The 72,089-nt window shown below is 46.1% G+C and overlaps 1 long non-coding RNA gene across 1 annotated transcript; it reads left to right on the top strand.

Annotated features, from left to right (window-relative positions):
• The first annotated feature begins 26,609 nt into the window (after positions 1-26,609).
• LOC103594919 lies at positions 26,610-35,705 on the top strand. The gene is made up of 3 exons (XR_550891.1): positions 26,610-26,674; positions 27,735-27,881; positions 35,458-35,705. It is a non-coding gene; the product is annotated as an uncharacterized LOC103594919 (long non-coding RNA).
• The last annotated feature ends 36,384 nt before the right edge of the window (positions 35,706-72,089 follow it).

The following is a 72,089-nucleotide window of genomic DNA, read 5'->3' as shown; positions in this document are numbered from 1 at the left end:
CCTCAGGGTGAAGGCAGAGAGGTGGGAAAGCCTGGGATGGAAAGCATATTTCTCCACGGTGCAGAATAGCTTCTTGTCTGTAACATGACCTTTGGCACTTTAGGTTTCTACAGAGTAGAAATAACACCGAAAAAGGCTATTCTGAGGATTAAATGAGATGAAGTGCCTGGCAGTGAACCTGGTGCTCAGTAAATAGTTCATTTATCTGTCCAGCCAATATTCACTAAATGTCTACTATATATCAGTCAAGGAGAGAGGTCTTTCGAAACAGAACTAACCCAGTCCTTGCCTTTGCAAAGTTCATATTCTGGTAGAGAGGAGTGACAGTAAATCATTTATTGCACCATTTAATAAAAATAGTGATAAGGGCTTCAGAAGAGAAGTACAAAGTATGGTGACCTTTTATGACAAGGAAACTGAGCTCAGAAGGATGAGTAGGAATGACCCAGGCAAAGTGAGTGTGTGTACGTTTGTGTGTGTGTAGGTCACATTAGGCCTTGTCTTGAGCAATGAAAAGTCATGAAGGTTTTAGCAAGGGAGTGACATGGTCATTATCTGACATGAGCAGATATGACTACTAAACGGAGAGAGGATAACTAGGCTCTCTGATGGGGAACCACTGACGATGTCTGAATAACAGAATCCGCCATCAGCAGAGCAGTTAATAATGAACTTATTCCTACAGCCACGTGTACACACAACTGATGGGGAGAGACTCAAGGCTGAGAGGTCGAGTGGAAGCCCTTGTTGAGGCATGAGCTGATAAAGGTCAGAACCAGACTGTAGGCAGTAGGAATTGACAGGTGAAACAAATATGACACATTTTTAAGGAAGGAATGACAAGATTTTGAGTTTATTAGAGGTGGGAGGTAAAGGAAAGGGAAGTGTCATAGACTACTAGAAAGTTTCAGACCTGGATGTTTGTAAGGATGAGGATGTACAGCAAAAATAGAAGAGTTAGAAGGAAGAGCTGACTCAAGGAGGAAGAGGGGTGACCTTAATTTTCAACACATCAAGTCAGAGATGACAGCAGGGCCTGGGAGGAGTGGCGTGCCTTGCACATACATCCAAGAAATATTGGCCCAGTTGACTAGGACTGTGAATGGGGAGCAGGAGCTGCTGAGAGAGCATGGCTAGGCGACGGCCTTGGTCACCTTCTGACCCAGGTGCAGGTGAGAACAAAGGAGCGGACATGGTTGATTAGGAGAGAGAGAAAAGAGAGGCAGAAGCACCGAGCATCGAGAGCCATTCCCATTAGGGAGGTAGAGGCAGAAAGTCAGTGAAGGGGCAAGCAGAGATGGGTGCAGGGACAGGAAACCAGAAAGGCTTCCATAGAAGGTGGCCAGATGCTATCAGAGCCCACGGAGGCAAGGCAGAGGGAGGCCTGGGACTGAGGCTGAGATGAAGCCCTGCGCCTACTTCTTTCACTGCAGCTCTGAAGGTCCCTGTTCTTGTGGGGCCTGGCCCTTGTCAGCTCCCTGCCCTCGTGGAGATGAGCATTGGTGATAAGTACCGTGCTGGCTGGGGAGTGAATGCAGGGCTGGCTACATAGTGTGCAGGGCCCAATGCAAGATAAAAATGCAGGGCTCCTTGTTGAAAAACAGGAAAAAAGTAATGTTAACAATCCTAAAATATAAAACTTTTCCCTTGCTCTTGTAGTCTCTCTCGACCTATCCTGGTGGAGTTCTTTCTGTTTGTTTTTTGGCAGGTGGCCAATGAGGAGATCCGAACCCTTGACCTTGCTGTTATACAGTACCAGGCTCTAACCAACTGAGCTAACTGGCCAGCCTGGCCTGGTGTTTTTAATCTGCTATTTAATGTTGCACTCCCTCAGACATGGGGATACTCCTGGCAAGTGTGCAGACACTCATAGGTGCCTGGGCTCTACCCTGCTGGGACTTGGTGTACAGGCACCTGTGTGGCCCCTCAGCTGCTTGCCCACTATGCAGCACCTCAGCCAAGGGCACGGAAGTGGAGCCAGGCATCTCCCCATCCCAACTCATGGTGGATAGGTGACCCCAGAGGGTTGCAATCTCTGCACTAGGACATACTCAGTATGTGGATTGGGGTTGCACAAGTTGCCCTCCCAGTGCATGTGGTGCTGCCAGTCATGGCAGGAGTAGTTGTCTCTATGCCTGGCCCCAAGACATGGGGCCTGCTCGCCCAACCCTGACCTTCCCTGCACCTCCATCCAAGCCCCTGCTGGGGTGGAATGTGCTGGTGGTTGCTGGGTGGGGGAGGGGAAGGGAGGCTGGGCAGCCCAGGTGCCAGGGATTGGGATGGATGATTGAGAAACCTCTCTCTTATCTCTGTCTCTCCAGTGGTCTATTTGAATTCACCCCTACCCCCAGCACAAGGTAAACACAAAGTGAACAGTGCCCCCTGGAGTTGTTCAGGAAGTGGACCTGTTTCTCTTCCTTTTTCATTCTCTCTCCTTCCAAACACTGGGGCTCAAGCAGGCTCAGAGCACTGAGATGCTATAGTGAGGTCTTTGTTAGGTTTTCTGTTTCCTGTCATGACAGCCAAGCCCCACAAGAACAAGAGGAAATCGATTCTTTATCAACCAGAGTCCAGATGTCGGCTCCAGAGCTGAGGGAGACAGACAGGAGCACAGTGTGGTGCTGAGGCCTCAGAGCCTGCTGCAGTGACAATCCTTGGTCACTAAACCAGCAGATCTCAGCCTGCCTGCAGCTCTGGGAGCTGCCCCAGGGATGGCAGAATCCCCCTAGTTTGCAAAAGGCCTTCCCCGGGCCCTGGTTTGGTGGGCATCCTGCCAGGAAAGAGTCATGGTACCCTGTGTTGGGCTTCAGCTGCTCTCCCCACTGGGACTGTCCCCATCTGTGAGGTTTGACCTGGGTTGAGGGGTGAAGGCACCATGGGTTTCTGCCATGGTGCCTTCTCTGCCCAGGACTCTCCTCCCCTGACAAGGTACTGCTCTGCACAGCTATTGGCCTCCTAGAAGGAGCTCCAATTAGGGTCTTCTGGAGCCAGGGAAGTGTTGAGGGTCCAGATTTCCATAAGGACCAATAGTGAAGTGATCTGATTGGCCTCTCAGCTCTTACTGTGCTGACTTTAGAAGCACTGGCGTAAAGTAGGACCTTCTTTTCTCTAATTCTGTAGGCTTCTCCAGGTCTCTTTGTCCCAATGAACACTTTCCTTTCTAAGTACCTATAACACAAGCATTATATCTAAACCACTCAGAGTTGTGGGACTGAGTTAAGCCTCCAAATCCATATTTAAGTAGAAGCCTTCACACTTTATTAAGAGGCTGGAAAAAGGAAAAGGAACAGTCAGGGAATAACACGGAGGAGTGGTTAGACCTTCAGAAAGTGTGGGGTACTGACGTAGGTGGCCACTGAAGGCTGTGACATTACCTCTTGGGGAGATGTCCTACCTCCTCACCCAGAATGCACCTCAGCACTTCTTGAGAGCTGACTTGGAGCCAGCCAAGCCCCAAATAACACAGCCGAGTTTGGGGGTTATGAGGTGCCAGTGCTTGAGAAGATGGTTGAAAGCTAGATTCAGCAGATGTGTCGTGATTACACCGGGTTGGCCTGTGCTAGTGCTTCAGGGGGCACAGGAGGGCAGGGCCTCACTGTCCTCATGGATTATGCACAAGTTGGGGTCAGAGATGGGAAAGGCTGAGGCGAGGTCATAATGCAGAGGAGAGGAGTGGGAAGAAGAGAGTGACATGGGGTGGTGGCCAGGGATGAGTGGCAGTGTGTTGTATCAGGTGACAGCACAGACTGGGGTTCCAGTCCCAGCCCCACCACTTCCTGGCTGTGACTCCAGGCAGGTTACTCAACTTCTCTGTGTCTTCATTTCCTCATCTGTAAAATGGTCATGCCAATAATTATACACACATCATTGGTTTGTTGTGAGGATAAAAAGAGTTAATAGTTATAAGGCACTTAGAACCATGTCTGCTACATGGTAGGGAATGTATTTTATAAAATGATTTGTTGGATACTAGAACCAGTCTCAGATTCAATCAGTCACAATGAAAGGAGCACAGCCCTGGTAGTCAAGAATAATAAAAAGGGAATTCCCAATCTATAACTTGCATCTCTCAAGAAACATGAAAGAGACTATAATTTGTAATTTCCAACAATTTTTATATTCCCAGTCCTCTTACCTCCACTTCTCTTCAATCTTTCATTCCACAGCTCTCTCCACCAATTCATGCCCCTGCCCTGCCCACAGGCTTCTCTTTCTCTTTCCTTCTGTGGCAGCCAGTGAGAATGCACCTCAGAGACCTCTTGTGACCACTGTGCCTTGGTAACCAAGTGAGGGTGCCAGCTGCTGGGATTCGAAATCCGTGGCTGCCTTTGCCTGGGGCCCCTGCTTCCATGGGCTGTTCCCCATGGAGGACAGAGTGCAGATGGGAGGCTGAGGCGGACCTGTTTCTGGATGACAGGGCGCCCCTTTTTCAGCCAACTTTGGCTCAAGGACTCACAATGGCTTTGCCAAACCTTCTCTAGACTGCACAGCAGGCCAGACTGGGACATGGTCACCCCCACCCCACCCCTGTTTCTTTTTCACTTGGGCCAGACCTGTGCTGTGGTCTAATAGCTCACTCTGGCTTCCCCAGCTCCCTCCCTATTTCCTTCTCCACCTGCATTTGCTTAGTACAATTCATGGACATTTAATCTCATCTTAGCATCTACTTCTCAGAGAGCCTGGACTTACCTCTTCCATCCCTCTTCGTTCATTATACAGATTGACTCAGCCTCCCTAGCTAAGGAGCTCTGTTCGGCTCCTCACATCGATCCAGCATCACCAAGGTGCAGCACTGGTCTGGCGTGTAGAGATCGCCTAAGGAAGCTAGAAAGGGGTGAGAAACTGGGCAGAGATAGTCCCTCTTACTCAGGTCATGGGGGAAGGGTTTACCTGGAGTATCTACTCATTGATACATTTTTATCCCAGAACTAGCAATACCAAAGAGCATTTTTAGTTCTTCCGTGTGCCAGGCACTGAGCTAAGAACTTTCGCTGCATTATTTCACTTAATCCTCACTGCAGCCCGGTGAGGCAGATACTATTATCCACATTTTACAGATGAAGAAAGAGAGGGAGCTTCATTACTGACCAAGGTCCTTGAACTAGTGTATAGGTGATGGAGCCAGCCTTGAGTCCTGCCTGTCTGAGCCCAGCACCCATGGTCTCAGTGAACTACAGCCTGTAGCATGCAGTGGCAGGTTCTGGGGCTACAGGACTCAGAGCAGCACAGAGCAGGAGACAGCCAGACCACAGCCTGAGGATGGCCCATCCCACCTCCTGGAGCTGGCTTTCTCCCAAGGACGAGGGAGAACCTGGGCTCGGGCCATGGGCCTTGCTGCCCACAAGGAAAGCAGCAGCTTTGACGGAAAGGGGTACAAAGAAAGGGGAGCTGGTGGGAATGGGGCAGAGGCATCTGCTTGAGAACATTCAATGTCATCCTAAATTAGATCATAAAAAGTAAATGCTTCTTAAAAGCAATTTTGCTCAGCAGGAGCTGTGCTGTCAAGTTGCCTGGTGATTCAGAGGCTCTCTGCCTCACAACGCCTGCTTGGGAGGTGGGAGTGAGGACAACATTGTGGGGAGCAATGGCCCAGCCTTGCCGTTGTCTGCTAGAGGTTGAATTGACCCAGTATGGTTGAATCCCAGCCGGGGCAACCTTAGCTCCTCTGCCTGGTGTGCTTGGTTCCTGCCATGGACTGGAGCACCCCCTTGGAGTTAGAGTTGGGCTCAAATCCCAGAAGCAGTACCCACCATGAGCTGTGTGACCTAAGAAGATTCATTAAACTTTTCTTAGCCTTAATTCTACCCTCTGATTACGGAAATGATGCCAGTACTTTGGCATTAGGTCCTTGAAAGGATTAAATGAAATAATCTCTGCACAGGGTCTAGCGCATAATAAGCACTCAAACATGCTCATTCGTTTTATTATTTACTGTTGTTTTTATTATTAACACCTACCTGAGAGATTAATAGTGGAGGCTTCATAGTGAAAGGAAAGAAAGTCACATCTCCTTCCAGAGATTACTGCTGCTCCCTGATGTGCAGTGTTTCATTCTCTTCTCAGGTCTCTCTTGCAGGGTTATATGTGGCATGGGGTGAGTTCTGGCCAGTGGAATGCAGGCAGGAGTAACCTACACCACTTCCAGACCAGGCCCATCAACACCTCCCACCTTGACCCTGCACCTTCTCTTTCTGTCTTGTGGTGACCTTGTTGGAGGTGTCAGTGCCAATGGTTAAAGCTTGGGTCCCTGTGTGACCACATGGAGCAGAGCTCTCCCACGGCACCACCACTGACCCCCTTTGGACTGCTGCATGAGTGAGACACAGCTTTACTGTGTCAAGTCATTAAGAATTTGAGGTTGTTCGTCATAGCACTTAGCCCACCCTGACTTTTATACAGCTAACCTACAACAATTTTGGACCTGTCTGTGGCTTCAGACTATTTGGAAGTGTCACAAAATGAGGGAGTGACAGGAAGCAGTCTCTAAAGCCCTTCTTAGCTCAGTCATTCTAGGTGGCTCACTGCTCCCTATGACTACGTAGTTAAGGAATGTCCCACACTCACCTGGGAACCTATGAGCCAGCAGTCCTACAAGAACCTTCTGAGGGGCCTGGAAACACCTCTTGGTCTCTCAATTCCTGGGTCTCAAGCCCTAGGCCAGCCCTGTAGTGACACTGGGTCAGCATTTTGGGGAAACAGCGATAGAGTCACTGAAGCTTCAGATCACATGAGTGCATCAGTGTGACTGAGCGTGTCCATGCCAGTGTGTGAGGGCTGCTGCTAAGTTGCTTTGCAAATATTTATTTGTAGCAATTTTTTCTTAAACAGCTGTTGGAGGGAGGGCCACATCTAATTTCCATATTTCTGGGTGTCAGCAGCCAACGTGCCAGTCTGAGGCCCCTGGGGCAACGGCTGTGTTCTCTGTCCCCCTTCTTTCCTTCTCTGCCCTGTCTCTGTCTTTCTTTCTCTCTCTACAGGCCTCTCCCCTTTTAACTTGGGACATCTTCACAAGTGGTCACCCAGGGAATGAGCTTGCCACAGCCCATCCCATCAAAGACTGTCAGAGATGGAAAGGACTTCGAGGGGATGGTCTCTCTGGAGGTGCAGAAAAAGAGAAGTGAAGCGGGAGAGGGGAGTAGAGAAGAAGGTAAAAGGGAGGCAGGCAGGAGGCAGGGAAGAATGGAGGGAAGTTCATGTGCAGGTGCTTAGTGAAGGGCAGGTGTTAGCTCTGACCTTGTGCTCACTTTATCTGAGTTAGGAGAGGCCTCCCAAAACCCCCTGCCCAGATTGCCTCTTGTCCACATGTCCATTGACTGCCTGCAGAGGCTCCTAAGCAGACAAGGCTGAAAGTGAGACGCTATGTGTAGGGCTATGGACAGAAGGGAAATGTGAGGAGAGAGGCTTCTGTGCCTCCGCTGGACCTGAGCTGGAGTCTGACATGAGCAAGGAGCCCTGATTCCACTTCAGCTGCTGAGACAGTTTTGCAAATGGTTAGAGCACAGACCCTGGGGCCAGGCTACCTGGGTTAGCATCCTGCTGCTACCATTTACTTGTTTTGTGCTCCTGGACAAGTTAATTAACCTCTCTATGTTCCATTTTCCTCATCTGTAAGTTAGGAATTGCTATGGTTTGAATGTGTCCCTCAGATTTCATGTTGAAAACTTAATCTCCAAATTCATATGTTTATGGCATTGAGGTGGGGCCTTTGGAGGTAATTAGGATTAGATGAGGTCATCAGGGAGGTAATTAAGATTAGATAAGGTCATCACATGATGGAATTGGTAGCTTTATAAGAAGAGGAAGTGAGACCTGAGTTGACAGGTTCTTGCTCTGTCACCAGGTCATGCCTTCCACCGTACTGTAGTGTATCAAGAAGGCTCTCATTTGATGTAGCTCCTCGACCTTGGACTCTCCAGCCTCCAGAACTGCAATAAATAAATTTCTTTTTAAAAATAAAACCCAGGCTGTGGTATTCTGTATGGCAACAGAAAATGGACTAAGATAAAAAAAAAATTGGTACCAGGAGTGAGGTTGTTGCTAATAGCAAATAACTGAAAAAGTTGAATCATCTTTGGAATGGGGTAATGGCCATAGGCTGGATGAATTTGGAGAAGCAGGCTTAAAAAGCCTGTATTGCCATGGGTGGAGCATTACAGGCAGTTCTGGTGAGGGCTCAAAAGAAGACAAGAAGATTAAGGAAAGTCTGAAACTTCTTAGAGCTTATTTAAGTGGTTGTGACCAGAATGCTAATAGAAATAAAGACAGTAAAGGCCATTTTGACAAGGTGTCAGATGGAACTGAGGAATAAGGTATTGGAAACAAGGGATTGTGTCCATCCTCAAGGGCTGTATGGAATGCAGAACTTAAGAGCAATAAATTAGTGTATCTGGCAGAAGAAATATCTAAGCAGCAAAGCATTCAAGCTACTGCATGGCTACTTTTAACCACTTACATTAAGCTGCAAGAAGAAAAAATGACTTAAAGATAAAATTTATAATTGGAAGAGAAGCAAAGTAGAAAGATTTTAGAAGCTCTCATTCTGGCCATGTAAAGAATGAAAATGTGTGTTCAGGTTAGGAAAGCAAGGGCGTGGCCCAGCAACCATTGGCTAAGGAGATTAGTATGGATAAAAGAGATCATTAAGACAATAGAAGAAAGACCCTGAAGGCATTTCAGAGATCTTTGAGGCTGCCCTTCAATTACAAGCCCAGAGCCTTAGGAGGGCAGAATGGTTTCAAGGGACAGGCCTGGGTCATCATCCATGGGCTCACTGCCCAAGGCCACCTCAAGTCTCTGCTTCCCACATTTGATGTAGTGGTCTTAAACCACTCCAACTGTGGCTCAAGTGGCCTTAGGTGTGGTTCAGCTTTGGAGCACATAAGCCACAAACCTGGGTGGCATCCACATAGTGCTCATTCTTAAGGCCCACAGAATGTAAGAGCCATGGCAACACTGCAGTCTCCACCTAGATTTCAAAGGATGTATTAAACATCCTGGAGGCCCAGACAGAGACATATTACAGGGGCAGAACCACTGCTAAGAGCCGCTAGAGAGCAATGCCAAGCAGAAATATAAACTATGTGCTGCCAAAGAGAGTCCCTGCCAGATCAATGTCTAGTGGAGCCACAGGGGCAGGGTTGCCACTGGTGCCCCAGAACTACAGAGCTACCAGTGTGGTAGCCTAGAAAAGCTGCAGGCACCCAACACCAACCTGTGAGAGCAACCACATAGGCTGTGACCAGCAAAGGCATGAGGGCAAGGCTGCCAGAGGACTTGGGGGCCCACCTTCCACCCCAGTGTGTCCAGGAGGCAGCACATGGAATGAAAGATTTTTCTCCAGCTTTAAGACCTAATGTTGTTTTCTCTGTTGAGGGACCAGTCACCCTTGTTTTCTTGCCTCCTTTCCCCTTTGGAATAAGAATGTCTGTCCTATGCCTGTCCCACCATTATGTTTTGGAAGTATAACTAGTTTAATTTCACAAGCTCACAGGTGGAAGGAATTTTCATCAAGATGAATTGTGGGCTGGCCCGGTGGCGCACTGCTACAGTGCGCTGCTTGGGAGTGCGGCGGCGCTCCCGCCGAGGGTTCGGATCCCACATATAGACCGGTTCCCGCTCACTGGCTGAGCGAGGTGCAGGCGCAACACCGAGGGTTGCGATCCCGTTGCCGGTCCTGGTCCGGTACGGGCGCGACACTGAGGGTTGCGATCCGTTGCCAGACACGAAAAAAGGAAAAAAAAAAAAAAGATGAATTGTGCCTTGGGTTTCACCTGTATCTCACTCAATGAGACTCTGGACTTTGGACTTTTGAGTTGGTGCTGGAACAAGTTATTGAGTAATGGACTATTGAGATGAAATAAATGTATTTTGCATGTAAGAAGGACATGAATTTGAGGGGCCAGGGCAGAATGGTATGGTTTGAAGGTGTCTTTCAAATTTCTTGTGTTAGAAACTTAATCCCCAGATTTATGTTTATGGCATTTGGAGGTGGAGCCTTTGAGAGGTAATATGTATTCAATAAGGTCATTGGTGTGGGGCCCCCATGATGGAACTGGTTGCTTTATAAGTAGAGGAAGAGAGACCTGAGTTGGCACACCCTTGCCCTCTCACATGTGATTCCCTCTGCCATGTTATGATGCAGGAAGAAGACCCTCACCAGATGTGGCTCCTCAAACTTGGACCCCAGCCTCCAGAACCATAAGAAATAAATTTATTTTCTTTACAAATTTTTCAGTCTATGGTATTCTGTTATAGTGACAGAAAATGAGCTAAGAAAGAATAATGATAATTCACAGTTGTTTATCAAATAAGTTAAAATGAAACATACTTAGAATTGTGCCTGGCACATAGTAAGCACTCTGTGAATGATAACCATTATTATACATAGCCCACGAAGAAGCCAGAAGCAAAGCTGCTGCTCTTGTAGGGGCTGTATATAGAAAATAGACAGTGTTTAGCCTATACCCAGATCCCCTTCTGGACCAAGACCAAACAGACCTAAACTAACTTTCAAGGCCTCTTCCCTGGGTTCAGCCTTCTAAGGATGGAATCACCACTGGCCCACAAACCCCTAGGCCTGAAGATTAACCAAAGGATGGCTGTTTAGAGGGTGGGAGCAAAAATAGATGGCACTTGAACCTGTGGGCCGGGGAATCCACCCCTATGTGCACGAGACCCCTGGTGCTGTGAGTTGGAGCTGGGGGTGTGAAAAGAAGGGGGACAAGAAGGGATTTTCTGTATCTTTGCTTCAGGCTTTGTAAACTTTAGGGGAGAAACTGCGTAAAGATATAAGGTTGGCATCTATCTCCAGCTACCCATCCTCGCTCAGCATGCTTCGCTTATTTTAGTCCTGATGCCAAGGCAGGACAAAGGCACTGGCCTGGGCCTCCCTAGCTAACTAGAATGGATGGGCAAGGACCAGGCACTCACACCAGCCAGCTGGGACTCACTGGTAGTCTTGATGGTGAGGATTCTGAGCTGGGCTCCAGGAATAGGAGCTTCTGGCATTCAAGGCCAGCCTTTCCAGACTGTAGGACTGAGTTCAGCTCTCCGAGCTTTGCAAGACAGACATCTTAGGAACCTTCCAGTGACTCTGGGCTCTGCAAATCAAGCTGCTAGATCCCCAAAGGCAGACTGTTAGTTTAGGTTTTTGGATTTCAAGAAGCAGAGACTCAATTAGGGTTCCTCAAGTAATGCAGCATTTGTGGTAAAGATGCACATGAGAGTAGGAAAATGGGAACACTAGCCACAAAGCCTGCATTCCAAGGTGCTCTGGAGAAGCTGAACAAACAAGCTCTGGAAGGAGCAGGCCCCAAGGTGAGCCAGGCCTAGGCTAGGCTGAGGGAAGAAGGCCCTTCAGATCCAAGAGGTTCTGGGACCCAGCAGTGGCATTAGGCACAGTCCTGACATATCTGATATCCTCTCCATGCTTTTGCCCCTCTCCACATCTGCCCATTTCTCTTCCTGCTACCACCTGGCTTCCTTGCTTTCTGCTCTAACTTCTCTCAGTCTCATGGCTTCTGCTTGCTCAGGACTTTGGCCCACTCATGGCCCCACATGCTCCCCTGCCCAGCCTCTCTCTACCTCATGACCCTTCAGCTTCTGTGTTCACTGCTAACTACCCTATTCTTTCCATATTGCTTTAAGTCATTAATGTCCGGGGAGAATTATCAAGCCAGGCCAACTCCTTGGCCACTGGACAGTCTATGGATTGGCTACCCCCAGTTCACTCAACTGTACCCAGTTGAGGGGGTTGCTGCATAATCTAGAACATGGCTGCCAAGGGGCTGTGGGGAGGACAGGTTCCCTGAAACAGGGACAACAGGAGTAGCAAACGCCATAACCAATCAGTGAGAGATGGAGTCTGAGGGTCAAGAGCCCTTCCCAGGGTTCACCCCTTGCTTCCCTGTTCTGCTATTTCTCCTGCAAATGTCTTCCAGTCTAACCACAAAAACCCAGAACCTGGGGTCTCAGCAAGAGGACATCTGAAGAGAACTGCTGATCCACACAATGTCTGACTCTCTAACCCTGCCCCCTTTCCCTCCTATTCTTTTCATTCTCCTCTGATTAGAAGTGACTGAGTTTACTTAACTTCTTTTTCAAACAACAAAATCAACAATGCTCCAGCAAATATTTGATGATTAGCTTCTATAATAAAGTTTCTCTACTCAGCCCCAGAATTTCATCTGAACCCAGTAGAAAACTAGAGCATGTGAATATTTATCACAAATTATGTTTTACTATTTACTTTCATATACATCATTTTATTTGGTCTTATTAACACTAGTAGTAAGTAAGATACTACCATTATACTCATTTCGTGGATGAAGAAATTGAAGTTCAGAGAGGTTCAGTTACCTGCCCAATCCCCCTAAGGATCAGTAGAGGATTCAGCACTAGAGCTTGGGTTGCAGTGCCTCCTTCTTGGAATTCTATAGCATCCCTTGTCCTATGGGATAAAAGTTACTTTGTGGCTAGGACCTTACATGATCTTTGCTGACATTCCTGTTTTTGACTCCACATTCCCCCCAAAGAGTCATCTCTTCTTGGATGAGTATGATACCTGAGGTTTCTTCTCCCAGTGCTAACTTCCCAGACTAGGTCATAACTTCTTGCCAGTGCCCACCTTTCTTCCAATCTATGTGCTCCTCAACCCACTCTTTCCTGTCTATGGTCCTGGACTCAGGATGTGCCACTTTGGGTACCTGGGGAATTGTCACGGTTTCCTCTATTCAGAAGACACTCCTTGCCTGAGGCCTTTGCTTGCCAGGATCCCCATTGCTAAACTCCAAGGCTACTGAGCTGGCCTGGCCTCACACTTCCAACCAGCAGGTGGTGCAGGATTCTGAGTGTCACACCAGGGATTTAAGTTGAAGCCCCATGCCTATAGCTGGTCAGCTGAATCATGGGATTTCCCTACCTCCTGAGTTTAAAAGAAAAACCTGTGGATCAAGAGTAAGACAAAATCTCAACGTTGGACAGATCATCTAGGCAAAAAATCAACAAAGAAATGCAGGATTTAAACCACACTTTAGATCAGTCAGACTTGACAGATATCCGCAGAACATTTCATCCAACAACCACAGAATATACATTCTTCTCATCAGCACATGGAACATTCTCCAGGATAGACCACATGTTAGGTCACAAATCAAGTCTTAACAAATTTCTAAAAATTGAAACTATTTCAAGTATCTTTTCAGACCACAACAGATTAAAACTAGAAATCAATAACAAGTGAAACTCTGAAAATTATACAAGCACATGGAAATTAAACGACATGCTCCTGAATGACATTTGGGTCCAAGAAGAAATTAAACAGGAAATCAAAAAATTTCTCAAAAGTAATGAAAATAAAGACACATCATACCCAAACCAGTGGGATACTGCAAAAGCAGTACTACAAGGGAAGTTTTGCAATAAACACATACATCAAAAGAACAGAAAGATTTCAAATAAGAAACCTAATACAACACCCCAAATAACTAGAAAGAAAAGGACAATCCAATCCTAAAATTAATAGATGGAAAGAAATAATTAAGATCTGAGCAGAACTGGGCCGGCCCAGTGGCGCACTCAGTAGAGTGCGGCGCTTGGGAGCATGGCGGCGCTCCCGCTGAGGGTTCGGATCCCATATACAGACCGGTCCGCTCACTGGTTGAGTGTGGTGCGGGCGCGACACCGAGGGTTGCGATCCCGTTGCCGGTCGCGGTACGGGCGCGACACTGAGGGTTGCGATCCCATTACCGGTCACGAAAAAAGACAAAAAGGAAAAAAAAAAAAAAGATCTGAGCAGAACTAAATGAAGTAGAAACCCAAAAATGATACAGAAGACCAATGGAAAAAAAGTTTGTTTTTCAAGAAAATAAACAAAATAGACAAACCATTAGATAGGCTAACTAAAAAAAGAAGAGAAAAGACTCAAATAACACAAATTAGAAATGAAAAAGGAAACATCACAACTGATACCATAGAAATACAATGAATCACTAGGACTATTATAAACAACTATATGCCAACAAATTTGAAAACCTGGAGGAAATGGACAAATTTTTGGACACATACAAATTACCAAGACTGAACCTAGAAGACACAGAAAACCTTAACAAAACAAGAACAAACAATGAGATTGAAGCTGTAATCAGCAGTTTCCTAACAAAGAAAAGCCCAGGACTGGATGGCTTTACTGCTGAATTCTACCAAATCTTTAAAGATGAATTAACACTGATTCTCCACAAACTATGCCAAAAATTGAAACATAGGCCATTCTCTGAAACTCATCCTATGAGGCCAGTATCACCCTGATATGCAAACCAGACAAATACACAACATAAAAAGAAAACTACAGGCCAATATCTTTGATGAACATAGATGCAAAAATCCTTAATAAAACATTGGCAAATAGAATATTACAACACATTGAAAAAATTATACACCAAGATCAAGTGAGATTCATCCCAGGGATGCAAGGATGGTTAAACATATGGAAGTCAATAAATATGATACACCAAATCAACAAAATCAAGGACAAAAATCATATGATTATCTCAATAGATGCAGAAAAAGCATTTGACAAAATTCAACATGCCTTCATGATAAAGGCTTGCAGCAAATTAGGTATAGAAGAAAAGTATCTCAACACAATAAAAGCCATATATGACAAACCTACTGCCAAAATCATCCTGAATGACAGGAATGAGACAAGGATCAAGGAAGCCCACTCTCACCACTCCTATTTAACATAGTACTGGAAGCACTAGCCAGAACAATCAGGCAAGAGAAAGGAATAAAGGGCATCCAGGTTGGAAAAGATGAAGTCAAATTGTCCCTGTTTGCAGATGACATGATTGTGTGTATAGAAAAGCTCAAAGACTCTACAAGAAAAACTCTTACATTTGATAAGCTATTTCAGTAAAGTTGCAGGATACAAAATTAAGATGCAAAAACCAGTCATAGCATTTTAATACTCTGACAATGAACTACCAGGGGGAAAAAAAAAAGAAAGAAAGCCCATTTACAATAGCCACTAGAAAAATAAAATGCCTAGGAATAAAGTTAACCAATGAGGTAAAAGATCTCCACAATGAGAACTACAAATCACTTTTGAAAGTAATTAAAGAGTACACAAAAAGATGGAAAGACATTCCATACTCTTGGAATGGAAGAAATAACACTGTGAAAATGTCCGTAATGCCCAAAGCAAACTACAGATTCAACACAATCCCCATCAAAATGCCAATGACATTCTTCACAGATATGGAAAAGACAATCCTGACATTCATGGAACAACAAAAGACACCAAATAGCCAAAGCAATCCTGAGCAAAAAAATAATAAAGCTGGAGGCAAAACACTACCTATCTTCAAATTATACTACAAAGCTATAGTAACAAAAACAGCATGATACTGGCATAAAAACAGACACTTAGCCCAATGGAACAGAATAGAGAACCCAGAATTCAATCCATTTACCTAGAGCCAACTGTTCCTCAACAAAGGCACCAAGAACATTCAGTGGGGAAACCACGGCCTCTTCAATAAACGGTGCTTAGAAAACTGGATATCCATGTGTAGAGGAATGAAACTAGACCAGGGTCTCTCACCATATACATAAATCAACTCAAAATGGATTAAAGACTTAAGTATATGTTTTGAAACTCTAAAACTCCTAAAAGAAAATATAGGGAAACACTTCAGGAAGCAGGACTGGGCAAAGACTTTATGAATACAACCCCCAAAGCCCAGGCAACAAAAGGACAATAAACAAATGGGGTTATATCAGACTCAAGAGCTCCTGCACAGCAAAAGAAACAATTAACAGAGTGAAAAGACAACTACAGAATGTGAGAATATATTTGCAAACTATGCATCTGATATAGGATTATTATTCAGAATATACAAGGAACTCAAGCAACTTAACAGTAAAAAAAACAACCTGATTAAAAAATGGGCAAAGGAGCTGAATCAGCATTTCTCAAAGGAAGACACACAAATGGTCAACGGACATATGAAAAAATGCTCAGCATCACTCAACATCAGGGAAATGCAAATCAAAACCTCACTAAGATATCATCTCACCCCAGTTAGACTGACTAATATCAAAAAGACAGAGAATAATAAATGCTGGTGAGGATGCAGAGAAAGGGGAATCCTCCTACACTGTCAGTGGGACTGTAAATTGGTGCCATCATTATGGAAAACAGTGTGGGGGTTCCTCAGACAACTACAGATAGAACTGCCATATGATCCAACAATCCCACTGCTGGGTATATATCCAAAGGAATGGAAGTCATCATGTCGAAGGGATACCTGTACTCCATGTTTATCACAGCTCTATTTACAATAGCCAGGAGTTGGAACCAACCTAAATGTCCATTGTCAGATGACTGAATAAGGAAAATGTGGTATATATACACAACAGAACACTACTTTGCCATAAAAAAAATGAAATACTGTCATTCACAGCAACATGGATGAACTTAGAGAAAATTATGTTAAGTAAAATAAGCCAGGCATAGAAAGAGAAATACTGCATGTCTTCACTTATAAATAGGAGCCAAAAAAGAAAACAAAAGTGAATAAATAAGTAAAAAAAGAAAGATACAACAATCACAAAAATATATTGAACTGTCAAAGGAAGAGAATAGAACTGAGGTTACCAGAGGTGGGGAAGGGGGTGGATAAGGGAGGAATTGGTAAAGGGCCATGAAAATTGATTACATTGTATAATGTTGAACATACTTATTATCCTGATTTGGCCATCACATATTGCACACAGATATTGATATTCAATGCTGTACCCCACATATATGTACAATAAGCTATGCTCTAATAAAAAAAGAATAAGACAAAATCTGAGCCAGGTTCTAGGAGAGAAGGAAGGAAAGGCAGAGTCTACAGGAAATTTTTACTTAATTGCATTATATGATCTGGAAGAGAATACAAAGAAGAAAGCTGGAGCTCTGCCTGCCTGGAGTGAGGAAGGTGGGTGGAGAAATTCCCCCTTAATCAGAGCATGGTAGGAAGCCAGGAAAGCTGCGGCTCTAGCTGATTGCTGCTCTAATGGTTACTGGGATAGAGAGGGCCATGCAGCAAAAGTGTGCAAGCTGTGCATGTGTGTGCATGTGTGTGTGTTTACAAGCAAGTGATTGCTGGTGCCTGTGCATTCCTGACCAATGGTTGGCTTTCCAGGTATCAAAGTGCTATCAGGTTTTCCTTTTAACTCCTCAAGCATTTCTTTCATGGCATTTGTGAGGGTCAATAAGATAGAGGTTGACATCTCTCTCATGGAACTGTTAAGGTGAATGTTCCCAGTTGGCAGGAGGTTGTGCTCCATGCAGTCATCCAGGGACCCAGGTTCCTTCCATATTGCTTCCCCGGCATCTTCGGTTCCCAAACTTGACTATACACTGAGTCTAATGGCAACCAAGTTTGAGAAGCACTGTCATGGAGCATTGCCCTTGTCTACATGGTCAAAGCTGGATCACAGGCACACACAGGCCTGGAAATTGCAATGCTTCCACTGACATTCTATTGGTCAGAATTTGGTCATGGAATATAAACCCCTAATTATAATATGTGTGATAAGTGCTAAGATCCTTGCTAGAACCTGAAGGAGGGGCATCTAAGTCATCTCTGGGAAATGAGTGAAGCCTTCTTAGAGGACATGACCTTGATAGCTACATATGACTTTGGGCTAGCTTGGTTTGTTTACGTGTTTGACTTCTAGCCTTGGTCTCTTAATCCACACAGTGGAGCTAATAACTGAAACTGCCTCAGAGAGTTGTGAGGACTATGCAAGATAAGTCTTGCAAAGTACTTAACACAGTGCCTACCCATAGTTAGCACTGAATAAAAATAAGGTGCTCTGTTACTGGTATTTTCTGGGATAGTTAAGGACTGTGGAGATTGGAAGCCTTTATGGGCCAAGACACAGCCAGGTCGAAGACTGGATTTTAGCTTCTTCCTCTGGTTAGAGAATAAGATGAGGCAGCCTGAACAGGTGCCTGGCAAAAGCTGCTGCTGGTGTGTGTGTGTGTGTGTGTGTGTGTGTGTGTGTGTGTGTGTGTGTGTGTGTGTTGGGTAACAGGAGTAGGGATAGCAGAACTCAACCATTTAGGAAGGAAGGGAACAGTGTAGTCTGCCTTTACCCAGAATCTGACAGCAGAGACTGTCTGGTTGGACTTGCCTGTGGCCTCTCTGCCTGCCTGGCTCCAGGGGTAGCGTGAGCCCTCAGATGCAGGCAGAGGCAGGAGGACATTTTGAGCCCATGATGCCCTCGTGTCTGCAGCAGACACAGCTGGAGTCGGCTCACATTTTCCAGTTCTGGCTTCCTTTTCAGTAAGAGTCAGTATTGAACTTCTACTGAATCCTTGAATCCTTGTTCTCTCTCTCTCTTCACCCACACCCCACCCCCGATTTGCTGCCCCAGACAAATGTGCTCTGTGTTTTCTATGCTGTGCCTGTCCTGTTCTCTGGAACGTTTCTTTCTCTCTGTAGAGCCGATGGGTCCAGCAGTTCCCTTCAATTCCTATTACTTCCTCAGTTCTAGGATTCCCCTCCCTTTCTCTACTGAAATGAAAGTAAAAAATATCAGGATAACACATGAAGAAGGCTCAGTTAAATAGGGTGCAGAGTTCAGGGATTGCTATGTATTCACTGAACCTCCCAGAGCCTCTAGCACCTGGGGTGGGCGCATGGAAGAGATGCATCCTTCTGAGTAGCTAGAAATTTCCATTGGAGAGTCGGAGGGTGTCAATTCCAGGGGGAGTCACCCAAAGACTGGGGTGTGCCTCAGCTCGTACCTAGGCCAGCTGCTCCCAGGTTCAGACAGGCCTGGTTTTGTTTTTTTGGTTTTTTGTTTGTTTGTTTGTTTTTTGGTTTTGTCCTTAAGGGTTTTCAGAGGCAGTGAGAGTCTCCAGCCTTCTCAGACCTGCTATTGCCCCTGGCACATAAGGAGATGGTTCGTTTCTCTTCTCTCTCTTTTCTTCTTCTTCCCCAAAGTGCCTCCATAATTGCCATTGTGCTGGTAATAGTCACGGATGCCTTAGCAGCCCTTCTCTCCATCCAATCATCTTCTCTCCAGCTCTCTCCCTCTCGCAAACACCTGCCCATCAGCTCCTTTCAAAGATTCATAAACCAAAGGAGAAGAAATTTGGGGATGGGGTGAGGAGAGAGATAATTTTTCTCTGTCTGTTACAGCACTCTCCAAACCAAATGAAGAAATATAAACCGTGTTTCCTTTCTCCATCTGTAGTCACAGTGGCCAGCTCTGTGAGGAGGGACAGCAAAGGAGAAGAGAAGCAGAAGGGACTAGGCTGGGTCAGGCCAGGGGCCACCCATACACCTGCTGTGGGCTTCTCAGTTATTTACACGGCATCAAAAAAATCTGCCCAGATTTTCCAGCAGAGGGATCACATCTCCCTAGTAAAATGGCCTTGTTAGAAATTTCTGTTTGGTGGGGAGGGAGTTGTGTGTAAAGAGGTGAGCGAGAAAGACACAGAACCTGACCTCAGGGAGCTCAGAGTCTGATGGGGGAGGCAAGCACATAACAATGAAGTGTGACCGTTGCACAGTGTCACAGCATCCAGTGGTGGAGGGGCCTAAACCAGGGGAGGTGTTGGAGTTTTCCCAAAGGAAGTGGCAACCACACTGAGGCTTGAGGAGGAAGATGGGAGAAGACAGCCAGGCAGAAGTACGTGTTTGAAAAACCATTCGAATGCATTGGGGTGGGGTTGGTTGGCAGATTGGAGGTGGGAGAGCAGTTAGGAATTGTTGCAGCAATCTAGGCAAGAGATGATGGTGGCCTGAACCAGGTGAATGACAATGGGGATCAAGAGACTGAAGAAAGGTAACAGGCCCTTGGGAGATTGAGTTAATAGGACTTGGTGAGTTATTGAATGTAAGGGGTAAGAGAGGGACACCCAGATTTATGGCTTGGACAACGGTGTAGATGCAAGTGTCATTCTTTGAGTCAGGGGACACAGTGTGGGGGAAAGATTGGGCATTAGGATAGTTAGGGGCTGCAGGTGATGCTTTCAGTTTGGGCCACATTAAGACTGAGTTGTCTGTGGCCAACTAGTGCAGGTGGTCAGTAGACACCAGGACCACTTGGTTGTTCCAGGAGGCAGGCATGGGGACAATTCACGTGCATCTGGGAATTTGTAAAACTGGTCTAGATCTCTCTTCTGACCTTCCCTGTGCCTGACATTCCAAGTCAGGGTCAGGTACCTCTCCTGGTGATCCCACAGCTCCCTCCCTCCCCTGCCATAGGCCACATCTCAGATGCCTGGAAGGCTGGACGTTTTGCTTTAGTATCTGTTTCCCCTACTACTTTTAAGCTCCACAGAGGCAAAGACTGTCAGTCTTGTTTGCTTTGTATCTCCAGCCCCCATCATATGATAAAGTTCTTACTCATGAGTTTTTGATGAACATATGTGTGAATCAATGAATGCATGCATGTATGATCTTGTCAATGGGGTGTACATCTCTGTACATCTCAGAGGAACAGAAACTATATCGAAGCCACCATTGTCCTATCTCTCAGCTGCCCTACACCAAGAGTTTCCTAGAGAGTCTCTGCCTCTCCACTCTCACCCATCTTCAATCTATTTTCCGCACAGAAGTCAGAGATCTTTTTAAATATAAATGGAATCATGTGACTCTCCCACTCAAAACTCCTCAGGGCTGTTCACAGCCCTGAGAATAAAAGCAAAACTACTTAACAAAGCATATCAGAATCTGCAGGCTCTAGCCCCACCTACCTCTTCAGTCTTAGGCCATGCCCCCCCTTGCTCACTTTGCTCCTACTGCAGTGGGTGTCTTTCCTATCTCCCAGCATTTGCGTGCAGATGTGCACAAATTTGTGTGCATTTGTGTGCAAAGAACAGTGCACGCACTGTCCTTTCTGCCTGGAAAACATCTTCCCTCTGTCTTTGCCCAGTTCATCTTTCAGGTCTTTTCTAGTCCCACCTTCTAAATTAGACACCAGCCCCCACCCCCACCCCCAATTCTTTTCTGTCTTCTAGCACTCTGTTCTTTCCCCCAAGCCATCAGAGAGACGAATGTAGCATGTGTCTGTTTGCTTGCTTAAATCCTATCCCTCACCTGTACTGTGAGCTCCACATCTACCTAATGTCTGTATGGTGTCTGGCACATACTCAGGGTTCACAAAGTATTGGGGGAATGAATGAATGAGCATGTCAGTTCAGCTGCCGGGAGGGAAAGAGGACGTGTCAGTCCTGTTGTATTAGGGAGGCAGAGGTCCTGCCAGATCAGGTGTATTAAGGAGACAAAGACCTTCAGTCATCCATTCAGTCATGCAGCCATTCATTAATGCACTTAAACACTTATGGAGTACCTACTATGTGCTAGGGGCTACACCAGATGATGGGGACTCAACCACGGACAAGACAGACAGGTCCCTGACTCTTTGAGGTTTATATTCTAATATCAATAAGCAAGCAGACAAACAAAATCATTAGTAGCTTGGGTCACACACGGGAGGAAACTGAACAGGATGGTGTGTAGAAGAACATCAGGTCAGATGCATCAGGGGCTTGGAGCCTGGCTGCTGACATGTCTGGGGCCTGGGGCAGCTGAGCCTCTCTCAGGCTCTTGGCTGACAGGCCCTCTGTAGGACAGAGGGAGGGCAAAGGATAGAGCCACCACAGACCTCAGCCAGAGGGCTCCAGAGTCCAGGTGGGCTTCTTCCTTCCTCAATTTGTCTGTCCGGAGCAGAGGCTGGGGTTGGGGGTCAATTGTGAGAGAAGGTGACAAGCTCAAACCTCAATCCCTTTGCTGTCCCCCCCTCTTCACCCTTTTGGTAACATTTTTAAGAATTGATACTCTTAGGTTTCAATAAAGGCAAAACGGTCTTCAAATCAGAGGCAGGTGTTTTGTGAATTGAAGCATATCATGTTCCTGCCCTCCATCCCCCTTTCCGGCCACACCCAGCATCCCAGCAAACCCCCTGCTCCGAGGACAGCTGCCCTGCAGAAGCTTCTGTGCCACCTCTGCATGAGAGAGAGTAGCAGAGAAGTCAAGAGAGGCAGGGAGGTATCAGAAGAGAACATCGCTGTGGCTGGCAATATCAGGCAGCTGCCCCATGGCCACCACTGTCGCTCTGTGCAGGAGGCAGCACAGCGTGGTGGGATTGCTGGGCCAGATGGAATGTACTTACCCTTTCTGGTCCTTAGTCTCTTTCCTGGAAAACACAGCTGATGACTGTGAGTGTTCATCGAGTCCTTTCGGGTGCTGGCACCACCCTCAGGGCTTTACACGAGCAATCACATATAGTCCTTGCAGCAGTCCCGGGAGGTAGGGGCCAGGCCTCCCTATGGCAGACGATGGCTGGGATTCCCAGAGTTTAAGGCCTGTGCCCCTGGGCCCCCAGCTGGTAGGTGGAAGAGACAGGATTGGAACCCAGGCAGTTTGACTCCAGAGCCTACACTCAACACAGAATACCTCCCTTCATCGGTATTTGTGAGGGAGAGTGGAAATAGACATTGCAAGAGAAAGGCCTGCTGATCACATGCCACCTCCTTGCATTGCTGCAGTCCAAAGTATTGCCCCTCTGCCCTCCAATGTTCTTTATTATAAGTTCACTCCATGAGTTTGGCCATTGCTGGCTTCAGAACAGGGATCCTCCTATAAGGAATTAGAAAAACCATGTATTCCCTCACATATTTTTAATTTGATGACTAGATTTTTTTTTGTTACATGTTTAAATAATTTCACAAGGTGTTTTTTCAGGTTATTATAAATATTGCCATTTTTATAATAAAATTGCTACAGCATTCTTTTAGATGTGTTGGAAGGAAATTAAATACCATTGCCCTTTGATATCTACCAGCATCTACTTAAGAACAGCAATATCAAAACAAACAAAAAACCAAGCCCTTTAATGGTTGGCAATTTTACTTGATTCATTTTTCCCCTTGAATTTCATTTCACTTCTGCATGGAATTTTATTGTAATATTATACAGTCTTATGCTTTAAAGTCTTTCATTGATCATCTTATCATATATACATTAAGACTAATTTTTTTTTTTTTTTTGTCTTTTTTGTCTTTTTCAGTGTCCGGCAATGGATCGCAACCCTCAGTGTTGCCCCCGTACTGGACCGGGGACCGGCAACGGGATCGCAACCCTCGGTGTTGCTCCCGTGCCTCGCTCAGCCAGTGAGCGGGAACCGGTCTGTATGTGGGATCCGAACCCTCGGGCGGGAGCGCCGCCGCGCTTCCCAAGCGGCGCACTATCCAGTGCGCCACCGGGCTGGCCCCCGAGACTAATTTTTAAAGTCAATTCTTGTGAACATAAAGCTTTAAGTGGTAAAGTAGTTTTCTTCTCCTTGAAATACTATTATAATAATTAGTAGTATATAATTGATCGATACAATATACAAACATAAAAATTTTGATGAAAATATATTAAATATGTAAAGCAAAATATTTTGGGAAAAATATTTCTTAATGAGAGAATTGATGCTCCCTTTTAAAATTAATTTGTGCCCATGGATGAATATTAATTATTGCTACAACATTCATAACAAAAGCAAAGAAGGTATGAGCCACTAGTAAATGGGAGGCATACCATAGCATATTTATTAATAATTACCATTAAGAGCATTATTTATGATAGAATCCATAATCTATTTTCATTAAATTAATCTAAATCCCATAAGCTCATGGTAGGAATAAATAAATGAACAGACACGTGGCTGATAGCAGGAAGGAGATTGGGCCTAAGAGAAAAATGCATCTGGACACACCTCTACTATGAGTTCCTATGACTTAAGGTGTAATGTTGAGCAGCTGGAAGTAAGTGTGGAACTTTTCACCTTCTCCTCCTTGAAAGTGTTCAAAATATGTAACTGAGACTTGAACGAACCATAGGTGAACACCTGCCACCTGCCAAGCTCTTTCTCATTACCGAGTGTGGTGAAAATGCAGAGTGTGTGCTTTGTAGGAGACTGATACTTCCTGTAGCTTCTGATAAATCTTCAACATTCTAATTCTAAGTTACATGGAGGTTTGCCATGAATTTGTTACCTGGATGAAGTAAGGCTGCCTTCAATATTTCTTCCAAATTCTCTCCCTGCTCTTTGCTGGTGGGCTTGTCCCTCAGGAGTTGGGGAAGGAAAAGATGGGGTTTTTGAATTAAAACTCATCATTCCCATCAGCGCATGAATTTGGAACATCCCAACATGTCATACCTTATTATGAACAGAAATATGTGTAAGTCGAGGAAAGACAGGAGCACCCTGCAAGATTTACTGTGCCTTGAAATTAAGGAGATTTTATGGACACTGACTGGGGCAGGTACTTGGAGTGGCTGTTAAATGTCCATCTCACTCTCCTGTTTGGACACAATGGAAAGCAAACAACTGTATGTTCAGTGCTGTCTTGTACATAGGATTAGGGGTATAGTTAACGTTTGCCTTTCGATGCACTGTGTGAGATTTGGAAGGCAGAAGTGAGACAGGAACATCCTGCTTGAAGCTATGAATGGCCTCCCCCTAGTCAGGAATTTTGAGATTTTTCTGCAGCAGATTCCCATGTTTAATCTCCAGCTTTCTGGGTGTCAAGAAACAGTCATGACATGGGCAACTTCTTGACGTCACTCTCTAATTCCTGGGTCACAGTTTTAGGGTCCAATCTTCAGTCTCCTGGTGTGCAGGGGCTGCTGGGCAGGGAGGGTGGCTCCACTGCCAGATAAGCATTGCTCTGGGGCTGGCTTGGAGAAGCGCCCTGTGGACTAGCTCTCTGCTGCTATAGAAGTGGCTCCAAGGGACCTACCTAGAATCCGCACTTGCAGCCTTCCTAGTAATTTTCTAGTAAGTGCCTAGTTCGTTGCATGAAATCCCTTCTTGCTTAAACTACCACAAAGGTTTTTGTTTCCTGCACTAAACCCCAGCTGGCATATTGATATTTTGAATCATCTCTTTTCTTGATGCTCAGGAGGTTTTTTACCTTCACTCAAGTTGTGCGTAATAGTAAGATTTAGAACAGGTAAGAGAAATACTTTTCTTTTTTAAAGTGGGGATATGTGATTATAAAAGCATTGGTGGGGAGGTAGGAACAGCATAACGTCTCAATGCAAGCATGTTCCACAGCAGATTGGTTTTAGGAAAGCGTGTGTGCATGCTATGGATGTGGAAATGGATTCCCTTAAATGTACCCACTCCCATAGTCCCTTTGGAAAATCCTCATGTGCCTCTAAATGTGAGATAGGAGGTGCTCAGGTTCCACAGGTTTGGGTTATAGGACATGCCTCTAAGTTTCAAACCATTCCCCAAGATTTCAGGCACATCCTCTAGGCCCTCCCCTAGAGGAGAGTTACTGTTGCTTGTTGAACCTATTTTTGGCACCAATTCAGGGAGATTAAGACCACAGGGGTGGACTTATGCAAATCCGGCAGCTGAGCATGCTCAATAAGAGAAATTTATACCAGCTTATATGACCCCAGTGACTGAGCATGCTCAATGGAAGGGAGTTTATCCTTTGAATGACCTTCCACTAGAAGTGCTAAAGAGCACAGAATATTCCTGAATATGCCTGGTGCATGTGATAACATTTGACCAACGATCATGCCCAAAAAGAGCAGCCACCCCCTTGATTGAATATTCATCAGATAGCAACACTATAAAAGCCGAATCCCAGCAGAAGGCAGGGCTGCTGCTCACTCTCCTGGGGCCAACCCGCACTCTGCTGGCTGAGGTGTGTGTGCTTTACTTTTGTCTTAAACTTACTTTTAGCAGGTGGCTGCTCACTCTCTTGGGCCAGCCTGCCCTCCGTACTAAACTTTAAGTGTGTATTTCCTACTTTGGTGTTAAACTTGGTGTGGGCCCTGCTCGGTCTCTGGAGCTAGACCGCACTCTCTCTGTGGAACCTGTATCTCTTGTCTGTTACAGTAAACCCATTCTCACTTTCTACTGTGACTCTGCCCTCGAACTCTTTCCCGTGGTGGAGTCAGGAACCTGGCAAGAGAATGGGGTGGGTTGAGGCCTGCTATCGACACCCCTGGGACCCCACCTCTGACATTGGACGTACCCTAGCTCAGAGAATTGATGCTCTTTAAAAAACTCTCTGGAAACTCTTATAAGAAAATGAAGGCTGCTGGTCATCAATCCCTCAGAGCATTGGTGGATTAGTGCAGTTTGTGAGGGACAAATGGCTGTGATTCTGATTTGGGGGGTTAGGGATGGCATGGAGGGAGGGTGGAGTATGACCATGCAGAGGGAGCATAGGGGAATCAGAGAGTGAATGTGGGAAGTAGGAGGGCTCTCCTGTAGCTTTTATCAGAACTGTATTTGACTAATTAATTAGCGAACCACAGTGTTTAATGTCCATCCAGCGCCCAGGACCTAGTAGTGCTCAGTCATTATTTGTTCAATGAACAAATGAACGCTTCCAAAGACTGGGAGGGGGGTACTAACTGGTGAAAGAACAACACTCCCCATTTCAAAACAATCTTTAGAAGACACTAGTGAGCATCAGCCCAGGGAGTGGAGATGCAGATTTGGGAACCCTCAGACCCTGTCCCAGGCTGGCTTGTAAGCTGTGCAGAACTGGGGAGTTGCTTCATCTCACAGAACTTTTTACTTTCAACAGAGAAAAAGGAGATTGTGAAAGTATTTGAATCATGAGATTTTTGTGAAGAGTAAATGCAAAAAGGTAGGTGGAAGAAATTCTTAGTACATTAGGAGGCACAATATATATAATATAATCTTGTTCAAAAATGTGTATCTTAATGTGTGCGTTTTATTTTTAAAATATAGATGTTATTCAGCGTTAGTAGATGTTGATGTATAGCTGTTCAAATAGAGTTTTGTTTTTATAAAAAGAGCAAAACTGAGCCATCAAGCAATTCTTTGCCTCCACTGAGATAGAACAGCACAAGCGGGCTGACACGGGAGCAAGGAGGATGGAGGTTAGACAGCAAGAAGAAATTCTTTACACAAATGTTATAAAGCATGGGCCAGGAGTCCTGCCACGGTGCAGGGAGTGGAATTCCTTGGAGGACTCCTCAGTGGGCTTTTTATCCTCTGGTTCTTGCATGAAGGTTTGGCTATTTATCTGTCAGTGGCTGGAGCTGGTCCCTTCGTCCGCTTCTCTCTTTCATCATGTCCACCAGTCTAACACATCGCACCCACTCACCCCCCACCAATCAGTGTAATTAAACTATTTAATGTTTGATGCAGGGTGGACTCCTGAGCTGTGGCTCTCTGTGGAGACACCTACAAATGCTTGATGGCTTTCAAGGCTTATAAGTCATTTTTGGGGTCACTCTTCCTGTTCAAGCCAGAAGCAGCCTATGGCTCATCTGGCAAGCTTTCAGAGAGTGGAGGAAGGGTGGCAGCCCCTAAATTCTGCACATGTCCTGGCCCACCCATGAAAGAGAGACAGACAGACAGATACACAGGTAGGCAGCAGGCGGGCATGCAGGCAGCTGTCATTTCAGATTACTTACATCCTTAAAAACAACTGAGAGTAGTGTTAAAATTAGACTGAACTAAAGGCATTTGGAGTTGAGGAAATTAGTTGAATACTTCCTCGGTAATTGCCGGTGAGGATGTGAAGGGTGTGCTGTACCTGAGAGAAGCTGATGATAAACAACTCGGGAAGCCAGAAATAAACACTCGCCTGCTCTCTTTCTTCTGTTTCTCGGAGGCGCCTCTGGATGCTTGTGTATAACTTTTGTCTCCTGCTCCTTTTCATTTTTTTCTGAGGGCAGAAGCTAAGGTGACCACTGATGTCCACTAACCCATGACAGAAGGGAGTCCCCAGCTGGGAACAGATTCCATGACATGTACTGATTGTCTGAGCTCTGCAAGACTTTCGGCTCAGCTGGAGGAGCCAGATGTGTACCCTGCCCCTTTGGGTATGTAATAGGAGTGGTAAGATATGCACATAAATAACTATAATCCAAGCTAGAGAGTGACCCAAGAGGCAAAACTAAAATGCAATGGAAGTTCCAGTGAGGAAGCTGTCAGAAAAACTTCCTGTTGGAGTTGTCCTCTGAACTGGGCCCGGAGAAGTGGGATAGTTTGGACATTATAATTTTGAATAAACACAGTATGATCCAAGTGGTTTGGATGGATCCTAAGTTGCACAAAGTTGAAACAAGGCTGGAGTAAAAGAGGGAAACTAAGGTCTGAGATGCCTTGAATGCTGGGCTAAGTCATGAGAAGGCATTTACTGATAGGTAGTGGGGATGTTGAAGGCTTCTGAGCATGACTGACAGATTTAGAACTGGGTTTCAGGAAGAATTACATGGCAGCAGGCTCTAGGCTGGCTTGGAGAAGAAGAGATAAAAGGCAGGGAGAACAGGGGTGATGGTAGCCTTGAAATGGGCAATGGCATAGGGCTGGGAACAGAGACGTCCCACCTAAGGACTGGGCAGACAGTCTTGGCTGTCTCCAGAATGTGAGGCCACCTTTAGCCACGGAGAACCTCTACTGCCCACAGAATAGTGTATCTTCCTCTAGGCTGGTTCTCCAAGTGTTCCATGATCATCTCCAAGCTCCCTCCTACCTCTTCCCTGTTGGTTTATGCTTCAGCAACATAGTTCTCTCAACATGGACCACTCTGGATCCCGCACACTTTTTCTTTTTCTTTTTTGTTTTCAGGTTAGATTTTTAATTTTTTAATTTTTATTTTTTATTTAATTTATTAATATACAATATAGTTGATTTTTGTGTCCCTTTAGCAATTCCTCCTTTTCCTACCTCCGTCTCCCCCTCCCCCCCATCAACATCATATCTGTTCACTTGTCTTAACAAAGTCAAGGAATTGTTGTGATTGTTGTGTTTACTCCTCCCCCCATTCATTTGTATATTTACTTATTTGTTTTTATTAGCTCCCACAAATAAGTGAGAACATGTGGTATTTCTCTTTCTGTGCCTGGCTTGTTTCATTTAATATAATTTTCTCTAAGTCCATACATGTTTCTGCAAATGGTATCATTTCAATATATTTTTTTATAGCAGAGTAGAATTCCATTGTGTAGTTATACCGCAGTTGCCTTGTCAACTCATCCAAGGATTGGCATTTAGGCTGGTTCCAACTCTTGGCTATTGTAAATAATGCTGCAATAAGCATGGGAGTACAGGTATCCCTTTGACATGATTTCCGTTCCTCTGGGAATATACCCAGCAGTGGAATAGCTGGGTCATATGGCAGATCTATCTGTAATTGTTTGAGGAAGCTCCATACCATTTTCCATAAAGGCTGCACTGTTTTGCAGTCCCACCAGCAGTGTAGGAGGGTTCCTTTTTCTCCACATCCTCACCAGCATTTGTCATTCTCAATCTTATGGATTTTAGCCATCCTAACTGGAGTGAGATGGTATCTCAAAGTAGTTTTGATTTGCATTTCCCAAATGCTGAGTGATGTTGAACATTTTTTCATGTGTCTGTTGGCCATTTGTACATCTTCCTTTGAGAAATGCCTATTGAGCTCCTTTGCTCATTTTTTAATAGGGTTACTTGTTTTTTTTTTTCTGTTAAGTTGTTTGAGTTCCTCATATATTCTGGTTATTAATCCGTTGTCAGATGTATATTTTGCAAATATTTTCTCCCACTCTGTTGGTTGTCATTTTGCTCTGTTAATCATTTCTTTTGCTGTGCAGAAGCTTTTTAGTTTGATATAATCCCATTTGTTTATTTTTGCTTTGTTTTCCTGTGCTTTGGGGGTCATATTCATAAAGTCTGTACCCAATCCTATTTCCTGGAGTGTTTCTCCTATGTTTTCTTTAAGGAATTTTATTGTTTCAGGATGTATATTTAATTCTTTAATCCATTTTGAGTTGATTTTGGTATATGATGAAAGGTACGGGTCTAGTTTCATTCTCCTACATATGAATGTCCAATTTTCTCAGCACCATTTGTTGAAGAGGCAGTCTCTTTCCCAGTGTGTAGTGTTGGAGCCTTTACCAAAGATCAGATGGCTGTAGGTGCATGGTTGATTTCTGGATTCTCTATTCTGTTCCATTAGTCCATGTGTCTGTTTTTATGTCAGTACCATGCTGTTTTGGTTATTATAGCTTTGTAGTATAGTTAAAAGTCAGATCGTGTTATGCCTCCAGGTTTATTTATTTTGCTCAGGATTGCTTTGGCTGCTCATAGTCTTTTGCTCTTCTGTATGAAGGTTAGGAATGTTTTTTCCAATTCTGAGAAAAATGTCATTGGAATTTTGATGGGGATTGCATTGAATCTGTAGATCACTTTGGGTAGTATGGGCATTTTCACAATGTTAATTCTTCCAATCCAAGAGCATGGGATATCTTTCCATCTTTTTATGTCCTCTTTAATCTCCCTCAACAATGGTTTGTAGTTCTCATCGTAGAGATTTGTCACATCCTTGGTTAAATTTATTCCTGTGTATTTTATTTTTTTGGTGGCTATCATAAATGGGCTAGCTTTCTTGATTTCTTTATCTGCCAGTTCATTGTTAGAATATAGAAATGCTACTGATTTTTGCGTGTTGATTTTGTATCCTGAAACTGCTGAAATCATTTATTAACTCTAAGATTTTTTGTAGTCTTTAAGCTGTTCTATATATAGGATCATGTCATCTGCAAACAGTGACAGTTTGACCTCATCTTTTTCAATCTGGATGCCCCTTATTTCCTTCTATTCTGATTGCTCTGGCTAGTACTTCCAACACCATGTTGAAAAGGAGTGGTGAGAGCGGGCACCCTTGTCTTGTTCCTGTTCTTAAGGGAAAAGCTTTCAAGTTTTCTCCATTCAGAATGATATTGGCAGCCGCATGCTTTTTCTCACCTCTGTGCTCTGGTGCTAACTGGATCTCCAGCCTTTTTCCTGTCCTGTCCCAGCCTCTACCACCAGCATCCCATCCTACTTTATGATTCCATCTCTAAATGCCAAAACAGTTGAGTACAGTTACCTGACAGGCCCAGAGGATGAGCCGTTCAGTTCTGGTTCTGGAATTCTCTAGGGAAAGGCATGCAGAAGAGATGCATGTGTCTGGCAGGGGACAGGTGGATCAGAAAGCTAAGCTCACTCCAGCTGAGACAGAACTTGAGGACAGAGCTATGTTTGCTCTGCCTTCTCCTTTTCTCTCCACCCCACCTCAGCTGATTGCTCACAATGCTGTGCTGACAGCAACTGCTGCCCACTGCCCTCGGGGTTCAGCAGATGACAAAGCGACAGGAAGATTGTACCACATTCTCCAAAAGGGCCCCCTGGGGAGGCTGTTGAGTGAGGGTGATTGATTTGGTTAGATTGCGATGTGTTATTTAGGGAGAATACAGAGGAGCCAGGAGCATGGAGGAGATGAAAGAGCGAAGGCAGGAAAAGTAGTAGAAAGAGCAGGAGCCGCTCCCCCCATGTGGATGTGGGCTCTGGTGCTCTGGAGCACCAGACAGATGAGAGGGCAGGCACCGGGTCCACCAGCAGCCCTGAGAGACTTTGGGGAGACAAGGCACACAAGAGTGGCAGAAATCATTCTGGGAGGGTCCGATGGAAGGCACTCTCTCCGTGAAACTTGCTGTCCTGAAAGGGTTATGCACTTGGTTAGGGGGTGGTGCTCCAGCTCCAAATGAGGAGAAATCAGCTGTGCTAAGCAGAAGCTGGCCCAGAGGGGCAAAGGGCTAGGAAATACCTACTCTCCAGGGGCCAGAAAAGCTAGCGCCTCCCAAGTGGCAGCACCTGCAGAGTAAACAGAATGGTAGACCGCAGGGAACCCAGCGCTCGGGGCACCAGCCAAACGTGAAAGTGCAGTGTAGTCGTCAGAGAGGATGCTGGGAGCTGCTCCCAGGGTCCAGCCAGGGAAAAGGGGGCCAGAGAGAGAATAAAGGTGCTAATGGACAGGAGATCTGGGAGGGTAGGGGTGGGAGGGGGCATCAGTGCACACCCTGAGGAGCCCCTCATCTGGGGCTCTATGAGGATCGTTCCCTCTCCTCCCAGCCTGTGCTCTGGGACATACTGCCTGGAGAGGAGACGGCTGATGTAGAAATCTTGTTCAGAGGAGAGCTGGGGACAGAAAATGCCATGTCTCTGCCCCATTGTGGGGCTGAACCAGGGGTTATGGCTGAAGCCACCACAGGAGGGACTTAATTTCATGAGAAAGAAAAGAAAGTCACTCCACAGAGATAATCTAACATCCTGAGAGAGAAGAGAGGGAGTTCCTACCCTAAAGTGATGACGGGAACATGTCCCTGGAGCCTTTCGAGAACCTCCAGACCTGCCTGACTTTAAGGACCAGGCTGGAGAGATGGGAGAGGTCAGGGCCAAATGGTCTTCTGTTGTGTAGTGACGTTTCTTCTTGAATCTCCTCGATATTCTTAAGTCTTCTTCTTAACAGTGATGTCAACCCTTGGGGTCTCTCTGGTGAGAAAGAGATAACAATGTTTGTAAGGGCGAGTCTTTGCTTCTGCAGACCTGCTCTGGGTAATGGTGAAACTTGGGGACATCCAGAGACCTGGAAGGGACTGAAGTCAAACTCATAGCCCCAGGGAGGACATGGACTGCTCTCCAAAGAAAAGATCTGAGGGATGGGAGGAGTGCTGAGTGAGGGGAATGGAGGATATAAAGCAGGAGAGCCAGAATAGCCTGGAGATCTTCAGGAAAAGAGTTGGAAAACCAGAATTAGTAAAGTTATCATATATTCTGCCGCTACCCAAATGCACCATTACACAAAATGAAAAAAAGCCATCCCTTCTTCAAGACATGTTAGTAGCATCTACCAGAAAATTCCTACAATAAATGCTTATCTGTAATGGGGTGTACATATCTGTGAATGGTGCCCCCTAGAGTTGTACAGTGCACAACCTGCATAGCTGTATATTGCAGCTCTGTGGCTGGGTATTATAGGACCTGTAGAGACAGGTTAGTAAACAGGGATTTCAGGGTGCTTTTCTCTGTGTGATGTTATATAGGAGTATGTTCCCCTTTGCCATCTTTTCAAGAACCTTTAGGGGGAAAAAATTACTCTGCTTTTTCAAAGTGTTTGGAGTTAGATTTTTTTTTCCTTTTAATATGTCACTGTATGAAACCAGGCCTTAAGGCTGAAGCAGCATGGTTGAGAGATATTTGGATGACACTCATTTGCCTACACAGATAACAGGCTACAGAGGGTGTGCGTTGGAACACTGATGACAACTTGGCCTCAATGTCACAGTAATCAGTCACTGAAGTCCAAGGTCCCTCTTCTGTCAGGAGGCCACCAGGCAAGGGGGTACTTCTGGGTCTGTCATACCAGATCTCTTATCCACGGTTTCAGTGTCAGAAACTAAATCACAGAAAACAGAAGTCATGATGAACTGAGGTTTGGAGGCAACGTGGGAGAGCTGCTCCCAAACTAGGCTGTCAGTACAGGGGTAGAAAATCCAGATTACAGAGCTAAAATGAGCATGGAAGGGTCTTGAAACCAGAAAAGTTGCAAACTGGGGTGGCCAAGCAGGTGGGCAGGAGGTGACTTGACTTCCAGGGCCATCAGCTGATGCCTGCAGCGATCTTCTGAATGATCCCAGCATGGCCATGCGTGGGCTGGTTCACTTCAAGAAGCTGTGTAGGGGAAACACATGGAGGAGAGTGGCAGGGCTGTGCATGGTCCCCTCACTCCCACTGAGACCTGCTTTCCTGCCGCAGAACTCCTAGGAGGTGTGCTGTGGGGAGGGGAGGGATGCTTTGGGAGCAGGTGTAATGGGGAAAGGCAGCAACTCTCGAAGTTGGTGGAAAGCGCCAGCTGCTGGAGTCTGACCCAAGTCACAGTCCCCAAGACTTTGTGACCTTTCACTCTCAGCCCCAGTCTGCCTACATGAGGTGAGGGAGAGGAGGGAGCTGGAGAAGGGGTCAGAGATATGAATCTCACCAGCTGGCTAAGCGGGATTATCATCATGTAATAAATCCAGGACCAGACCGGGTGTGTTTATGAGGCTCTTGGAAGCTGCAGGAACAGTATCATTTAGAAAGTATTCATGCTCACAAGGCAAAGGCAATCCCCCCTGCTTCCTTTATTTATGAGGCATATTGGGTAAGTGAGAGCTGGGAAGGGAGGTGGTTGGGAGAAGATCACCCCTAAATCGCCCTGCCTGGTGAAGCCACCAGCTGGGCTGTTGTGTAGCAAGGATGGTCTCCATATGGTTGGATGGTTTATGAGCAGTGCAGGGATCCAGAGGCTGAGGAAGAAATACCCAAGAAACATAAATGGACTCACACAGCTATAGCCTGAGCTCCTGGAGGGCAGGGACCATGTTGCATTTGTTGTATCCCTGGAACCCAGCACGGTGCCTGGCATATGATAGTTGCGTAGTGCATGTGATTGAATACATTAATGCATTCATTTATTCAAGAACAATTTGGTGGTGTCTACATGCATCAGATTCTGCACACAATATAGACTGCTTTGTAATAAGGAATGAAACACACAAAGCTGCTGCCTTCACGGAGTTTTCAGTCTAGCAGAAGAATCAAGTATCAAAGAAATAATAACTCGCATGATTATTCTGCTGTGGTGGATTTGTCTTTTTCCATCCAGTACAGTTAAGGGCAAAGGAAAAGGAAAAAAAGAATGAATTAGGATTAAATGAGCATAGTACCTTGAAAGGCCAAGTTATCATAAGGAAGCTTGATAACTAAGTCAAGGTCAGAGCAAAGGTAGACATTTTTTTAGCATTAAAAAAATTCAAAAGGTATGTTGGCAGGAGGGCTATCACTCATGTGTAGATCTGGAGAAGGCCTTTAGCTGGTGAAATTGATCTCTGATTTGTTCTTGTGTTTGTTTTCATAATATTTTGCCATGACCAAGAAAAGGGTCACCACAAAAAAGAGGTGGAGGTGGAAGCCACCTGCCGCCCAGAGTCAGAACCAGCTCAGTAGTCTATCTTCAACCCTCTAGTACTCAAAATTTCCTCTTCAGAAACTGTTGACTCAGTCCTTGCTGAGACCTGAGGATTTTCAGACACAAGGAAGGGGATTGCCATGGAGGAGTGGGAGCCACATAACCGAGTGTGAGCCATAGACCCAGCATGATGCTTCCATCTTGACCCATTGAGCTAATACAAAAAGTGCTCAAATATATTTCAAAATACATTTTTTCCATATCTAAAGAAAATTTGAATCAGTGAGCACCCATTAAGCCTGTGAAGTATGCAGCCACAGTCAACAAAATTCGCCTGTTGTAAAGATGTGTATGGGGAGTGTGGGGTGTGTCTCTTTGCACATGTGAGTGTGACAATGGAACTCAGAGCCTTGGTCCTATCTAAGGGACTGGGGGACCATGGAAGTTTGCCTCCAGGGTGGCCCCCATCAATGCGTCCCTCCCGGTGGACACATCCAGAGGTGAAGACTGCACCTCCTCTCCCCTTAGACCTGGCTGGACTTGCCAACATGCTTGATGTATAGAATGTAGTCTGCGTGACTTTGGGAATTCAGAGGCCTTGCAGCTTCCCACCACACCTCTTCCAATGCTCATTTTTGAACATTCCCTCACAGAGAACCAGCCTCAAGTGCCATGCTGTCAAAGCCGTGGAGAGATTCTGGAGGAGAAGCCGTGCTGTGCAGAGATGGAGAAAGGCCAAGGAACCAGGAGGTGCTGGGCACGGCAGTGAGGACCCACCTTGAGAGTGGGTCCTCCCCCACCTGACAACGTGAGATTCAGAGACAAGAACAGCCCAGCCAGCTCCTTTCCAAACTCTCAAACGACACAGATGTGAGCTAAATAAAATGGTTGTGCTAAGTTACTATATTTTAGGGTAATTTATTCTGTAGCCATAGACATCCAGAAACAGACCCACAAAGCTAGAGGTCCAGTCTGCTGGACTCTTGACTCATCCAAGCATTTCAAAGTCTCTGAGCAGACTCAGTTTGGCCTGAAACTCCTCTGTTGAGGAGAAGCCATTTCACAGAGCCATTCCCAGTTCTGGAAGAACAGAGGCCAACTCCTCTAGCTCATGCCTGCCTGGCCCTGGCTCCTGATCTCACAGCAGGGTCTCCACTCCCTGATCTCAGTGGCTTGGCCTAGTCTGGCACTTGGGTGCCTCCAGTCTTTGCTGCTAGAGTGAGCCTGGGGGAGGGTAAGGGGTCCTGTAAGGATAGGAAGCCGGGCTCAATATCAACTGCTAGGAGATAGCTGGGGAGGCAGAGAGCAGTGAGGGGATGATGGACCATCTCAGCAGGGATCGGGTAAGGCAGGGGGTCAAAAATGACTCAGTAGGTATGGCTCCAAAGAAAAGTGTTTCATGCCAGTAAGTAATACCAAATAGGGCTTTATGAGTGAAGTAGAGTCTATCTTTAAGACTTAAAAAAGACATTTACCACCAATTTCTGCTTAGTGCTTTACTTGTGCTATTAAGCTTCCATTTCATGCACAAATGAATTATGCAGAGAACGCTGAAGCTTAGTTTCAGCAGGCAAACAGTGGCCAAGCTAGTGCCTTCCCATTACTCTAGTGTCAGAGTACAAAAGGATGTTGGATGCTGTTCTGGCAGATTAACAAATTAGCTCTGCTGCTATTACCTAAAGTATTGCCAAACTGTTAGTGAGATTCTAAAACTCCAGGATTGAGAGGTAGCATGAAGGGAGTTGGCAGCTCTCTGAGCCACCCTGGCTTCATTGACTTCTCCATAAGTTCCCAGGAATGTTTTGTTTTCAGGGTGCATAAGAAACCACTATCTGAGAGTCTAGGGTCCCTCTCTTGGAGGATGCCCCCAACCAAGAGTCATCAGTTTCACAGTATCTGTGTAGCAGCCCATCAACTCCTAGGTAGGGGGACAGGAACCACCAGAACCTCTGATTCTTAAGAAACTGCTTTGAGTTATGCCCCCAGAACTCAGGGGTGCTCACCCTTCTGTGCTATTAGGGACACTATCAGAAGTGTCTATACCTTCTTTGCTCATGACTGAGCAGCTTGCTGCCCTCACCTTTCAGGTAGCATTATAGGATCAAAAAGTTATAAGACTTTGCACCTGTGTTAATTCAACATTTTCCCTAGATCCCAGCTTATCTTACTAACTCTAGCTTTGGAGGAAGATACAGCAAGCAGGAGCTTTATGGTTCCCTTTAGTGACTCCAAATATCTCCTCCTCTGGGCTTGCCACACTGTCTGAAATTCTACCATTTGAGAATTAGCCCTCGGAGTGAGGGTACTGCATCTTCGGGAATCCTGTGTCAAATAACCCCAACCATGATACCACACGAATCCTTAGTAGCCATTAACCTCCCAGTCCTTCTCAGCACTTAGACCTCCCACAGCTCCAAAAAACATGGCACTAGTGTGTTTCCCTGATCCACAGCGTGTCTACACTGCCATCTCTGCCTTCACCAGCTTTGCCATCTGCTCTCCAAACCACGCCAAATATTTCTGGCTTCTCTGATCTCATGCTGTCATTTCTCTACTGGTGGCTATATCTCACATCTGATTGATTCTTTGTGTTCTTTCTCAAGCACAGTTCAGAATTCCCCCCAGTTGCTCTGCTCCAGACCATCCTGGGTATCTACCTGGCTGGTTACCTGGGATGGTACATGCCTAAATGCTTCCCATATTTACCTGGCCTTGGAAGGGGCCAGAGGGACAATACCTCAGCGCTGATTAGCAAGAGAACCCTGAGAAAGGCCCTGCTGAACAACAAGGCCTGCCAGGCAGGATTCCTGGGCTGCATCAGGGGTTTGAGTACTAAGCTGAAGGAGGGCTGACCAGGGAGGAAGTGAGGGTGGAGAACGCCAGAGGCAATCTCTAGCTCTCCACAGGGGTGTTCCCAGCAGCGCATTTTCTATTAATCCTGGCTCACAGCCCTTGGCTCCGACTTATTAGTAAATCCTAGGACAATCACTGGGTTTTGCAGGATTATAGTGGGAAGGGATATCACAAAGTCGGTGAGTAGCCCAGCCGGACTCAGCCATCAGTGTCCCTGCTGCTGTCCCTCCTCTCGGTTCTCATGCTGCTGGCCTTTCAGGACAGCAACATTTCCAGGGAGTAATTTCTGTGGTCGACAGCCACGGTGGCTCTGAAATACAACAAGGACTATACAGAGAGTAACCTGAGCTACCTGTTTAGATGACACTCAGATGGCAAAGGGAGCCAGACTCAACCAACATGTGTGAACCAGTTTACCTAAGGGTAAGGATGGGAAACTTTTATGATTGGTCAGTTCCCTTATTCTCTATGTAATTGTTTTCTTGCTCAGAATAGTCCATAAAGCATCTCCTGCAAGGTGACCCCCAGGAGTCTGAATGGGATTATGGGCAATAATCCATCTATCTATAAACTTTTGGAGGCACCAACAGTGTGCCTGGCTCAGTACTAGGTACTGAGGATCCAACAGTAAACAAGACAGACAAGATGACCGCACTCAGAAGTTTTTCAGACTAATGAAGGATGCGGATCTAGTGCTATGGTATGCAGAAGTACAGAGTGTTATGACAGGATGACCATATATTATTGTCCAAACCAGGGTACTTAGGAAAATGAAAGGGAGTGCTATTAATGATTATATAAGTACAACAAATGCAAACTAGGACCTTCCTGGGCACATTGGGACATTTGATCACCCGAGTTATGAAAATAAGGAGAAAAATAAGACAAGATGGGGGAAGGGGGATCAGGTAAGGCTTCCTAGAAGAGGAAGCTGAGATTCAGAATCTAGACTTATTCGTCTTATCCACTGGGCATGCAACTGATTTTAATTTATCCATTGTCACCCCAAGGCATCTCCATGTCTACAATCAGATAATCTCTCAATAAGCTTTCCCCACTTCCATCCTTCAGGAAGCAAAGCCATTTCCAGAAAGTACCAGACAAAAGCCCCAGTTGCAAAACCAGCCTTTGACGCTCCAGGATGGTTAGAATTTCCTCCCTTTACCAAGACCAGGAGTGGTCAGAATGAAACCTCTTTTCCAAGAGCCAGACAATGTCCATTTTTCTACCTGCTCAATGATGTTTTGCACTTGGTTGAATCAATACTTTCCTGAAAATTTTTCTAATGTGACTTTTTACCTTTTTTTTTTTTTTTTTCCTTTTTATCTTTTTTACTGACCGGTAACAGGATTGCAACCCTCGGTGTCACACCCGTACCGGGGACTGGCAACGGGATCGCAACCCACGGTGTTGCGCCCGCACCGCGCTCAGCCAGTGAGCGGGAACTGGTCTCCACACGGGATCCGAACCCTCGGCGGGAGCGCCGCCACACACGCCACCAGGCCGGCCCGACTTTTTACCTCTTTTCTTCTCTCCTTTCTTGTCTAACTTTTATGTTTCTTGTCCCCAAGGCATGCCCCAGATGTTTTTTCCATGGTTGTTTATTCCCCATCACTCATGTTCTGACCCATTGCCATATTAGCACTCTCAGTCCCACATTGGCATCATTCATTCATGGCAAGAAAGGAAGAAAATTAAAATACAGGTACTAGTGAGGAGAAAGTGTCCATTCATTGCAGTGCTGCTAGGTTTTAAACAGAATTATTGATCAATTAAGCTATTCAAGAGCCAACACTGGCTATGGGGCTGCTGGTCATGGATACAAGGTAATGAAGAACTAAGACAAAAGTCTTTTCAAATGCTATATTGGGATGGACTCTGGTGGAGAAAGTTAGTGGCCAGTTGATGTGCTGAGAGGATATTTAAACAGCCATGAGGTCTCATTGTCCTTAGTAAACTCAGCCTGTGCCATAACGCCTCATCCATCCAGACCTCTTTGATCTAGGGAGGTCAAGGAGGGTTCTGAGAACAATAGGAAGAAAGTCAGAAACTAAATAAGCAACTTTAACCCACATGACTGTCTCACCCAACCCAAGCAAATTTTAAATTTGCAATCTGTAATGAGCCTTGTCCTAATGATTGCCTTTATATGTAAGTGAGGTAAAGTCCCACAGCATTTCATCGCAACTTCCTTCATATAATTGAAATTAAGAACACATAAACAATAAAGTATTGGTGGTATGGAATTTGTTGTAAGGGACAGCTTTTCAACTCAGCCATTGTAGATAGAGCATACACGTGTACTTCAAAAAGTTTGTGGAAACTGGAATTAAATGATAATACCAATCTTTCCATGATCTTTTTGAAGACCCCTCCTATGTATGTGTGGTGGGGAAGATGCGATGGGAGGGAGAGGACAGAGATGGTGAAACTGATTCAAAGGGACATAAAGCAAACAGCCATGGAGAACAGGGCTTTTGAATGAAATGGGAAGTCTCCCAATACATCATCAAACCGGGAAAGTAGACTGTATCCTAACCAACCCTGTGGGCGACTGTAAAAGCCTTCCCACCACCCATGAAGACATTCTGAGCAAAAATGTTTTTTCAGGGGCAGTTATATTTGGGAGTCCTTCTAAGAAGGCTGTGGTGTAGAGGTCTGCATACTAACAATTAGGAGTGAAAATTGAAAGTGAAAGAGGAAAGTGGTATGATTGATGGATTCTATTTGGCCCAAGCAGCTATCTTTTATGCATCCAATATCGAGCAGCTGCAGACAGACACTGAGAAGTCTCCACGACCTGGTTTCATTCCTGGTGTCCAAAAGAGACCTTTTCAGCGGGTGCATCAGACTCAGAATCAGACTCAGGTCAACAGGAAGAGGCTCCAGGTCAGGCCAGATCAGGGACAGCCCCTGGCCACTTCTCCTCCGTTCCTTGCCACCCTTAAAAAGAGGGATTTATACAGAACACCAGCACTACAGTACCATTACTTCTGAATATTCTTTGCAATTGTCTACTGAAGCTTTGTCTCTGTGTACAGTTTGCTCTCAAATGTGAATTCAGTTCTTCTCAACTAGTCCTTTTGAATGTCCTAATACATAAGGAAAATGTACCCCAGTGGAAGGAACCAGATTTTTATTTCACTTGCAAGGTAGTGCCCAAACAGAAACTGTTCCCATGAGAAGGAGCCTCCCCTTATAAATACACCCCACACAGTCATGGCAAATACGGTTTACCTTCGGTTCTGTGTCCAAAGCTCTGACACATTTTCTTTTGGTCTTTTGTAGTATAATTTTATTGAACTGAAGAATGGATTCGCCATTCGTTCCATGATTCCTATTTTTTCTCTTGACTATTTCTTATGCACAAAACATTTAACCAGAAGACAGAACTCATACAAAGTTAGTACATGTAAAAACAGGATAAAACCATACATAATGAAACAAACAAACAAAAAACCCCAAAGTGGTCTAATGTCTTTCTCTTTAACAAGAATGGTGTAACTTGCCACCCTTCATATATGAGAGGTGCCATCACTAGGTTTGGAATAGTGTCTCCAGGAAAGGAAATAGAGCATTAGTCCAGCCCTGCTCTTTCACCCAGCACCCTTGTTAGCAAGAACAGACATTTATAAGAAGTGTGGCCACAGTTGGTAGGTACAGAACAGAGCAAAACTGCATGGCCCACAAAAGTACTGAATCTGACATGATGCTCATGGTATCCACTCAGTAACCTATTGGGCGCTTTTAAAAATCACAAATGTTTGGGGTGGGCTGTTAAGCTTCTCCACTGCAAAATATGTCTCCTGAAGCTTGGAGAAATAACCTTTTTTTTTTTTTTGTACTTTTGACCTTGGTATCTGCTAAGGGTTATATGTGTTCCCCAAAGGTTCATGTACTGGAATCTCGACCTCCATTGTTGTAGTGTTAAGAGGGTGGAAAATCCTATTTATGTTCATTGAAAGGTGCGGCCATTGAGAGGTGATTAGATCCTGAGAACTGTGCCCACATGAATGGATTAATTCACTGATGGTTTAATGAGTGGTCATGGGTATGGTTCTGATGGCTTTATAAGGGAAGCGAGTGAGCAGGTTAGCTCTCTCTTGCTCAGGCCATTTGCCATGTGACACCCTGCATCTCTGTGGAGAGTCACCACCCCCCAGAAGGCCTTCACCAGATGTGTTCTCTGTACTTTGGAATTCCAACTTCTGAAACTGTAAGAAATAAACTCTACTTTTTTATAAATTACCCAGTTTCAGGTATTCTGTTATCAGCAACAGAAATAAACTAATATAGTATCTTTTGTTTTATTTGATGCTGGGCTCAGACTCGAAACATGGTGTTCTCAGCACCACGCTTTAAGCTCTAACCAACTGAGCTGATCAGTCAGTCGACCTTCGTTTCTCTGTTTGTTTTAAATAACATAGTTGATTGTACATATCTGTGGGGTACAAAGTTGAATATCAATACCTGTATGCAATATATGATGTATGATACTCAAATCAAGATACTTAGTATATTCAGCATATACGAAGTAATCATTTTCCTTGACCCTTTACCAGCTTCTCCCTTACCCCTCTTCCTCCTCCCCCTTTCCCACCTTTAGTAACTTCAGTTCTGTTCTCTCCTTTTGAAAGTTCAGTGTATTATTTTGATTGTTGTATCTTTCTTTTTTAAAAATATATTTGTTTATTTTCTAGATCCACTTATGAGTGAGGACATGCAGTATTTCTCTTTCTGTGCCTGGCTTATTTCACTTAACATGATTTTCTCTAAATTTGTTCATGTTGCTGCAAATGGCAGTATTTCAGAGTAGTATTCAATTGTGTATATATGCCACATTTTCCTTATTCAGTCATCCAACGACGGATATTTAGGTTGCTTCCAACTCTTGGCTACTGTAAATAGAGCTGTGATAAACATAGAGTACAGGTATCCCTTCGACATGATGATTTTTATTCCTTTGGGCATATACCTAGCAGTGGAATTGCTGGATCATATGGCAGTTCTAGCTACATTTGTTTGTGGAAGCTCCATACTATTTTCCATAGTGGCTGCACCAATTTACAGTCTCACCAACAGTGTAGGAGGGTTCCCCTTTCTCTGCATCCTTGCCATCATTTGTTATTCTCTTTTTGATAATGGCCAGTGTAACTGGGGTGAGATGATATCTCAGTGTTGGGTTTGATTTGCATTTCCCTGATGCTGAGTGATGTTGAGCATTTTTTCATGTGTCTATTGGCCACTTGTATACCTTCCTTTAAGAAATTTCTATTCACTGCCTTTGCCCATTTTTCTTATCAGGTTATTTGTTTTTTTGTTTTTTTTTACTCTTCAGCTGTTTGAGTTCCTTGTATATTCTGGATATTCATTCATTCTTTGTCAGATGCATCGTTTGCAAGTATTTTCCCCCACTCCATAGGTTGCCTTTTAACTCTGTTAATTGTTTCTTTTGTGGTGCAGAAGCTTTTTAGTTTGACATAATCCCATTTGTTTATTTTTCCTTTTGTTGCCTTTTGAGGTCATATTCATAAAGTTTTTGCCCAGTCCTACTTCCTGAACTGTTTCCCCTATTTTATTTTTAAGAATTTTATACTTTCAGGTCTTATACTTAAGTCTTTAATCCATTTTTTTAGTTGATTTTGGTATATGGCAATAAATATAGGCCTAGTTTCATTCTTCCACATATAGATGTCCAGTTTTCCCAGCATTATTTATTGAAAAGGCAGCCTTTTCCCAATGTATGTTCTTGGTGCCTTTGTCGAAGATCAGCTGGCTGTAAGTACGTGAGTTGAATTCTGGGTTTTCTATTCTATTCCATTGGTCCATGTGTCTGTTTTTATGTCAGTGTCATGCTGTTTTGGTTACTATAGCTTTGTACTATAATTTGAAGTCAGGTAGTGTTATGCCCCTGGCTTTATTTATTTATTTATTTTTGCTCAGGATTGCTTTGGCTGTTCAGGGTCTTTTCTTGTTCCATGTGAATGTTAAGATTGTCTTTTCTATTTCTGTGAAGAATGTCATTGGTATTTTGCTGGAGATTACATTGAATATGTAGATTGCTTTGGGTAGTATGGACATTTTACAATGTTAATTTTCCAATTCAAGAGTATGGAATGTCTTTCCATCTTTTTATGACCTCTTTTTTTCAATAATGATTTGTAGTTCTTTTTTTTTTTTTGACCAGTAAGGGGATCTCAACCCTTGGCTTGGTGTCGTTGGCACCATGCTCAGCCAGTGAGTGCACCGGCCATCTCTATATAGGATCCAAACCTGTGGTGTTGGCACTACCAGCACCACACCCTCCCAAGTGAGCCACAGGGCCAGCTCCATTTGTAGTTCTTATTATAAAGATTTTTCACCTCCTTGGTTAAATTTATTCCAAGGTATTTTATTTTACTTTTTTGGTGACTATCATAAATGGGCTAACTTTTTTGACTTCTTTTTCTGCTAGTCTGTGCTGGATGATAAAAACATTACTGATTTTTGTGAAGCTCTGACACTTTCTAAATGACACCATGAAGTAGGATTAAGATGAGGAACAACTGACAGTGGCATAACACCCACAGGGTGGGGGTTGACATAAGCTGGAGTCTCTGAGGCTGGGTGTCCCCAGCTGGCACAGAGCTCAGTAGGAACAGGCTGCCAGTCCCTAAGCCACCATCTGTGTCAAACTCTGGGGTCAAACAAGGTGATTGTGGTCTGAATTATGAAGGATTTAAAACCATTCATACCATCATTTCTGGTTTATTGTCCAGACTTGTATTTTCTGTGGAAAGGTTGATAGCTTTTGTTTATGAGAACCAATTAACGCATGACAGATTCCTGGAACCCTGTTCTTATTCTCATGCTCACGTCTTCTCTTTCCCACCATCCATTTCTTTCTTTCTTTCTCCCTGACACAAACACACACACACACACACACACACACCACACAAATACCCTTTCTCTTGCTATAACAATTGGAACATTGTGGACTAGAAAACGGGTATGTTTAAAGCGGAAGTGAAAGGATGGGGGTCCACAGGCTGCTTGAGCCACCTACAGTATGTCACAGCTGAAAAAATACTTGCAAACCATCTGGATGGGTCGGCTTCTTTTACAGCTCAGCCAACTGAGATCCAAAGACAAATGTTAGTAACACAGGTAGTCTATGACTTTCTTGTCAAAACAAAATAACTGATTTCACCTACAGTCTACCTAAACTCCTTCAGCTATAGCCTACAACTGCACTTGGGATGACATCCTTTGTACCTGTGCCCTGTGCATGCCTAAAGAAGTCTACCACATCCACCTGCTGTTTTCATTCTAAGCCGTGGTTTTCCTTAAAGGACAAGGGGGAAGGATGAGTACAGTGAGAGGGTTAACTTTCCAAGGTGCCTCACCAATGATCATCTGGCCCTTTACGTTCCTGAGGAGGAGAGCAGAAATCTAAGGTGGTGATATAATCGCAATAGACTCCCACAGCCAGCTCAGGAAAGCCAGGCTGCATCCAGATCTCCTCATTCTTGGCTCCCGACCCTCTACTCCACGCCTCCCTGCTTCACTGTCTGCTGGAACCTCCAACTCCAGCCCAAGCTCCATGTTAGCCTCAGAGCAATGAAAACAGAGCCCAGCCTCAGTCCAGAGTGGTTGTGGAGGGGGAAGGAGAGGGGAATGGAGGGGTATGTGACCAGGCAGTTCCAACGGCCTGGGCACTGAGCCCCAACCCCAAATCTCTCTCCCTTCTGCTTAACACAAATCCAAGCCAGGAGAGGAAAGCCATGGTGAGGTCACTGCATTCCTGGTGGACACAGAGCATCTTTGTCCCAGCCTGCCAGGCCTCTGGCTCCAGCTAACTCAGGCTGGCGGGTTCAAGCTGAACATTCTCTCCCCACTGAAAAATGAGCATCCTCAGACCCTCAGGACACAGCCACAGAAGAGTGAGTGCACACAGAAGCACAGAGGTGAGCACGTATGCACACATGCACACACACACACACCCCATGGTTAGGAGCAAATACTGAAGAATAAACATATGCAACAAACAGCCCAACTTGACCTCCAGAAGAAAAAGATTCCAAAAGTGCTTGAATCCACCAGGAGCAAAGTCTTGTGGTTTGATAATTTCTAATTTCCTCAGTTTTCTTCTCAGTAAATTGGAAATAATATTTAATACTTACCTGGGATGATTGTTGTGAGGACTAGAGAAAAATATACAACCCCTAACCTCGTATCTGGACCAATAAATTACAGTGCATGCTATTATTATTATTTGTTGGGGGCATCTTCCTAGCACATAATTATCCATCCTTTCTCTGATAATTTCTTCTTATCCAGAAAGGTGGGTGCCTCCCACTCTAGAACCCCAGCTGCTCAGCCTGATGGGAAAAGGATGCTATCAGGAGGCATATGGCCTAATATGGGCCAGCTAGAGGCTCTTCTCCACAAATTTAGAAATGGGGCCAAAAGAGAAACGAAGCTTGCTAGGTGGCCAGAGCTGTGACATACAAACTCAAGGATTTTCGGCAGCCACACTGTGCAATACGGACTGGGAAGCACAGGAAATGGGTGTTCAGACCCCAGAGGAGACTTAGGGAGAGAAGCAGAGAGACACAGAGGTGGAAGACAGAGCGAGCTTGCAGCATCCAGCCCCTCCTGGGGCCCAGCTACATTCCTTTCTTCAGCTGCTACAAGATATCCCTGCAGCCTTGCAATACATTTCCCTTGTTTTCCTTAAGCTACCTTGAATTGTTTTTGTTACTTGCAACCAATTTGTCCCCACTAGACAGTGCTGTTGACAATGATGATGATGATAATGATGCTACCACTACAGTGATGATTATAAGCACGTAAAGATAGATTTGACCTCTGTATCTCCAAAGCTACTTAAGAATGTGGATTTGTGTTCCTCTTAAAAGATAATGATGCAGACAACCACAGGACACTTGACAAACCTTTGCCTAGGCCCCTGTCATTAAGTATGAGGAAGAAGGTTGGTTGGGAGTGAGAACAAATTCACCGGTCTGATTCTCCTCTCTCTACCTGAAGTCTGCTTTGGAAAGGACCTGGCTTACTAAAAACTGCATGGTCCTTTGGAGCATCGTGTACCTTGGGCAAATAACCTTTCTGAGCTTTATAAGTGTTGAAATAGCACTACTATTATGAACGGTTGTATGTAAAGCACCAGACACAAAGTGGAGTTCTCAGTGGGTGGTAGCTGTGTTGTTAAACTCCCCCCACCCTGTGACCAACGTCCGCAGAACTTCTCACGATGCATTTCCAGGGTTCCTTTTCTACTCACCATTCTCAAACACAAGAGAAAGGGTCCTTGTTAAGCAGAAGGGCATGCGGAATTTTCTCTCCTCATGGCTGGTGTAGTACAATCCTGGAATGAGAGTGCTGGTACCGGAGACCCTGCAGCCTTCGGAAGCCCCAACTTGGCTCACCTAAGCCACCCTTGGCCAGCACTCTCCTTCCTGTCTTCAGGAAATCACATTCACTGGTAGTCAACATTTTACTAGGTTCTCTGGGAAGATATCAAACTAAACCAAAAATAGAGCACATGGTCCCTCCTATTCTCAAAAAACCTAATGAATGATATTTTTGTCAAGCAATGTAAGCACCAGTTAATGTGGTACAAATGAACTGTCTGTATACTATGGCGGTGCTCAGGAGAGAGCTAAGCAGATTAGCCAAGTTCTGAACCAGGTTTGAAAGGATAGAAGAGCTCATTGTGATGATAGAGAAATTGGGAGGGAAGAAACTAGAATTCAGAAGGTGTAACCTTCTTCACATGTCAATCCATTATTAAAGAGGGGACATTTTTCATTGCTTATGTAATGAGCAGCTTGGGACAGAGAGGGTGGGTGTGTAGGGCTGGTGGCACAGGTTCTCAGGCTACCTAAAGGTGGTTGGAGTCATGTGAATGAATGAGCGCCTTAATACAGAGGGTCTTCAACCTTGGCAGCACTTGGGAAGCACCTGAGGAGTTTTAAAAATATGGATGGATGCTTGGTCTTATCAGACAATCTGATTTCATTGGTCTGATATGCTGCCTGGGAATTGGCATTTTTTCATGCTCCCAGATGATTCTAACATGCAGCCAAGACTGAGAACACAGCTCTACAGGATGAGAATAAGCGGGATAGGAACAGGCAAACCATGTGTTATTTATTGACGTAAATGAGCTGGGTGTGGAAGGTTGGGAGGTTTGGGGCCAAGGGTGAAGGAGATATTCCCTTAAGTGACCCATCCTTCCAATGACACTCCTAAGAGTGACCTAAGCTCAGGCATCCTGCCAGTGCCTTCTCCATGGCCACACTACACAGACCCCCCAGGCTGCCGCCCACGCAGTCAGTGCCCGAGGGAAAACTTTCAGTGCCTGTGGCCTGATAGTCCATTCACTGTGAGAAAAGGAAGGTCAAGACCAGCTGAGTGGGCAGTACTAGCCTCTGCTGGTTCTCAGGACAAAGAGACTGTTGGCAACTGCCTGTTTTCAAAGTTCTGATGACAGTTTGAGCTCCTTGATGCTGTCACTACTGACCAATATCTCAGCACAGGGCAGGGGTGGACAAGGGATGCAGGGAGAGGCAGGAAAGAGCCTCATTTCATTGCTTCAAGCCCAAGGGAGCTCTGGAACCTCTCTGACTCTAATTCATTCTGAACTTGAATGAGCTGCAATCTGAGTATCTTGACTCTCCATCCCAACTTTGGTTCATCTCTAATCAGCGCTCTCTGTGTGAGGCACCATGTGCTACACATGAACAGATGCAAGTGAGGTACAGAGAGCCCTCTGCACTTGCAGAAGACACAATCTGAAGTGGCTGATGGGTTCATGCTTCCTGGTGACCACCCCTTTCCACCCCCCACGCACGCATACGCTTAACCCCAAAGCCCCGCAGCCCTGTGGTACATCAGGGCTCTGCAGCATCCTATTGGATGAATTGATTGATCAAAGATTGAGCCCCTGATCCAAACTGGGCCGGTGAGAGACTTTCCCCAGGAATTAGTGAGCAGAGCTTCACTCTGTCCACATGGCTGGACTGGGAAATCAGGAGCTACAGGAGATGATGTTTCCTGCTGGAGGACCAAGAAGCAGAGGACAGTGATCCTCATGTAATAGTCAGGGACAAATCTTCCATCTGGCATCAGCACCCACCTGAAGCCCAGATATCTCCCTGTCCTTGGGTTCTACAAGACATTTGTATAACCTTTTGTATAATAATTAATTATCCTCTAAAAACTTAAGCTCTCTTGAGTTTATTTCTGTTATTTAGAACTAGCAATAATAGAAACTTACATTTCTATAGTGTTTACTTATGTGCCAGACACTGTTCTAAGTACCGTCTCTCTATTATCTCACTTAATTTTTACACCTTATAAATTAGAGGGGTCAGGTATGGTGGAGCCCTGGAGATTCTGAACTGGAGAGACACTCGATGACTGTGGCATTGAGGAGCATCCTCCTCTGATGGGAGAGCGGAGGGGGGCCGGGAGCCCGGGGCAGGTGCTGGCAGCCCCCCAGGTAAGAGGCCATGAGGGTCAGGGGTAGGGGCAGCAGGGAATGCAGAAGGCTCTGCTCCCTGTTCTGGTTCCATTTCCAGACGTGCTCTGGTTTGCCTCAGAGGCTCGAAGACCATATTTTTGTTTCTTCTCTCTTTCTACTTAAAGAACCTGCAGTTCAAAGTAAGGAAAATGGAGTCTGTCAGTCATCAGCGGGTCACGTAGATGGAGCCTGCCGTGAGCACTGTACTGGACTGAGTTCTCTAGAGAGTTACAAAGGCGAGCACAGGCCCCTGCCTCAGGCAAGCAAACCTGCCTCTGGCTTCTGAAATACGCCCCGGATTGCATGGCTGCATCCCCATCCTGCTCTCAGGAAAATAAATACCCATCTCTGAGAAACACAGACAGGGACAAAAGCCCCATGATGTCTCAAAACCTTTTTCTGTGGTGTTTGCATAATGTGAAACTTCACATGCTCGGGAGGGAAAAGATGGGGAGGGGGAGAGAAGAAAAGATCCGTGACTGAGCCTCAAGCATTAAAGTAAAAAATGGATTTCAATAAAACATGATATAAAAACAAGAAATAACTGTAAATGGAATTGAAAGCAAATGACATAAAACTCCAGCACAAGGCTGCTCATTGCAATTCTGGAAACTTTACTTCTCTCAGCTGCACAGCCATCAGTATTCAGGGCTTTTTTTCTTTCCACTCCTGTGAATTTGTCACTTGTGGTGGCGCATGGCAGCTCTCTGGTTTCACAAAGCTTCTGATGCCCCTTTAAACTTGAGGTGACTGAGGCTGGGTGGGTGTCCAGTCCTCCCCAGGGAGTGGGGCATGATCTGGTTAAGAGCAAAGAAAAGGGACCCTCCTGCTCTCTTGTCCTTAACCTCCCACTCCAGCAGTAAAGAGCCAGAGCACCCCCCTGGGGCTCCTCTCCATGGGTCCTCTTTACTATCAGCAAAGCTGAAGCCACAGTCCCAGCCCAGAGGAGGCTCCAGAGAGGGCAGGTGAGAGGGTGTCCCAGGAGACAGCAGGGTGAGGACAGGCGGGGGTATGTCCCCAAGTGGTGGAACACTCATAGCATTGCTGCAAATGCAGCATGGGATGAGTTTTGCAGGGGAAATACAAAAGCCGGAAGCCTTGGGACCTGACTTCCATAAATCCTCCTAATATAATCCTTAAGTCCTGGTTGGATATCTCCCATCTCCTGGAACATTCTGTTCTTCTCTCTCTGGGACATCAGCCAAGCCATGCCAGGCCCACCAGCTGCCTCCCTCAGACTATCAGGGTTGAAGGAGGTTGGGACTGATGACCCCTAAAGTCTCTTCCCATTCCCAGATTCTATGACTTTGCCACTAGGAATTGTCCATACGAAGTGTGGCCTCCTGCAGTGGTTCCTAGTAGGAAGACTCCTGTCTGTTGGAGCTCTTATGTGTGTTATCTTCTTGAATTCTCTAAGGGGTAGGTATTGTCACCCTCTTTTTACTTCTGAGGAATGGAAGCTCAGAGAAGTTAGGGAAACTGTACCGTGAGGGGGTGCAGTGGTTATAAGCACGGACTAAAGTCATGAACTTGCCTCTGAGTCTCATCTCTGCACTTCCATCAGCAAAACCTAGGGCAAGTGACAGCACCTTGTGAGGGATAATGAGATGGTTCTGCAAGTAAATCACCTGGCACATAACAAGCACTTGAAAAGTGGTAGTTGGTGGTGATGGGGCTTCTTCCTGTAGTAAGTAACTTGTCCAAAATTATACAACTGCCCAGAAGCTGAAGTGGAATTTAAGCCTGGTCCCTCCATCTCCAAAATCTGTGCCCTTTCCATTATGTGACACCCCCTCTCAAGTGAGTGCACCAGCAAGTGATAAAAATAACCATTTACTAAGCATCAGCAATGTGCTAGGCCTGGGCACTTTACACAAATGATTGCATTCAACCTTCTCAACAACTGTGAGGTTAGTACCATTCTCCTTCCTGTTTCTTATCTGTGCAGACTGAGGTGAAGGCTCCATACCATCCAGCCCCAGCTCATAAGTGGGAGAGCCAGAATTTGCTCCCGGGATTCTCTGCCTCCAAAGTCAAACTGTTGACCTGTGCACACACTGCCTCCCAGGTTTAATATTTTTTACCTTTGCACTCAATGCCATACCGAGTTCTGGGTACATTCTGAAGTTGAGTCATCAAGGATTTCGTAGTGCATGGGCTGCTCCTGGGTGGGGTGGAAGCCCATCTGAGGGTAGAGGTTCTGGTGGCTTTGCCAGATTCGGGCAGCTTTGCAGGACCGTCTCTCATTTCAGAAGCTAACTTGCTCCTCATAGCTGCCCAGATCACTCGGCCCCTCCAAACAGGGATGGTGAGGAAGGCTTTGCCCTTCAGAGCCTGGGCTCAGGGAGACCTTTCCCCCTACCCTGGTGTGTGCTGGATCAGTGGGTGACTGATTTCCCCACTCTCAGAACTCCAATCCATGCCCATCTCACAAGGCAGAGAGCAGATCATGAGTGTTAACGTGAGACATTGCTCAGCCAGGTATGGGAAGGCGAGTGCTGGGCCAATGTAGGGGAGAGAAGAGTAAGTGGGGACCTGCCACGGAGGAACACACCCTGTCAGAATGGCACTGGGTGCTGCTGTATCTGGTTTGATATTACAATACAAGTGGAAGTGCTCAGTCACTCCAGGCAGGGTACTCCAGACAGGGGACCAGCTTCTCCCTCGGAGGAGGACAGAGTCACCTGCCACCAGCAATGTTTCACTGAGAATTGAGCCCTGCCCCTTCTGCTGATTCACTGGAGACAGTGACCACCAGGTGACTGGCCCAGCAGGCCTTTCCCATCAGCGGCGCTGCACCTGGGAAGCTGAGAAGATTCTCCAGGATGGCTGACGTGGGGCTCCTGCCAGGGCTGCCAAGGCTCTGGGTTTACCATGGCCAGCTGGGTTTGGAAATGAAAAATGCGGCTCTGTCTCAAAAGAAGAGCTTTTGAAGTCTCTACTTTCATCTCTCAGTGCTCCTCCAACCAGAAGTGACAGGGAGGGATAAAATGCAATTTATTCACCAGCCCAGGAGGCTCATTTCCAAACACAATAGCCGTGCCAGACAGCAGACCTTCCCCAGAAGAGACAAAAAGGAAAAAAAGAAAAACCCAAGAAGAAAGAAAAGCCTCTGAGTAGAAGCAGGCCATTAGAGGAGGGCTTTGCAGGGTGGCCTGCAGGCCATGTCCAGAGAGCTCCAGGCCACAAAGGAAGCCAGAGGCTCTGGTGCCAAAGGCACCTCTGCCCCAAGCCTGTCTGGGAAAAGAAAATGGAGCCTCATGGGTATTGCTCGTGTGTGATGTTAGAAATAAGGCTACAGATTAGAAATAAGGCCACAGGTGCTGGGTTTCGAAGGAATCAGGACTCATATAAATAAAGTTGGGGCTCCCTCAGTAAGTCCTCCAGCCCCAGGGCAGGCCCTCCCCTTACCCCAACTGAGGTAGCGGGAGGGTGTGGGGTACAGAGACAGAGGCATTTTTAGGCAATTCCCATGAAGCTGGGAGGTTCTTCTGGAGCCACTCTCAAGGCTGCAGGGGCAGTCATTGCCCTCTCTGGGCCTCCTCTGTATCTCCACAAAATGAAGAAACGACCTTTTTCATCCTGGTGGTTTAGGATTAAAGGAAATAAAACAGGTGACATTTTTGGGCTGTTCCCTCTCCCTAGAATGCCCTGCCCATCTTGCTCTCTGGACAAACTTTGAATTCTTCCTCCCAGTCTCCATTTTGGCTTCTATATGAAGCCTTCCCTGCATCTCCTGGACACTTAGACCTGACTTCGTCATGTTATCATCATGTCTCTGAGAGCGTCTATCACACTGAATAGATGTGTGCTAACTGAATTCGTATTTTGGCCAAACACCCAATGTTACAATCAATATTGGACCAGAGCCAAAATCACCATCATAATTCAGGACTGAGTCTGAAATGTTACCAACAATAATTTATGACAATTGTATAACTAGAAATTTTAGCTGCTACATTTCAGAAGTTTGGCATTGCAGTTCAGGAGCCCTCAGCTGCACAATCCACCAGTCCCTGAACTTCTGATGTTGCTTACTCTCAGCTGAGGTTAGCAGGAGAGCAAGATATTGAGGGTGTGCCTCGTATGTTTCCAATACATTTTTTTCCTTCATACTCATATTTCTATTATGTCTCGACAGCAGATGGTTTATTATGGATATTGTTGCACATAAGTTTTGAGGTTTTTCTCCACATGGAATTCTGAGACTGACACATAACTCTTCATTCAAACTCCAAAATGAGTAGAATTTGCAAATAGGAGGGACTCATGGTCTAAATGAAATTTTAAAATGAAACACTAAATAAAAATTTTAAAAGTCATTTTGTTTAATAGGATGAATACGAAAGCCCCAAACAGTTCTACAAAAGATAAGAATTATGATATAACCTCATCTCTGTATACAACTTGTATTATTACTTAAAGTTTTACGAATATTTCCTTGCTCCAAAAGGTATAAGGTTCTTCCTAAAGTTATCTAGCTGACACACTTTGTTTCCTTTTCCATTTAACTCTTTGAAAGTTCTGAATAATGTTTTTGCACAAAAAATTAACAACCTTCAAATGGTCATGAACTGTTGAACCATTTTAATCTCACAATGATAATTGTATATTTATTTTTCAACTGATAGGATTTCATAAAAAAATTTCCTATAAATCATATAGGAAGTTTTCACTTCAATTTTCACATATTTGATTATCTCCATACCCATATTTCAAAGGGAATGTTTAAATAAAAACAAACCTTAATGGAATACCTTGTTTGTATTACTGATATTGCTACACTGACTTTACATGTTAGTGACTTACATCATCACGGTAGTCACACAAAAGCGTAAGGGAGTTCCAAATCAGGGCTACAGAGCACATTTTGGACAGAGCTAGACTTCAGTGCATAATGCTACATGAAGCAGTATGTAAAAGACCTTCTAGCATCATCTGTGTGGAGATGGCTTCCAGGGACATGGCACTCTTCCATTCTTTCCCTGTCCTCCAAAGTCATGACCTGCCTTGCGCCAGAGTTCTTTCCAGCTTCTCTGGTACAATTTTTCGCCACTCCTCCTAGGCTCCAGTGACATTAATATTGCCCTTCGTACTGCCAAAGTTCTACAGTTTCTAATTGCCTGCTTATCTTTGCTTTCTGCTGCTTCGCCCATTTCCTGGACGTCATCTTGAGCTGGTAGAGCTCACATTTCCACAGCCCGCGATGGTGCTCTTGTTTCTCTGCAGCAGGACCACCACCATCACGGTACACCTTTGGTCAGCCATTAACTGTCACAGTTGCCTTCAGGGACACAAAATAAAGGCTGGAAGAATGTCAAAACAGAGTCAGCAGCACACACTGCTGATCTTTAGCTGATGATGTTTGCGGTATACCCACTGGCAAATGCACACAGAAAGGTCTCTTGAGAAGTTTTCATTGGCTGAGAGCCTATAAGAACTTTTGGAATATGAAAAAAAAAATTCCATGAGAGTTAGCATTCAACAGACAATGCATATGTAATGATGATCTGTTTGCATGTGTCTTTGTCTCCACCAGACTGGAAACTCCATGAGTTAAAGGGCCAAGTCTTTCTATCTTCATATGCCCAGCTCTTAAAACAGAACCTGCTATATCACAGGTGCTTAATAAACATGAGATGAATGACTGAAAGAACAAGTAAGGGAAAGGGACTGTCAAAGGGACCCACAATTCTTCATCCCTAGATCACCTCTGGGGATGGAAAAGCAGGTCCAGAACAGCCCCCTAGGCACCTGCTCCCAGTTCTGCCCTGGAGTGCCAGCTGCCTCTTAGCTTCTTGGTCAGAGAAGCAAGAGCTCTAAAGACCATGGAAGCCAGGGTGGGAGGAGTGTGGCTGGACACGGAGGAGAGGAACGAGACGCTGACTTCCCTCATGCAACTCCCAGAGAGGGGAGTGCAGCAGCAGCCTGCTCCTTGGCGGTTCCTGCCTCTATTCGAAACAGTTCAGCTCCTGCAGCCTCTCCGTGCCAGGAGTTCATGCCCAGCACTAGACTGGGCTGCACTCTGAGTCCCAGGGCCGTGCAAGTGTCAGGCACTGCACTAGGTACCATGGGGTCAGAGAGGCCTTAGGACCGGCCTCCCCTCCTGAGCTCACAAGGACTGGGTACAGACGTGTGAGCAGCCCTCTCCCCCTCCTCCCTATGCCTCCACCCCTCCCGCGGGTCCCCAACTCTCACAGGTGGCCACTCTTCTGGACCATTCTATATGCAACTCTCTAAGACTCATTAACTACAAAATCCCTAACTTTACCACCAGACCAATTCAGAGGAGTAATTCTTTGGCTACAGTTATTCTTCCTTTTCAGTATCAATTTCTTTTAACATCTGCCCTATTAATCACTTTAACACTGAAATTAAGACTGATTTTAGCGAGGTAATGTGTGATCAAGAGCACACAGCACACATTTATTACACAGGAGGCCAGGACGTCTCGATAAAAGTCAGCCTTGTCAATAATATATTAGGTGGGACGTGCTGCCAGAGGGGCAGGCTGAAGACCGTTCTGTGTCACTGATTTAAATATGCCTATTTCTGTCAGTGCCGCTGCTTTCAGGCCCCATAAAGTGGGGTGCCAGTCACTGAGAGTGACAGGTTGTAATTTTCCTCTTGAGTCCAGCGGCAGCGCCAGAGGCTGCTGCCCAGGATGTGAGCTCCACCCCTTCCCTTTCCCTCTGGCAAATAATCTTCCTTCTCCACGGCCATCCTCTCTTCTCATCCTCTCCTACCACTTCAGCTTCCACCTGCTTGACTTCCTCCACCTTCCATCCTCCTGCTGCTCCCCCCTTCCCTTCTCTCCTGACCTCCTCCCCTCATCCCCATCTAGCCAGGGAGGAGCACTGATATAAGTTTGCTTGTTTTTCATTTAAAACTCCACCTAGGTTTTTTTTAGCAACATCAAGATGCCTCTTTAAGGTCTCTGTCATCTCCCACTTGTTCTTGATTATTCTCTTCCCCACCAACAAGGGAGTGATTTTGCCCATGCTGTGCTGGCTTCCTGGGCAGAGGGAGTGGGAGCAGCATGTTAGGACATGGAACCCCCAAATCCTGGCTGCCTTTGGGCTCTTGCTTGGATCAAGAGTGGCCAAAGCCAGAAGCTTCTCCCACTTCCTTGCCCCATCCAACCCTCCAATATTCACCCCTCCCGTGGGCTGGAATTCATGCAAAAAAATCTTGGGAAGAGGAGAGGTTCATTTCTTTGGCTTAAAAGCAGGAGATCCAGCAATTCCATTCCTAGGTGTATACCTGGAAGGATAAAAAGCAGAGACTCAAACAGATATTTGTACACCCATGTTCATAGCAGCTTTATTCGCAGTAGCCAAAAGGAGTAAATGACTCAAGTATCCATCAACACGGGTGAACAAAATGTGGTATATACGTAAAATGGAATATTATTCAGCCATAAAAAGGAATAAAATTCTGATGCATGCTACAAAGTAGATGAGTATTGAGAACATTATGCTAAGTGAATTAACACATACACAAAAAGATACAACCTGTATGATTCCACTTACTTGAGGTACAGAGAACAGACAAACTCATAGAGACAAGAAGAGAATAGAGGTTACCCAGGGCTGGGGGTAAAGGGAATAGGGAGTTGTGGCTTCATGGGCACAGAGTTTCTATTTGGGACGATGAAAAGTTGTCAAAATGGATAGTGGTGATGACTGTACAGCATTAGGATGTAATTAACATCACTGAATCATACTTAAAAATGGTTAAAATGGTAAAATTTTCATGTTATGTATATTTTGCTACAAGAAAAAGTGGGAGAAAAGCAGAAGGGGAAAGAGAATTAAAACTTTTTTTTTAGAAAGTAGCTGCTAGATATATTATTGCTTTTTTGATTGTGGAATATAACAGACATTCAGAGTATACAAAACCGATGTACACAGCTAGATGACTTATCACAAAGCAAGTTTCATTGTAACCACTCTCCAGGTCAAGAAATAGAGCATGACTAGCCCCTAGCAGCCCTGTCTTCCCTCCTCCCAGTAATTTCCCGTCTGTCCTTCACCTTCCAAAGATAACTACTATCGTGACTTTTGTGGTAATTGCTCCCTGTCCATACAATCTTAAATATTATAGGTTGGTTTTACCTGTTTTAAACTTTACATAAATGAAATGTGTATGGTTGCACTGTAGTTTCTTTCACTCAACATTTATTTGAGACCCATACACACATTTGTGTGAAGCTACGGTTAGTTTATTTTCACTGCTGTATCTGTATAGTATTCCATCTTGTGAATGTATGGTTTATTATCTGTGGGACTGTCAATGGGCATGTGAGGTGTTTCCAGTTTGGGGATACTGTGCTCTGAACACCCTTGCACATGGCTTCTCATACATGAGCAAGAGTTTATAACTAGGTGGGGAATTGCCAGGGCATAGGCTATTCGAATTTGGGAGAGAATGCCAAACTGTTTCCCAAAGTGATTACCAGTAATGAAGAAGGGAAACAATAATTAGAGTGCTTGCTTATGTGCCAGGAACTATGGGGAAAAGGAAGGAAAAAATTCAGAAAGGGAACAAATACTAAGGTAGACACTGCCAGTGCTTACCCAGATGCCAGGAACCCTTTTTACCATGTCCATGACCCCTTCCCCAGCACTGTGACCTTTGCTTTAAGGCTACCATCCCTGACTCTCCTTGCAGGTCTGCCTGCTCCAGGTGCAGACAGCAGCAGCACCTGGCAGGTTAGTCCCCTCTCACCTACCCTCACCTCCTGCTGACTCTTAGCCATTGACTCAGCTTTCTTGCCTACAATCCTGATAAACTTTGAGGCATAATTTATATCCCAGAGAGTCCCTGTAGGATCAGGCTAAAGCCACAACCCACGGGAATCTGTCTGAAGTAACACACTTGCTTGGCTCTTCTGCCTTCTCTGACCTGCTTCTCTCTCTTCTTTCTTTTCTTCCTTAATAAATCACTTGCAAAGGAATCCTTGTCTCAGGATCTGCCTCTGCGAAATGCAACAAAAGAAAGGTGTCCGCACCTATGAAAACCCAGTGCAGGACCTTAGACAAACCTTTCCCCTTTATGGGCCTCCATTTCCTCCACTCCAAAACAAAGGAGTCGAATTACTGATTCCAAAGATCCGAAATTCCACTATTATATAAAACTATGGTGATATGGGGGCCACCCCACCCCAAACACGACCAGAGAGAAGGAACAGAATAATCCAGCCAAGATTCTAAATTCTCAGAAAGACCTGAGCTCAAACCCCCCCAAATCCCTGCATAATGATGGAGGGCCCCAGACAGTGTGAGTGTATGTGTTGGGGGAGGGGAATATTAAACAAATCAATGATATGAAAAAATACTGGAGGTACACTCGGGGAAGCTGATGGGAGATGAACAAGAGTTTGATACGCTGATGTGCATGGCGATGCAAGCTGTTACACTGTGAAGCCAGTCTGAGATGCTGACAGGAGCTGTTATGAGGAAAACAGGACTTTTCTGGATCCTTTGCCATCACATGAGTGCCACATGCACAGCAGCTACACGGATAAAGTGTATTCACACAGCTGATCATCTCTCATCCCATGACAGCCCCCCAAGGTGGTAAGTCTTTGCCTCTTATGAGAAAACTGAAGGTCAGACAGGTTAAGAGAATTACCCAAGGTCACAAAGCCGGTAAGCAAAAGAGTTGAGTCTGAAATCCGAGTCTCATGACTCTAGGTCACAAAGAAAAAGGGAAGAGCTTGGAAGACTTCGGCATAGCAAAAGTTAACATTTACTGAGCATTTACTATATGCCAGGCCCTTTACCTACATGACCTCATTTGGGCCCCATGAGACAGGTGCCATTATTAAACCTACTTTACAGACAGGGAAAGTGGGTATAGAATGGCCAGCCACTTGACTAAAGTTGCGAGGCTGGCCAATGGAGGAGGTGAAATTCAAACCTGCTTGTTGGTTCAGCACCTGCGATCTAAACAAGTACGCCCCACTGCTAACAAAGATCAGCGGCTCAGTTCAGAGGAACTTAGGAGAGCACTTGGGTCCCAGAACAGACAAGAGCCTAGTGAAACAAGGGTTTTGGGCAAAAGCAAACATAGTGTGGAGTAAATTTCAAGTACTGTGCAGACAGCAGTTTCAAGCCAAATTCAAAGACACTTACATGGACTTAGAAAAATACCTCTTTCCACCATACACATGTGTTACGGTCCTAAGAACTGAAAGAGAGAAATGCACCTCTGCTTGGACAGGGGGAAAAAATGTGTAATAGGGATGAACAAAGGGTGCATGGGCGACACTGTAGGGAACCCGGAGAGCTTATCTAGAGGGGTCTGTTGACTGGACAGAAGGTAAAACAAGAGATATATTAATGCTTTAAATTAGGGTCAGGTTAATTGAAAATGTTGAACCTGGTCCTTGCAATCACATAATTGCATTCACTTCATGCTGTGACCCCTAGTGAAATAGGTGTGCCCTGAAATGACGGTGCACGATCTGCTTCTGAAACACTAGCATGGGAAGGACTGCAGAGAAGGGCAGGACTCCCGCCAGGCATCTGGGGACACAGTTGTGGAAGAGAAGCCTTCCCCATTGCCTGCATCAGGCCGAGGAGGCAGGAGAGCCGCACAGCATGCAGGACACGAAGCCAGCCTCACAGATCCATGAACCGTGCACTCTAATACATTATTTGTTATTCAACAAACATTGAGCCTTTACTATATGCCAGACACTCTGTTAGCTGGGAATACAACAGTCAATGCATGAGAGATGGTCTCTGCCTCCACAGAGCTTAGCCTGGCGGGGGAATGGAGAGGTGAGCACAGTTTGCAGAGTGGAGAGGGCGCTGTGCAGAGTGGAGAGGGTGCTATGTGGTGAACATCTAGCCCAGGCTCGGGGTCTGGCAAGACTCAGTGGAGGAGGTAATATCTAAACTGTGATTCAAATGGGGAATGGGGAGTGTTCTGGACAGAGGGAACAACACGCATAAGAGACCAGGTGAGACGTCTTGCAATGCATCAGAAGCGCTAAAAGTGTTTGGGTGTGATTGGAACCAAGGGAGTGGGTGGGAGGAGACAGAGATGAGGCTGGGAGCTGGGAGGAGCCGGGCTGTTGAGGGGCCTCCCTGCCAGGTGAAAGAGACCTTGGAGAAAGGTCATTTGGAGCATCCTGAAAGGCTGTTGAGCAGGAGATGACTGGATTAGATTTGCCTTTGAGGAAGCTTTCTCTGGCTGCTCTGGGTAAAGAATAGACTGGAGGAGTCAAGAATGGAGGCATCAGAAGCTACTGCAGGATTCCAGGGAGAGATGACTGCTGGAGAAAGGGAGTGGAGAGGGGAAGGACAGAAGCCACATGGAAGGGAAGAGGCAGTGGTGTTGTTTTTCCATGTACAGGAGCTGCCCAGTACAGCCTCTCCTGCTTCTTGCAGCAGGACAAGAAGGACGGGCAGCCTCAGGCATAACCCACTGCCGTCTGAAATGAATCCCTCTGCTTGGAGGCCTGAAGACATTCAGTGCTCCCCAGAACCTCTGCATCCTGCACAGCCCTTCTAGACATAGGACTAGATAGAGGCCTAGACATAAGACTTTACTTTTGCCTTGGTTTCTCTGCCAAAATTTCCCCTTCTCCATGGGGAGAACTGCGCAAAGCTTCACCTGCCTGGCTGAGTCCTGTTCCACCTGCCGAGCTCTCAGCCTCTGCACTTTCCCAGGTGCCTCGACTGCACTCTGTGGTTGGGGCAGCAGGGACTGATCCTTCACCTAGAACACCACCGTGGACCCCAGTGGACCTCAGGCACCCCTGCTACCTGGACATGCCCCCGCCAGGCCCACCACCACCATCCAGGCTGCTGAATCACTGAACCAACACACTGCTGCCCTCCTGCAGAAGCCAGCCTGCTCTGCACCCCAGCCCTGATGGCTGAGGTCTCAGCATCATCTGTGCTGAGTTAGCACATCTAAAGGCAATGACATTTCAGGTTTTTATGAAAAATGGATAAGTCAGCTGCCAGGGACTCTGCTAAACCCTTTAAATGTGGTCACATGTTGGGTTTAAGAAGCAGGGTTGAGCTGGAGTATGGAGTGCAGGTGCTTACTAGGGAGATGAAGGTGGAGGAAGTAGAACTGGGTGGAGGAAGAAGTCAAACTGCAATGCAGGCTTCACACAGCCTCAGCTTGCCTGGCAGAGGGCTCTGCAGCGAGTGTTCCCTATCGGCTTCACTGGCCACCAGACAGATGCAGGAAGGGCATGGATTCAAGGTGGCTCTCTGAAGCTGAGGCCAGCCCTGAAGGAGCTGGAAGCTGAAGTCTGTCTGATGACTGCACTCTGCCTCTGGGCAGCTAAATTCTTCCCAGAAGGGGTCTGGGAGGACACCCAATGTCCACACCTGTGCCACTAAATCCACTTCCCCTATGCTTTCAGCGAGCAGTTCCTCCAGCATTCCCATGGGCCTCTCTTCCTGAGGGAAGATGTAGAAGGTCAAGGTTAGTGGCACCCAGTGCATATCCATCTTCTCCCTACTGCACTGTCCACCAAGTTCCCCTCACCTTCAGTTACCAACACTGCTAGATTTGGTGGCTTCCCTGGTGGTTGTGACCTAGACCGTCAGTGATAAGGGCCTGAGCTCTCGGGCACCATGGTCGTCTCAGACCTGGGTGGCTGTACCTGCTCATCTGCACTAATAATTAGCAAGGAAATACCAAGAGGCACCCAAGTGAATGACCTGGATTCCACACATACTCATCCCTGCCCCTGCTATGTAGCGACAGTCTCCTGTCTTCCTAAATATCAGAGTCAGCTACCACTGCCAAGGTGGTGATGACTTTTCTTGCTAAATTGCCCAGGTGGAGTGGAGGCTGTAGCTTGTAATTCGGTATTGCTCTTGCTGTATCAACTGGTGAAAGTGCACCCTCATTAGAGACCAGGACCTCTCACCCTGCAGAGGCTAGAGTTCTATGAAGTCCCCCCAAAGGAGAGTGAGAGTGGTGATAAGTGGGACCATTCCTACTTCCATCCCTTAGCTTCCAGACCAACGCATTCTTCATAATGGGGACACAGCACAATATGGGGGTCTTTGATCCAATGCATACAGAGGATGGCACCCCATCCTTACAGAGTATTGTCTCCAAGCTGGTGCTTCAACTGTGCCTCCAGCAAGCCATTCCAATACTCCATCAGGCTGACAACTTTTGGGTGGTGCACAATATGATGTGACTAATGGATCCCATGGTGGTGGGCTCACTCCTGTAACACCTTTGCTGTTAAGTCTCTTCCACAGTCTGTCATGATGTAAGATGGGATCCCATGCCAGTGAATCAAACATTTAAGCAGTGTATCAGATGGCACTGGCTGTATTCAGGAAAAGCAAACTCATACTCAGAGTCCCTATCTATTGCCATAAAAATAAACCTCTGACCCTCCACTTCCAGGATTGAAGACATCCAGGGTAGTCAACTTGTCACCAAATGACGGGTTGGTCTCCTCAAGGCCTGGCGCCATTCTGGGGACTCAGTGTTGGTCTCTGTTGCTGGCAATTTGGATATTCAGCAGTGATAGTGGCTAGGAAATTCTTGATTGGTGTGAGTCCATGCTTTAGGGCCATGAATCTCATTTGTCCACAACAACCCCTCACAACGGGGTGGTCCCCTTTAAACAGGGGAGGAAAATGGGGCTTTAAAAGTTAAGTAAACGCACCTGAGTTTACATCGCTAGTAGGCAGAAGAGTTAGGCAATCTGAGTATAGAGCCCACTACCTAAACCACACAGAACAGTCTTGCTCATGTAAGCACTGGCTAAATGGTAGCTCGTTATTATTATCGTTTGCTAAATAATTAGACTGCACAATATGGAAATGTGATTCACCATTTGAGGAGGCAGATCTGATTTTGCTCTTGGACAAGGCAGTGTAGAATAAAAATAGATCCTAGGTCACTAGAGGAGAGGGCTGGTCTGGGAGGCTTGCTGATACCAGCCACCAGAAGGACAGAGCTTTGCTGGCTCCTCACACAGTCTGGGACCCCTGGGCTTAGGGCTCCCTGTGTCCTCCACCCAGGCCTGCACATTCATCATCCATGCGGGTGTGGCTCCCTCACAAGAAGGAGCCAGGAAGCTCCTAGCCTATGCATGGCAACCCAGACTTCCAGCCCCAGGACCTGCAGGGGCACTTGCCTGCCATGCGGCTCCACTGAGCCCTCTCTGAAAGTGGTCTTCTGTGGGTGAGGGAGGGTCCCTGCCAAGCTCACTCTCGAGCTGCCTTTATGAGCACTGGGCAGGGATCCAGCACCCAGGAAACCTCCAGAAAGGGTGCATTTGTCTACAGTGGTGGGAGCTCAGCCATCTCTCTGCTCCTCCCACACATCACTCCTACTGTCGCTGGCCCCATGCCCACTCTTGCCCACTCCCCCTCTGTCTCACACCCAGTGGGGAATCAGAGGCACAGGCATCTTTCTTTCTTGAAGGAAACAGCCCCCTCAGTCTGCCATCTCCCTGGGTCGATAAGATAGGGGACGCTCAGCCAGGCCTGGAGTTGGCTTAGGGGATGGGCTGCATCTCTCTGAAAAGCCTTTGTGATGTCACCAGGCTCAGCCCTCCCAGACCGCCTCCCATTCAGAGAGCCGATAGGCAGATCGGACCGTCTCACTCCAATTGCCTCGCTGTCTGGGCCCTGACCCTGGCGTCCAGGCTTCCGTCATTAGCAACAACAGCAACAACAGCTGCTCACATTTCCTGAGCCCTCACGGATTGTCCGGCAGCAGACAAAGCGTTCTGTAAACACTACCTCACAACCATGTAAGGTAGGTACTACCAAGTCTCCATTTTACAGATATGACCAAATGAATAATATCAGATTCTTAGCTTGCCATGCACTGTTCTAAGCACTATAGATATATTTACGTAAGTTTATATATTAATCCATATATATTTATATATGTCTGTCTCTATATTAATTCACTCAAACCCCATCACAATCCTATGAGGTAGGTACTACTGTAATTTCCATTTTATGGATAAGGAAACTGGAACACAGAGATAAATAATGTGCCCAAGGTCACACAGCAAGTGCATATTAGGACTCTGGCTCCAGAGCCTTCTAATCTCTTGCCCTCTGACCACTATACTCTCTTGCCTCTCACTATATCAGCAGCTGAGAGTCCCAGCACCTTACCCAAGGTCCCACTTACTAAGGGGTCAGTATTTGAACCCTAGTTAGCTTGGCTCTATGGCCAGCACTCCTACCAGCATACAGGCTACTGTCTCTCATTTGGATGAGAAAAGTGATCGCACAGCCTAGAAATCATGCCAAGCAAGCCTGAGAAGAAACACTGTCCCCTGGGGCCTATCCCAGCAGTCCCTGCCCTCCTCATCCCAGGCCTTGAGTTGAGTACAGACCCAAGCAACCATGCAAGCCAACCCAAGTTCACGAGCCCAGGCTTGAAAGGCAATCCAGCTACAGACAAAAAATATTGGAATTAATATCTGAAATCCCTGCCACAGCCCAGAAACCAACAGTCTGGATTACTGAGGGAAATAAGACTTAATTCTCCTCCAAGGTCTGACAGGCTTTGCGAGTGTGTCTCTGCCATTTCCCTTAGCCCTCCCCCACCTATCGACACCGTTATCTGCAGGCCCAGAAGACAGCTCGGCTCTGGAGGCACGTCTGGATCTGTTCATGGAGACCAAGATAAAGACCGTCAGTGTCACTGCCCAGAGTGGCGGGATGACACTGTCAGAAACTCTCAAATACAACCCAGATTACTAAAATAAATGATTAGGGAGCCTCTCTCTCCTACTCAGAATGCTCCATTAAGCAAATGAAATAGAAGCATCCAGATACACTCCCTTTTCCCTTTCCCTCTCGTGATTAACTGCATAATAAAAATGATATTAAGTAAGCATAAATTTCCAAGAAGCCCATCTAAGTGTCAAACCATTAAAAGGACAACAGCAAACAAGAGTCACATATTTCTAGGTTACCTCAGTGTCCAGCCTGACCCACCCCCTATTCCTATTCTGGGCCTTCTCAGTCCCCTTGTCCCCGTCCTACTCCACAGACTCAATTGTCATTGGACGCATTGGTGGCTCATGTCTCAGGAAGAGCCCAGTTACCTGCAGGCACTGATCTCTTACTGGTTCCCAAGTCAGGGCCTGGCTGCCAATCTGCAGGAAATTTGCTCTGCCTAAGATGGCCTTTGTCTTGAAATCACTTGTGGTCTCATGGTTTGCCAGGGCACCTGGGTATCAAACATTGTCTTTCCTGCTCCCAATGATCTTTTATCTCCTCCAGTCCTCCAATGACTGCTGAGCCCCCAGCTCTTGCCTGGAGCTCTAACCTCTTGCCAGTTCTAGCCTGTGGATTTGGCAAATTCTTACGCTCTGGTCTTGCCTTCCTCAGTCCTGGCTCCTGTTTGCCCTGACCTCTGTTGGTCCCTATGCCTACCTGGCTCTTTAGGTCCTTATCCCCACCTTGTGCCTATCCCACCACACCTGAGATGAGTGTGGTGTAAGGTGTCAGAAGTCTCAGCTCCCAGAGTCCCTGGAGCGAGATGCTCTCCAACAATATGCTTGTGTATGTCCCCCTCTCTATATGGAAACCTCAGACCTGTTAGAGAGAATCCACCCTATACTTGTTTCTTAACTACTGGGATACACATAGAGGATGCACATAGAGAGCCTTATGTGCCTGGACTGTTTTCAACAAATGAATAAATGAGACATGGATCTGACCTGCTGCACAGACCACATCAAGGACTAGAGAAACTCACCCAACTCTCCAAAGCCTGACTCAGGGTCTCTGGGACAGGGGAAATCAAGCTTCTGCCTCATGGAGGGGATGAAACTCCAGGCGGTGCCACAGGAATGCGCCTCAGTTTCTCCTATCCTTGTCGAAATTCTGGCCTGGGTAGAGCCCCGGTGCTCCTCTGCACCAGGCTGGTGGAGAAATTTCTGTCCTGGAAGCCCCTCCCCACTGTGATCATCAGGGATGCCTCTGCTAAGACCCATCCCTGAATCCTCATCTTATAGGAAATCTTATTTTGATATTTGTCCAGAGCGTTTCCTGTTTTTCTTTATTTCTCAAACTCAGTGACAGATTTTTTTAGGAGCCATGTCGTGCCTACCAGGCTGCCCTCCACCCCCTCACAGTATGTCGACTGTATGAGTTGGGGGGGTGGCTTCCTCCCCACCAAGACGGCTGCCTCCCAGCCTCTCAAGTCACCAAGCTGTGAGTCACCAGCAGGAGACTGCCTGTGGCGATCCCAGCACTGGAGTGCACACTCATCGCCCTCCTTGGGAGCGCCCCTCCGCCTCGGGCTGGGGCAGAGGGCCAATGGTACCTGCTGTGTGGCAGCTTTAGGCAAGCTAGCTTGATACCTAATCTTTCATTGAACCCCCAAAGCAGCCGTGTGTGATGCGAAGTTTTGTCCCTATTTTATAGATGCCAAAATGAGGCATCGGAAAGCCCAATTTCACATAGATGTAAGAGACAGCATTCGAATGTTGTCTGTCTGGCCCTTTGCACCCTGTCGAGCTGGATCACGATTTCTCCTTTAGGGTGTGGTATTAGAATCTGCCCCAGCATGAGCCAGTGGACATGGATGGAAATTTCAGCTCTGCACTGACTTGAGCCTCAGTTTCCTTATTGGTAAGTCAGGATCTTATGTTCCTGACTGATCTCATAAGCAGAGCTGCCTTACTGAATTGTGCAGTTCGCAGCTGCACAGTGGTGCCAGCTGAAGTCCAGCGTGGGCTGAGCTCCCGCCTAGACTTCTTGGGCATACTCTGTATCTGCCCCAAGGGGGTGTCTCTTTCTAATGCACAAAAAAGGCTCAGTATAGACTTGGGCAGCTCATGTTTTAAGAAACAAAGAGCATTTAAATGCCTTGGAAAGCTTGCAGAGTAAAACATCTTTCTGTAATCAAAGATGCCCCAGCTCCAAGTCACCAGCCAGAGGTGGAGTGTTCTCTTAGACTCCTGCTTCTGTCCAGGTGCTCCTGTCCAAATAAAACAAAGGCTGCAGATGGAAGAAGTCTGTGAGTTTTCAAAATGAATGCAAGGACTAGGGGTACAAGGAAGAAGAGCCTGGCTGGCACATTATCTGGAGGACCACACTTCAAAAAATTAGGAAACAAACAAACAAACAAATAAAAAATGTTATCACTGAGAATCTTGCCTGCCAAGAAGGTCAGAGGAGTACCAACCTGCTGTAACTGTCCTGGGCAGCCCCGGGGAGCAGAACTGGGACTGACAGGTGGAAGTGGCAGGTAGACAGATTTCAATTCAGTGTTGGGGAAGATTCCCTAGAGGGCTTTATAAGATGAGACTTGTTTTGGGGGAAGGGGGTGATGCCCCTGAATCTTTCTCCAGCTTCGACCTCACCTCCACTGCCCCTCACTCTCTGTGGTCCAGCCACTTGGCTTGTTGAGACTTCTCTTTCCCTTCCAACCTTTTACTAGCTAACTTTACTTTTCCTTCATCTCCTTTAACCCTTAAAGTAAGGAAGACGCTTTCACCCCATTGGACACCTGCACGAAACCTGCAGTTTTTCATTGCTCAACCAGGGTAAAAAATGCATTAAGAGCTGACAGCACTCTGCTCTTAGGTGGAAAGTCCTTTGCTTAGGAAAGTACCTTGATGACCAGCTTCAGGTAGAAGGTGAGGACCTCAGGGATTGGTAGGAGCCTGTAGAACAGATTTTAAAAAATAGCAAAACTCTTCTGCATGAGATGAGAGAAATTTTGATTTCTCTATGAGAAGAGTATGGGAAGGAGTCAGTCAGATGCTGTGAGGCTGGAGACAATTATGAGTAAGATTTGGGGTAGAGTGGTGGGTGACAATTTTCCAGTGTTGGGATATCTTGAGGACATTTTAAGAAACAGGGATGCTCGGGCCGGCCTGGTGGCGCACTGGAGAGTGCACCGCTTGGGAGCGCAGCGGCACTCCCGCAGTGGGTTCGGATCCCATGTGGAGACCGGTTCCCGTTCACTGGCTGAGCGCGGTGCAGGCGCAACACCGAGGGTTGCGATCCCATTGCCGGTCCCCGGTACAGGCGTGACACCGAGGGTTGCGATCCCATTACCGGTCAGTAAAAAAAAAAAAAGACAAAAAAAAAGGGGAAAAAAAAAAAAGAAACAGGGATGCTTAATGTACAATTTGAAGCTGTTTGGATTGCTATGATATATATCCTAACCTGATACCTGCTTCTCACAAAAATCTGCAGGTGGGTCTAACAACCCACAATTTGCCTTATATAAGCAGAATTTTCCTGGAAGTTGAGGATGGGCTATGTATCACCCGGCTGATACAGTGTAGAACAGAACAGCATGCATAGAAGAGTTAGGTGGTCCACACACTGAGGGAGCAGGAATTTGGCTTCAAAGCTGACCATGAGAACCTAAGATAACTGCCCACCCACTGCCTCCCCAGGAGTCCCGGAGAGATCAGACAGTGATTTGGGATTGTGAGCTGAGTTTATCTAGATTGTGGACATTCCCAGCTGACATGGGGTTTGCAATCACATTAATGACATTGGTGATTAAATGTTTGTGCAATCAGTTATTCAGTATTTGTCTCTCCCCAATAAACTCACAAGGGTAAAAACTGTGTGTATTCTGTTCTCACTGGGGTGTCCTTAGCATCTAACTGTACAGGGGCATAGCCAGTAATCAATAACTATTCATTGGATGGGTGTATAGATGTCACATCATTGAGAGGTTTAAATATATACAAGGTGAGACCTTAGAGAAGATGTTGTAGAAATAGTTAAGAACCATTTGGGAGGAAAAGAGAGATAAAATTAAAGATTTCTTCCAACTCCAAGGCTTCCTGTTGTATGGGGCCATGTAGAAGTCCAGCATATATTCTAGTCTGAACGTGGGAAGGAGAGTGAAGCTTGAGCCCTACAGGTGCAAAAAGGTGCCACCTTCCTTTGCCCTCTTCAGGGGAGGGGGAAGGATTTCCCTATGTTACAGGTAGGAATTAGACTCTTTACAACTTAAATTTACAATTTTAAAGCCTGTTCTAAAATTCATGGTCCTTTCAAAAATGAATTAATACTAGCTCCTGGTTTTTTGTTTTGTTTTTTGGTTGTAATTTTGTGGCAGGCACAATGGTAAGCATTTTACGTGAACTAGCTCATTTATTTCTTCCTCACAACAGAAATCCTAAGGGTACATGATATTGCTCCTACACAACAAACAAGGACGCAGGGGCTCAGCATGACTTGCCTGAGATCATCAGATGCCAATACTTGAATCCAGATCTGTCTAGCTCTCAATGCTCTTCACCACTTAAGGATTCCCAGGCCTTTTACTACCCTCCTTCACTCCACCTCATGTTCAACCAGACAGAACACACCAGCCCCTGCTGATGTACAGGAGGAAGGTGATAAGCCCCAGCTCAGCTCCAGTGTCTGGGCAAACCTCTGAGTGTGTCTCATGCCTAACAGGTGGGCCCAGACCCTTGCAGGATCTTTGCAGCTGGGAGAAATGCCTTGGAACAGTGGAGCTGATTGTCCTGGAGGATACTGCTCCAGGCCATAGGCTACAGATTCGTTCTGCATAGGTCTCCTCCAAATAGCAGAAGGCCAGGAGGCTGGGGATCAATTCCCCAGCTCAATAGTTTCTGGAAACCTTCTAGGTTTAAATTGCTGACAGATAAGCTAACCGTGTCTCCCATCCTTTCTGCATGGCTGTGCTTCCTTGAAACCTGTTAACTTCTCTTCTCACTTTGATCAAAGCCCTCTGGGGTGCAGGAGAGGAAGGGGAGGAGAAGGGCCTGGATTCCAAGGCTGAGACTCTCCACCTGCTGAGTGAGGGGGAGGGCAGCACACGGACCGATTTTGGAGCCCTGGGACAGGGTGGGAGGCAGGCGGCTGGAGCCAAGAGCTGACCTTGGATGCTCCCTCCAGCTCCCATGTCTAGCCCTGCGCCTGTTCTGCAGTCACTGCTCAGAAGGACGGATCTTGAGTCATAAGGGCCAGCTGGGGGTGGTCAGAGGGCACCAGGCTGCAGGCAGTTTGCACAATGACTCATCTGCTCAGAGCCCCGCAGCATCTCGGGTGGGTTCTTGCTGGAAGCCCACTGGCAAGCATTTAGAAGTTTCGCCCAGGATCTGGGTTCAGTGGCCTTCCAGAGCCAGCCAAGGGAGAGGAACGATTTGGAGGCGGCTCCCTTAGGAGATGTAAAGGCCTCTGTAGCTGTTGGACTGCATGAAGTTAGGAAAGGAGGAGGCAAGGGAATTAACTAGAGAAGGAGGTTGGGAGTAAGAGAGGAAAAAGGGGCCTGTGAGAGTCTCGGGTCACCAGGAAAGAGGCTTCAGCCTAGAAGAGACCAGTCATTTTCCTTCTGTCCCTGATGGAGTGTGGGTTTGTCTTCCTCCTCAGGCTGCAAGGAGGAGTCGTGGAGCTCCCTTCCATCACCAACTTTCCTGAAAGCAAACCAAGAGGCATCTGGGACATCACACAACACTGCTGCAGCCCACGGTCCCTCAGCAGCCCAGTGCATTGGCACCAGTGACGTGCAGCAGCCTTGGGGAACTGAGAGCTACAGGTTGGGATGGGGTCCTCCCGAAGGCGGCCTGAGCTGAGCAAGCACCCTCTCTCTGTGCTCGTGGGGCACCTCTGGCAAGAGAGTCTCCCACTGGGTTGGTTTATCACCATCCAAATGCCAGCCCCTGAAACTGATTTTTTCTGGCTCAGGAGTAAGTCCCTCGTCTGATCAGCCGCGGATTCCTCAGGCTTGCTCTGCACACTTAGGCACAATCCCAGAAATGTTATGTAGAAAGACTCTCCCGGGCCACCCCTGAGAAACAGGCACTTCCTGACTCCCCACCACTCCCAGTGCAGAGTGGGATCCAAATCCTCCCTGGGAGGGGCTGCTGTCACCCTCAGACCCTCAGTTTCACCATCTTCATGACACCATGTCACATCCGGCAGGGTCCTGACATCTCCAGGACAGAAAGCCCAAAGACTTTTTTATTTTATTTCTTTCCTGCCACCCACTCACCTCTGCCCACATCCCTGGGGTAACTGCCCCAGAGACTGAGTCCATCCATGGTCCTTTTCACGCAAACTTATTATAATTTGAAAAGAAACATTGAGGGAAAAACCTTTCTGATCCAACTAAAGGCCTTTTGGAAGAACATATAGCCCAGTGAGGTGCTAAGCTGCCTCTTAATTGCTCCAAAGGAACGTTTTCAAGCTCCAGATCCATCAACACCTTCTATAATCTTTGCTTTCAGCCCACGCTTGTGGATGCAACCCAGAAAGTTCTCAGTTCATTTTGGGAGCTCTGCACCACACTGTGCTCGTTTTTGTTCATTTCTTGCACCAAACTAATGGTACCTTCCTGAAGCAGAGACATGAGTCAACCCCAGGAAGGCAGCCAGGGGTTTTCAGAGCCACGAGTTCTCTATTTCAGTTGTGTTCTTCTCCAGCTGAGGCCTAGGGTCAGACATAAAGGTGCTAAACCTCTTTATTTAGGTATTTTTTAAGAGAAGGGAGATGTTGGAGAGAACTAGAGGAACTACAGTCTTGCCCCTTGCCCCCCAAAAGCTTCATAGTTGTCAGGTGCAAAGAGCCATGTGAGTGAATCTCCTGGCAACAACCCTCATCCCACCCGCTCTGCCACATGCCCCTAAAGACCTGTTTCCTTGGGACACTTGGGACACATAGGGAAATACAGCTTGGCATAGGAGAAAGAACACTGGGAACACTGACTTCAGAGTCCGAGAGACGAGCTCTGACACAAGCTGGGTGACCCGGGCAAATGTCCCACCTTCTCTGAGCCTCAGCCGCCATCTCTAAAGTGGGGCCATCACATTTGCCTCATAGAGCTGCATGCAGATTAGGTTCCCGCTGATGTCCCCACAGCTTGTCCCTCAGGGGCTCAGGGGGACAGCAGAGGCAGAGCTACGGGAGCCTCACCCACACTTTTATG

Source organism: Galeopterus variegatus, unplaced genomic scaffold (genome assembly GCF_000696425.1).
Source record: "Galeopterus variegatus unplaced genomic scaffold, G_variegatus-3.0.2 Scaffold1647, whole genome shotgun sequence".
In the NCBI taxonomy this organism is placed as follows: domain Eukaryota; kingdom Metazoa; phylum Chordata; class Mammalia; order Dermoptera; family Cynocephalidae; genus Galeopterus; species Galeopterus variegatus.
Note: the sequence above shows the minus strand (reverse complement) of the source record. Positions and strands in the feature narration are given on the sequence as shown.